This window comes from Symphalangus syndactylus, chromosome 18, assembly GCF_028878055.3.
Source record: "Symphalangus syndactylus isolate Jambi chromosome 18, NHGRI_mSymSyn1-v2.1_pri, whole genome shotgun sequence".
NCBI lineage: Eukaryota > Metazoa > Chordata > Mammalia > Primates > Hylobatidae > Symphalangus > Symphalangus syndactylus.
The window spans coordinates 105,996,553-106,068,641 of record NC_072440.2 but is presented as its reverse complement, the minus strand read 5'-3'; positions in this window follow the sequence as shown (position 1 = coordinate 106,068,641).

The window sequence follows — 72,089 nt, the reverse complement described above, 5'->3', positions numbered from 1 at the left end:
ACACTAGCTTCAAGGGAGGAAGAGTTTTTGAAGTAGGAAGAAAAAGTGATTAAAAGGCAGAGTGGGAAGCAAGCAGGACTTTTGCATCAATTCTAGACCCTGACAAACATGGGATTCAAAGAGAAACATTAACCTGCTCTTGAGAGATGTCTGGAGAGATGGCCATAATGGGCTGGACACCAGAGCTCAGCACACGCTTCCTGCCTCACCGTACCCCGGAGCCTACCCAAATCCTATCATATCTGTTACTCAATGCTTGGGCAATGAATAGGTTTTCATATCAATGCGCCTCATTCACAAGAGCCCTTGTTTCATTAGTTTTTCACTGTTGCCTCTTTAAAGTGAAACAACTCCCTAACTGAGAGTTACGGCTTCCTGAACATTCATCGTCTATCCTGTAAGGCACATTTTTTTCAGAGCTTTAGACTCCGTGTTGGTCATATCCTTTTTGCACAATATTTCTCCTGTGTTTTCCAGACAAGATGATATAAGATCATATACACACTGCATATTCAAATGTGGCTTCCATAAAAATTCACTTGGTAATTGCAGCTGCACTTCATGAGGCTATGATGAAAAGACATAAAATGTAGCTGTGAAAAATGGTGTTCACAAACCTGAGAAAATTTGGCTGTGAATACCTACTCTGTGAATTACAGCAACATATTATGACATCAACCACAACTCTGGAATCAGAAACATCCTTGGATGTTGAAAGGAAATGTGTGCATGCACACGCACACACACACACACACATACACACACAACCCCCTCCCCCACCCACCACCAGCACCAACAACAACTTGGAGTGAAATATCCCAAGGATGAAAAATTCCCAGACTCTTATTAATTTGATTATTTTTGCTTTTTACTGTCTACTTAAGGCATTCATTTATTTGACTTAATATTTTAATATTTTTCACCTCGGTTTTATGAATGAGATTTAATATTTGGAGTAGGTTAATATCTAATCCCAAAATTCATGTCCACCAGAACCTCAGAATGTAATCTTATTTGGAAACAGAGTCTTTGCCGATCTAATTAGTTGAGATGAGGTCATACCGGATTAGGTTGAGCCTTAACTCCAATGACTGGTGCCCTTCAAGAAAGCTATACGGAGACAGACACACAAAAAGGGAAGAACACTATGTAACTACTGAGGCAGAAATTGGAGCAATGTACCTACTAGCTCAAGCACAGCAAGGGTTATTAAACCACCAGAAGGTGGACAAAGCCAGAAGGATTCTTCTCTAGGGCCTTCAGTGGGAGCAGAGTCTCATCAACACTTGAATTCCAAACCGTGGAGGAATAAACTTTTGTTGTTTTCAGCCTCCCAGTTTGTGGTCATCTGTTATTGCAACCCCAGGGAACTCACAGAATTCTTATTCATTTAAAAAAAAAAACAGTGCAGGGCAAGCAGGTTTGATTTTGATATGTTTTGTTTTTAGTTTGGAGAAGCCAAGCTTAATCAACAATTTTAAATACAAATATTTCAGTTTACAGAACTAAGAACACTAGGAATTACATTTCACACTGGAAAAGCCTCCAGCATGTCTATTTTACCCCATCATTCACAAAGAAATCAGAGCTAATTTTCTAACACATAAACGATGTCCCTTCCCTTTCTAAATTACTTTACTGGCTCTCTGTAGAATTCAAAATAAGATCCACACTTCTTGCCTCAAAAATAAGCTAACTCTGTGGCCCTGAACTGTCTCTTTAGCCTCATCACTCATCATGCTGCCTGATCGTGGGTGCACACGCAGATGCCCCACACACTCATACTTGTACGAACACACACACACCTGCCTTCTGAACACTGCCACTTTCAGAAGAGGCTGTGCATGTATACACATGGGCAATGAATAGGTTTTCATATCAATGCGCCTCATTCACAAGAGCCCTTGTTTCATTAATTTTTCACTGTTGCATTAATTTTCACTGTTTCATTAATTTTTCACTTTTCAGAAAAGGCTATGCATGTACACACCTCCAGTTCTACTACCAGGCGCAACAGAGCCTCCACCAGATCCCACGCCCCTGTATCCCCAGGGCTCAGGGTCATAGTCACCTCTGCAGGGAAGGGTTCCCCAGCCCACCTGCATCCCAGGCCTGGAAGATTTGCTCTGTTTCCTCACCCCTGCCCTGCTGAGAGTTCTCTGTGAACTTACACTTCCATCAAAGGCAGGTCAGAACAACTGATAAGAGCAGAGAATTGGAATCATTCTGGTGATTAAAAGCCAGTTCCATCATTTGCTAGCTGTTTTTAAACCTCTCAACTCATTTTTTCTATTGAAAAAATGGGAACCATAATAACTTCATATTGCTGAGATTGCAAGTATTAACTTAGATAATGTATTCGTTCTGATTTATGGAATCGATGGACCTAGTATGATGTACCTAGTACTTACTAAGCACTATAGTGAACATTCAGTTAACACTAGGAAAAAATAGGCCACTTTTGTTCTCCTCAGACATAGAAAAAGTGCCCCGATGCCTTCTTGGTGTCTAAGAAATCCGTGCACACTTTCAGGGTTTAATCAAGACTTTCTCATTACAAGTTCTTCTAGCCTATTCCAGGCACCTGTTCTAAATCAGTAAACTGCATGCCTCAATAGTGGTATATTCATTATTAAGAGAATTATGAGTTCTTATAACTGTTTTCTTAGGTTAAACTTCTGATTTCTGTGTTAGGGAAAGATCTGCTTTTTTTGTTGGCAGCCTTATTCCTAAACTTTGTGTTGAAGCAGAATTCATGGAAGGGAGGGTGCACTCTTACCAGACCTAACACTTTCCCATGAATTAAAAAGATTACAACCCCCTAGGCTGGCAGATGCAGAGGCCCAAGCTGGAAGCACTGGGTACAGTTGCAAATGATGAACCGACAGGGCAAGTGGCAGGGCTGGTCGCGATCCTTGTAGCCATTATTGTTGTCTCAGTTCTCAGCACACTGCACTGTAATTGCTGGTCTACCTCCCACCCTTTGCTAGAGTGGAAGCTCCTGGAGGGCAGGGTGATTTTCATCTTGGAATCTTGAATTATCCAACAGATAAATGATGCCTGTGGAATAAGTAAATAAATAAATGCAGAGAAGAGTATTTCTTCAATATAACATGCAGTTACAAATCCTATTTTGACACAGTGAAAGTGATGGTGAGAATCTGTTTTCCAATTTTCACCTACACTCGTCCAACAAATACTGAGATGACCTCATGAAGGGCAATGTGCTACACTCTAGACATGAACCTCAAATAGAATAGTTCAATTTACTGAGGGCTAACTGTGCTTCAAGCACTATTTCAAACATATGTGTATTCACTTGTAGCCACGCAATCCTAGGAGATAGGTCTTATTATCATTTTCATTTTACGGCTGAGAAAAATAAAACACAGAGAGGTTAAGTAATTTATTTAAGGAAATTGATACAGTAAGTGGCAGAGCAAATATTGAAGGCCAGGACATCTGCCTTCGGGCAGATGCTTTAACCAAATACTGTCCTCTCAAAGCTTGCAAAATATTGCGTTAAGTGTTTTTTAAGTGCAAAAAGTATGCATTTAAATAACTCTAGTACATTATAGAACGTGCTGAATTTTAATACAGAAATGCAAATTTCTATGTGACTCTAAATGAGGGAACACAATTTCAGTTTTAGGATCCATAGAAAGAACACAAAAGAGGTAGCAATCCGATAAGAATTTGACAGAAATAGATGCATAGGGGAAAGAATAAAACAATCAGAGCCACATCCAAGGATCACCGCATGTGTTTGGCGATCATCACTTAGGCTGTGTTGCAAAGGTGTCTGCGAAGCTTGGTTAGGGGCCTGCTCTCACATTTAGAAAGTGTGAACTTGAGCAAGACAGAACTTGAGCAAGTGTTGTTGGGTGTCTACAAGTGGAGCAGGTGTTCACTAAATGCTAGCCTTGTTATGAATACCGTGCTATTAATTGAATCTAGATTTCACTAGGGTAACTTTATGTCATCAGGTACAGCTTATTAGAGCAGATGCACACTGGGAACCCAGGAAAATGATTGGGGACAGAACAGCAGAGGGCACGCCCACTGGTCAATTGTGAAACATTGAAGGTAATGAGATGACATATTAGGGAGACGTTTGGAGCAAGAATGAGCAAGTTTAGCACTGTTTGTTTGTTTATTTATTTGAGACAAGCCTTCCCCCTGTCGTTCAGGCTGGAGGGTAGTGGTGCGTTCATGGCTCACTGCAGCCTTGACCTCCTGGGCTCAGGTGATCCTTCCACATTAGTCACCCAACTAGCTGGGACTACAGGCACATGCCACCATGTCCAGCCCATTTTTTCATTTTTTGTAGAGATGGAGGTTTCACCATATTGCCCAGGCTGGTCTCGAGCTCCTGGACTCAAGCGATCTGCCCGCCTCAGCCTCCAAGTTATAATAACCGCTTAGATGGGGGTGAATAAAAGTGAGGAATGAGCATAATACAGAGCTTTTAAGTCCAAGTGACAGACAGGAAAGTTGTGCTTCTGTTTGGCAGGAAGGCAGTGACTTGGGTTGATGCTGGAATAGAATAAGGGTTCTGATGGGCATCGTGGGTGCAAGCAGTGGAGGAAGGGAGTACATTTGAGGAGCTTTGGGAGTGAAATCACAGATGAGAAAAAACAAAGAGAAAATACAAAATTGGGGGATGGATTGTGATATGATCAAGATATAGAAAGAAGGAAATAAAAAGGATGAATTATGATATGATCAAGATATAAAAAGATAGATCAAGATATAGAAAGAAGGAAATAAAAAGGTAATGTACAAATGTGTATTGGTCTTGGGAGTTGGAAGGAATAAAATGGAGGTCCATGAATAAAGGCAGACTTGACTGAGTGTTAAAGCAGGCAACTGTCCTGATCTAACTAGACTTGTGGGATTGCATAGCAACAAAATAGTTTCTTCAATAATTTATAATGATAAAGTGCACCTTCAACAACTAAATATGAGTTGATTCTTCCCTTTCATAATTTGTCAGTTTCACACAGCATGGCTTTGCTTTGTTACACAAAAACCAAACACACCTCCTTTCCAGATCTCTTTTGGTAGATCTATTATTTTCCTTGTATGCTATGACAATGGCTTTTCTACAATATATGAAAATCAGTCTCACCACTGAAATATACACATTTTCAATTTATGGTCTTCATTCTTACAGTATTTATACTTCTAATTTTGATTTAAGAAATAATCTGCTTTTTATTTAAATTTTGTTCCTATATGTTATCTTTAAATTTTATTTTTACATTAAAAAATAAAAAGCACAAATTTATTTCTTGTATTTACCTCTCCCACCCAAGGACTCGAACTCACACAACTTCTTGACAATCATTCATCTTTTATGTGACTACATGCTTCACTCTGCATGTATTCAGATAGAGGTGAAAACCTCTGCCAGTTATTGATTTAGTTAACAATTATTTATTATGTGCATACTAAATTCTAAGGAAAGAAAAAGCAAACCCAATCCCTAAGTTTATGCCATTTATTTTATCCAAGCTGTTGGAGTTTACTTTGCACCTCACCCTTCTCAGCCTAACCTACATTCACACCAAACTACTCACTCCATGCACTTTGCACATGCTGTTCCCACCTTCTAAGCATCCTTCCATGTACTGTATGCTAGCAAAGGTGCTGCCTCTTTTGAACCCAGTTTCTGGGCAGCACCTGGCTGTGAAGACTTCCTTTATTTTCTAAGATACCTTCTCATGCTTCAGCATTTCCTCCCCCTCTGTTGTTCTAGGTATCACAGAGAGTGATATACAGTCATAGTCACAAGTTCCTTCTTAAGCTCTGAACTCCTCAAGGAAATAATGTTTTACACTGTTGCTGGTAACTTCTTCCAGGATTAGAACAGTGCTTAGCACATGAAAGACCCTCAAATATGATTTCTAAAGAAATAAATGAGAAAAGTTCTAAGGCCAATTGATCAAGTTAATAAAGAGAATATACTAGCATATAATTAAAAGTGCTTTTCTATTCAGCTGAATGTGTTTGAATATATTGGTCCACCTGAGATAGTAAACACTATTTTAATATGTATTTGAAGAATAACCAGCCACCTTCGGACATTAAAATGTGAAAATGATTAGCCCTTTGAAAGACAATTTAATTACCAGTTCCAAAAAAAATGAACATAGACTCAACACCGCTAATTGAATACATTTTGATAGACCGTTCCATCATACGTTTATTAAGATTACAGCAAAGGCTACATATTTAAATTAAAAAAACACTAAAGAGTTTTTTGTTTATTAATACTTGTGGCTTTTCTACTATGTACCAGGCACTTTTCAAGCCATAGGGCACTAGTGAACGGAACAGATAAAGTACCTGACTTTACAGAGCTTGCATGCTACTTCCTGGAAGATGGACAAGAAACAAGTAAGTTTCTAGAAAATAAAGAGCGGGAATGTAGAGTACGGCCGTGTCAGTGGAGTGTTACTCTATGAAGGAGGGTAAGAAAAGGGGTCTCAAATAATGCAGCAGTTTAAAGTCATCTGAAAAGAAGCAAGCAAGATGTGCAGGAGAGGATTGTTTTAGGCAGAGGGGACAACAAATGAAAAGTCCTCAGCTGGGAGTGAGCTTGAGATCTGTAAGGACCTGCATAAAAGCGCGGCTGAGCCGGGCGCGGTGGCTCACGCTTGTAATCCCAGCACTTTGGGAGGCCGAGGCGGGCGGATCACGAGGTCAGGAGATCGAGACCACGGTGAAACCCCGTCTCTACTAAAAATACAAAAAATTAGCCGGGCGTGGTGGCGGGCGCCTGTAGTCCCAGCTACTCGGAGAGGCTGAGGCAGGAGAATGGCGTGAACCCGGGAGGCGGAGCTTGCAGTGAGCCGAGATTGCGCCACTGCACTCCAGCCTGGGCGACAGAGCAAGACTCCGTCTCAAAAAAAAAAAAAAAAAAAAAAAAAGCGCGGCTGAGGCTGAAGTAGAGCAGGACAATAACGAAGTGAAAGAGGAGAGGCGAGGAGAGGCGAGAAGGGGAGGAGCACGTGTTTCCAGTGGGCGCATAGAATGGAGACTTGCGGGCCCTGTCAGGCCTTTTGCTTTTACTGTGAGTGAAGCCATAGGACGACCCTGCACATAGCTGACGTGATCCAATATATGTTTTTTGCCCCCCAAGACGGAGTCTTGCTCTGTCCCCCAGGCTGGAGTGCAGTGGCACGATCTTGGCTCCCTGCAACGTCTGCCTTCTGGGTTTAAACCATTCTCCTGCCTCAGCCTCTAGAGTAGCTGGGATTACACGATTACAGGCCCTCACCACCATGCCTGGCTAATTTTTTTTTCTTTTCTTTTTCTTCTTTTTTTTTTTTTTGTATTTTTAGTAGAGATGGGGTTTCACCACGTTGTCTAGGCGGGTCTCTAACTCCTGACCTCGTGATCCACCTGCCTTGGCCTCCCAAAATGCTGGGGGTTACAGGCGTGAGCCACCATGCTCAGCCCTGATATTCATTTTAAAGGGATCTCTCTGTGTGTAGTGTTGATGGCAGACTTATAGGAACAGGGCAGAAGCACGGAGAGATCAGTGAAGAGTTAAATCCAGAACCGAGATGCACCTGACAGGTGAGTAGTAGACACAGCAGAAATGGTGAAAAGTGTGAGGACAGACAAATGGCATTTGCTGATAGATTGAATGTGGGAGGTGACAGACACAAATCAGCTGGCTACGACTTCAGGACTGGTAGGCTGAGCAGCTGCAAGAGAATGGCACCAATCACTGAGACACGGAAGAAACACATTTCTTTTTTGTTTGCTTTGTTGTTGGTTGGTTGGTTTTCTGTTTGTTATTGTTTTTTAAGGGGAGGGTAGTTGTTGTCGTTTATTAGTGGAAAGAAAATCAATATGTCCAAGAATAAATTCTGCAATTTCCAACATAGACATCCAAGTAGAACATTCAGAAGGCATGAGTCTGGAATTCAGGGGAGATGTCTGGAATGCAGATGTTAATTTATATTTTGTCAGCCTATGGATATTCAAAGAGATGAATTGAGATCTCCATGAGAGTTAGTCTAAATAAAAATGAGGTTTTTCATATATATTCCCATTCTCACCCACAGAAAAGCAGGGGAGATTTACCTTCCTACCAGAAGACTGAGGAGTGTGGGTTTTCTGCTCAGCTTCCCTAGCATTGGTTGTAATGATTGACTTCTGTGAACTTTGTGACAAATGGTTCTCAATTTGAATTCTGATTTACATTTGTTTGAGAACTAATAAAATGAAACCTGTTTCATAATTGGATAGCCTTTTTAGTTTGTTTGTTTAGTTTTGTTGTTGTTATTTAGTGCTTTTTAATGATCACACATTTGTCCTCCTGGTGTTTGTGTGGGTTGTATTGATTTGTGGAAGCTCGCTATATTAAAGTGAAGTTGTCTGTGTCATGGGAGAGAGGCAAAAGTGTATTCTTTGCCCTTTAACCTTTGAATGATAAATTGTTTGCTGTTTACTATCTATAGATAAAATGCAAGCATCTAAGAATCCTAAGCTACGGATCAGGTTCCAGCCTTGACTCTGGCTGTATAACCTTCGACAAACCACAGCATGTCACTGGCCCTCAGTGTTCTCATCAGTAGGAAGAAGTCGTTATCTCTCTCACTCTTACAGGGTCTTTCACCTGGGTGGTTCCCACCTACAGAGGTTCTGGGCCTTGTGCAGAGGGAGGCATGTATTCAAAGCTGGACATTTTGCACACTAAATCCTCACCAGTCACCTCCCTGCAGAATCCACTTCCCTTGCTGGATACTGGCAAGAGTCCTGCCTTAAACATTGAGATCACCCTCCCATTCCCTGCTTTAAACTTTTAACACAGATATTTACATAGGAGGCCTTGCCGAATCCCTGAATAATGCTCAGGTAGCTTCTTCACAAAAAAAAAAAAAAAAAAGACGAACAAGAAACAAAAACAAACAAAAACTGCTCAAAAGGAAGCAGCTGAACACATTGCTTTAACAAATGGACTGGTTTTCTCCCTGCCATTATAGACTGATTTTCTCTCTGCCATTTTCTTTTTTTATTATTAAATTTTGATTTCTGCAATCTGCATTTTTTTTCTACTTGGTATTTTAATTAGATAGTAGAATTTAAAAATAGGGTCTCCAGTATATTAAGGAAGTTGCAATGGCATTTAATTTATGTGGGACAGCTGGTAGATTTCTGATTTGAGAGGATATTTTTTAAAAATTCTGTCATCTGAACTTTGCTTTGGTAAGGCTGCAAATTAGCAGCTATTCATTCTTTAATGAACAAGGGTTCGTGTAAATTTCAGCTATGAATAGGCAATCAGGATTTCTTTGGGCATAATGGGTTATTTACCAGGCTTCCATTTTAATTTTGAACTCTTTGCTTCTTTAAGCACCATCCTATATAATTTCGCAGCCATCTAATTACATATGTGTATATTTACCATATAGATATTGCCTTTGTGCCTATATCTACTCCAAATTGCTCATTAAAATAGTGGCAAAAGCTCACTCTACCTGAAGTGGAGATATAATATTGAGTCAGCCATGATGAGTCCTGCAAGCTTGGAGCGGGGAGGCTGGGAGCAGCCCCACGAGCTGGCTTTGGAGGCATGTGGCACACGGCTGTGGTGGCAGATGGTGGAGCCAAGGCACTTGCAATTTTGGACATTTCATTATTATTTTTTTTCCATTGGCTTAAATGCTTTACTTCAGGAACAATCTTCAGCTGTGAGAAAGATGGTCTATCTGTGTTTTTTTCCCTCCTATTTTTGGATAAGTTATAGACCTGACAGATTGTGAGGTTTAAGGAAGACCTAAGGCCATTGGCTTAAATTGGATTTCAGAGACTGGATGGTGGACGAGTGCCTAGAAGGACTTAGGATCAAGAAAATGAGCAATGGTTTTCTCGCTTCTACCCCTCCCAGGCTTCAGCCACCTTAATTCCTTAAAGTCCCATTGAGGAGGAAACACGAATGACAAGCGCCTGTGTTCTCAGTGGTCATACCCATGGCTACAGTGGGAGTGAACTGCAGGCCCACTGGCCCTCTTGCCACTGTCTCCTAGTAGGATCCTAGCAAGTCACATTGCCTCTCTGGATGTTGTGTGTCTGTTTCCTTTTTGGAATACATGATGGTTTCGAAAAAGTTGTCTATTAGGGGCATTAATGATCTAACATTCATTGATCTCTCCAGTCTAACCTGAAGTCATCTATTTATAAACACAATTACATCATTTATGTATTTCAATGTGTTTATAGGTAATATATGTAGTTTGATAGACTGGATTTGGAAAGCATTCTTTGCTCTCAAAACTTAAATTTGTATCCTGTGCAATAATTGTCCAGAGCATATTCATCTGCAAGAGTACTGAGTCAGTGCAGAGCCCTGAGAAGTCCAACAGTCCTTCCTGTAAAGTTCTCTGAGCTGCCCAAGGGACAATCAGCCTAACACATAAAAAGTGCGTTGAGGGATATCATGCAAAAGGCAAAGACTTGCAAATCTCTCAAGGTGAAGGTCATGTACATTGAGCCCTCTGGCCCCACACTTAGTTTTCTGTGTGACCCAAAGCATCCAAAAGACTTCCATTTTAAATAGAATCAAAAGAATGACAATAACTTAAGCTCACTTATGTGTATCCATATATTTGCTATAAAATATTAAAAACTGACAGGCTGGTTTAACCATTGCCAGGCCAATGTTATTCCACTTTCCACTTCTTCCACTACGTGTTCCCATTGGATTTGCAAGGTTATCAGCAATTTCAGCAGCCCTTTGAGAAGCAAGGGGCTCCCCTTTCCTCTCTAACAGAAGCCTCCATCACAACCTTGCTGCCCCTCACAAAGGCCATTGCCAATGCCAAGCACATGCAAGCTTAACGTGGGCTGGCTTAGTATGTCCCCAGCAAGTGGAGGGGGCTTCATGTTTGTTCTTGAATTGCCCAGTTTTTGTTCTTCTTTTGGCATGTAGAGGTACTGTGAACCCAGCTAATGAGCCATGGTCATGCCTGTCATCTGGCACCCTGGGTATCTTTGTGCAGTGTAGAATCGCAGAGAAACCAAGCTACTTTCCTGCATCTCCTTTCTCTGCAACGCTTCTAGAAAGGCCCCAGTGTTTTGGTTTGGTGGATAAAGCGCCAGCCATGGCACTGCTGCTAACTGGAGAGGTAAGTTTTGCCATAGCAGGCTCAGAAGAGTGAGTGTCACTTCCACACTTCCAACTCAAAAGTGTGACACTTCCTTATGACACACTGAAAAAAATACTAGACTCTGTGACATGTTTTTTTTTTTTTTGTGACATAGTCGTGCTGTGTCACCCAGGCTAGAGTGCAGTGGCGCGATCTCAGCTCCCCGCAACCTCCGCCTCCTGGGTTCAAATGATTCTCCTGTCTCAACCTACTGAATAGCTGGGATTACAGGGACATGAAGCCACACCCGGCTAATTTTTGTATTTTAGTAGAGATGGGGTTTCACCATGTTACCCAGGCTGGTCTCGAACTCCTGAGCTCAGGCAATCCGCCCACCTCGGCCACCCAAAGTGCCAGGATTACAGGTGTGAGCCACCTCGCCCAGCCAACTCTGTGACATGTTACTCAAAGCCTTACAAAAGGCCCCAGTCCTGGCCAGGCACAGTGGCTCACTCCTGTAATCCCAACACTTTGGGAGACCAAGGTGGGAGGATCACTTGAGGTCAGGAGTTCAAGACCAGCCTGAGCAGCATAACAAAACCCTGTTGCTACAAAACTATTTTGAAATGTTAGCCAGGTATGGAGGCTCACGCCTGTAGTCCCAGTTACTCAAGAGGCTGAGGAAGGAGGATCACTTGAGACCAGGAGTTTGAGGCTGCAGTGAGCTATGGTTGCCCCACTGCGCTCCAGCCTGGGCTTCAAAGACAGACTCTCTTTCAAGAAAAGGAAAGGCTCAAACCTGCTTTTCTCCACCCTCCGCTGCCGCTTCTCACTTTGTACTGTGACATGGCCACACCTCACCACTCCCCTGAGCCGACTAGAGGGCTCTTCACTGCTTTTTCTTTGGCTAAGAATGCTCGCTTTCTTCTTTCTGGAAGTATCTAAATCCTTCTCCTACAAATGCTGTATCAGCCTCCTTGCCCCCTCTGGGTAAACATGACTCCCTTCTGGGTGCTCTGCTGGCTCCTGGTTGCCCCATGCAGTGGCTTTTGCACGGGGATTAGCTGGGCCCTTCCCAGATACCCTTCCCCCACTGAGCTGGGCGCTGGTCTGTGCTGGGCTGTGCAAGTTCTCATGCATTTCTTAATGATCATTGATATACATTAGTACTAGTTTTCCATGACCCACGTGGGGGGTGTAGCTGAAAGCTTTTTAGGGATCTCTGTCAGCTCTAGACCTGACATCTGCACAGCATCTACCAGCCTCTCCCTGCCATGTCAGAGGCTGCTTCGGCAGCCCAGGCCTGATGAGGGATCTGGTCTGGTTACACAGTCGTTCTGATGTAATGTCTCCCCAGTTGGGGCGCCTGGCTCAGCAGCCCAGCCTGTGGGGTGGAGAGAGGAAGGGAGGAGGCTATGACCTGAAACCAACCCCCTTTGAGGCTGCAAGGGGGCCTCCTGCTTACTTGGATTAGTCAATTAGGCAAATATTACTCCTGGGCCTGTCTGGAAAGAAATAACAAACAACATATTCTGCAAATGGAAAAGCTGATCCAGGCCCAGTGACTGACAATCCAGGTGGTGTCCCTGCCCGCCCAGCTCTAAATCAGGGTAGGTCATTAATATGCTAACAACGCCGAAGTCAATTGGCTCCCATGGCGACAGCTCTGAAGCCTTCATGAATAATCCATGCAGCACCTGGAGGCATGAAATTTTCATTGCAGACTTGGTAGAGGAGATTTGGGTGTGGGGAATCACAAGTGCAAGACACGCCTGGCTCCTGGAGCATGATGACCCACAGCCCCTTGAGCCTGAGTACAGCACTGGCCACACCCCAGGGCCCCAGAGAGAGCCTGACTCTTGGTCATGTGCCAGGAGACATATAGGCTGGAAGTCTTCAGTCTCTGCATTGAAAACCAGAGCAAAAAACTGGAATTCATTTTCTAAAAACAGCTCTGATCCTGTGTTCTCTGACAATTTAGCATGAGCAGAGCACTTCCCAGACACCCTGTCCCAATGCACCCGTAACAATCTCATTCACCATCTTTATACTACAGAGGGGTCTGACTCAGAGATCCACTTGATTTCAGGCTGCATTTTCCCTTTGCTCTTTTGTTCCCCCTTTACCTTCCCTAAACCTCCATTTTTTTCTTTATAAAACAGGTAGCAACGACCTATCCAAGACACTGTGAGAACTGAATGGAGTGCACTTCAAACATTCGTGGCACAGTCTTACACATTCAGCCTTTACCCACCTCATTGGTGACTGGGAGTCACCCTTGCTCTCTGATTAAGCTCGCCTCTCTCTCTCCACTGAGAAGACATTCTTTTCTTTTTCAAAATTTTTTCCAGTCTTCAGGATGTTTAAAGTATGGCATGGTTTTCCATGATGTAAAAGCAGGAAGGGGTTGTTTCTGAGAATTAAAACGTTAAGACTTCCCTGAGCTGCAGTCTGTTTGTCACTCTAATGAGGATTGTTATTTGAGTGCTGTGGCTTTTATCTTCAGGCATTGATTGCAGTCACCACTGCCTCCTTGATTCATTCCATTTATATGCCAGTCCTCCTCCTTTGGTTCAACGATTCCTTTGCTTTCTTCCTTGTTCAGTTTGACTTGATGTACTTTGATATTACAGTGGCCTGGATCTTTTGTTTACCTGTTTCCAATTTTATGAACACAAATCACACAGTAAACATGAAGAGAGTTTTCATTTCCAAACAGCAAGCTGTTCTGAAATGGGGAATCTTCCCCCACTTTTTTTTCTTTAAAAAATTTTTTTTAATGACTAGTGATATGGCTTGGCTGTGTCCCCACCCAAATCTCATCTTGAATAGAAACTCCCACAGTTCCCACATATCATGGGAGGAACCCAGTGGGAGGTGTTTGAATTATGGGGGTGGGTCTTTCCTGTGCTCTTCTTGTGATAGTGAATGAGTCTCACAAGACCTGATGGTTTTATAAAAAAGAGTTTTCCCGCACAAGCTCTCTTCTCTTGTCTGCCACCATGTGAGATGTGCCTTTCACCTTCCTCCATGATTGTGAGGCCTCCCTGGCCATGTGGAATTCTGAGTTCATTAAATGTCTTTCTTTTATAAATTGTCTTAGGTATGTCTTTATCAATAGTGTGAAAACAGATTAATACAAGTAGGATGCAGTTTTTGGAAATATTAAACTGAGGCTCAAAAAATATTTAAAATATGTTAATTTAATAAGAAATGCAGCCTGTATAAATACCAGATACAGCTGTTTTAAAAAAATCTACCTGTATGAGAGCAGGGCCTGGGGGTGATGGGTTGGAGACCTGGGAGGGACAGCTCTGGCTTCGAAATGGTCACACAGTGTTCTTGGTTCATTTCTCCCCACCACACATTCCCTGTTAGTCTTCACTGGCATCTCCCAGATTTGAGAAGAAACAACATTGTCTCCTATGCCTTCCCTAGGTGGCTTCTCCTGTCCCTGCAGGCCCAGGACTCTTTGGCTCTACCCCCTGCTAGGCAGGGCTTCCCACACAGCCCCACCTCCATCCCCAGCTGGGCTCAGCCTCTACAGACCAATCTTCTGAGACATGTAGGCCTTTCCCTGGAGACACCACACCTGTCAGACTCCATTCCTGAACATCTTACACATTTTCTCCTGCTGGCCTTCGCATGTTCCTCCCACACTTCCAGCCCCATCTCTCTTGGGATCCATGTAATTAGTCCCACTGCTTATTCTTTACCCTCTGTATTCAACCCTTCCAAATCCGTTCTCTATTTGGTTGACAGTTGTGTTTCCAAAAATCAAACTTAAGCCTATTGTTCTCTTTTTAAAATTCTTGCAAAGGCTCCCTTTGATTGTGAAAAGAATCCAGGGTCCTGAGAAATCAGAATGAGAGACTTATTACAGAATTGCTTTCTGATTCACTTTCCTTAACTGCCTGCGAGTTTGTGAAAGCAGGGACAACATTTTCCTGGTAGTCTTTGGACTCTGGTAGGTAAATATATGGAGCTGATATTTTTGAAATACTTATCATGTGCCAGATAGTAGCTGCATCTTTGCCAAGCATTATTTCTTAGCAATAGCTTTATGAAGTAACCGTATTTTTCTTCTTTTTTAAATATGTAACACATCCAAAATGAGGCGTGTAGCACTATAAATTAGGAAATATTACAACAAAATGAGCATTCTAAAATACAGCCCACAACCTAAAAACTAGGAAAATGCCCATCCATGTATCCTTTTGTGCACACACCTCCACTTCACTTGGCCTAACTTACTCCAAGGGGAACCTATGTCCTGCTTTTGCATCTTCATTCTTAAAGTTTTGAAATATTTTTGTGCCTGCATGTGTGGACTCCAAAAGAGTATTTGTCCCACATATACTATTCTGAGATGCCCATTCAATTACATTTGATAATTTCATTGTTTCATATCATATACAATATTACTGGTACTTTTTCTATTTGATTTATAGATAAATTAAACAAAGCATGCAAATCTCCAAATATTATTCTAATATTTTTGTAATTCTATCAATTATATTTTGTTTAACATTTGAGACTGTTTTGAGGTATATTGAAGTTTAGAATTATTACACCTTCCAAATTATATAATTTAGGTTTTTTGTTTGTTTGGAGACAGGGTCTCACTCTGTCGCCCAGTCTGGAGTACAGTTGTGTGATCACAGCTCACTGCAACCTCCACCTTTTGGACTCAAGCGATCTTCCCACCTCAGCCTCCCGATTAGCTGGGACTACAAGTGTGTACCATCACACCTGGCTAATATTTGTATTTTTAGTAGGGACAGGTTTTCCCCATGTTGGACAGGCTGGTCTTCAATTCCTGACCTCAAGTGATCTGCCTGTCTTGGCCTCCCAAAGTTCTGGGATTATATGCGTGAGCCACCATGCCTAGCTTCAAATTCTATTATTATATAGTCCCTTGTTACACACTCAATATGAGTTTTGTCCTAAGGCCAATTTAGTCTGATTTTAGTAAAGTTACTCAAGCTTTGTTTTTGTCTGATATAAACTTTTTATCTGATGTAACCTTTTCATTCTTTTTCTTCCAAATATTCTACATTGTTTTTCTTATAAAGAGCCTATAACAGGCTTCCTTTTATAATTTGAAATACAAAAATAAATTTTAACTAGCAAGTTTAGTCAATTTACATTTATTGGGAAGACTATCAATATTGGCATATTTAAATTTGTTTCTACACTCTTCACTTCTGCTTTCTATTGCTCCCAGTTTTTTCATTATTTTACCTTGCTTTCTAAAAAGACATTTTTGTTGTTACTTTTTTTTCTGTTATCTTCATTATTCTATTTTCTCTCATAATAGTTTGATATTCCTGCACTCTATATTTCTAGTGGTTACTCTTGAAAATCTACTTTTTACGTGTCACTTAACATTACGTAAATTTACTTAATATACTAAAAACAAACTTAGAGCAGTCAGCTTTTTATTTATTTCTCCTTGGATAACATTTATTACTGTTATGAATTTTTATCCTTTTATAAACAAAAAACATGTACTATTATTGTCATATAAATTTTGTTTTATCTTGTATTATACAACACCCTGCCCCCACTTTGCATTGCTTCCCATCTCTTTCTAGATCTCAGACATTCTTTCTGGAGCATTTTCCCTTCTTGGGAAGGGCAGAGTTGTGCCTCCTGGGCTCACAGCAGCAACACTGCCTGGGAGCTTGTAAGAGACTCAAGTATTCAGTCCCCACCATAGTTCTAGAGAAACAGGGTCCTGGGGATGGGCCCAGAAATTCATGTTTGTATAGACTTCCCAGGAGGACTCCATAATTTGTCAGACTCAGCACAGATGAAAATGGGGAGCTGCCCTTTGCTCAACATGATTAACAATTTTAGGATGGCCATAGCAGAGCCTTCAATCAAGCTCAGGGCCCTTCTGAGCCTGCAGACTCTGGGTGACTGCCCAGGGAGCAGGCCTTGACTTTCATGTGGTATCTTCAATTATTCAGCGAGGAAGATTTGTGTGCTCTTCCTCCATTTATTCAATCATTTATTTATATCAGTATGAACCTATTACATATTTTATACACGCATTTATAATCCAATTCCTTGGTTTTCTTGCCAAAATTGTTCCAGCTTGGGCCATTGGAAGCTCTTCCCAGTTGTCCTTCCTTACTGTGTGATGATGAACCTAGTGAATTAAGCTGGAGCCCTTTGTAGGGGCTTCCATAATCCTTTTGCATTACTCCCCCAAAACAATTCGAGGTCACCAGATCCAAATGACAGAGAAGGCTGAGAATCAGAAGTGTTCTGTGGCCTTTGTGGGCAAAATGAGGGCTGGCAGTCCCCAAGTGAGAAGGAAGTTTACTAACAGAAAGAAAGTGTATCAGGCAAGGCTGACTGCACCTGCCCTCCGGCTGCCCCCACTGAGGTCTGCTGCACAGGCTGCCAGGCACAGGTTTGGTTCTGGGTGGAACAGTCCTGTGTTCCTTAGAGTCTTCTGTGGGTGGCAGGATCCTGGCAACCTCAGCAATTGCCTGGAGGCCGTGGAGGGTCTGCTGGTATCCTGAGGGTGTGTGTTGCAGCTTTCCAAGGACTGCTGGGCTGGGTTGGGGCAGTGCTGCCAGGGGACTCTCATCAAGGCCCGTGTCATACAGATTGTTATGGGGATGGTGGTGTTTATCATTATGGTCATATTTTTAATTATTAAGAAACTACTTTATTCAAGTAGAGGCAAGCTAGTCACTATTTTCTCTCCCCCTGGAAGAAAGACAACACATTTTTGAGAAGTGCAATGTAGATTAAAAACATATTTGGTGCCCAAAGTGATCTGAGAATGTATGTTCATGCAAAAAACCTGCATACGGATGTTTATAGCAGCTTTATTCATAATTTGCCAATACTTGGAAGCAATCAAGATGTCCTTCAGTAAGTGAGAGGATAAATGAACTGTGCTGCATCCAAACAATGGAATATGATTCATCATTAAGAAGAAATGAGCTATCAAGTTGCAGAAGGACATGGAGGAACTGTAAGTGCATTTTGTTAAGTGGGCAAAGATAAACTGAGACAGGCTACATACTGGGTGATTTCAACTATATGACATCCTGGAAAAGGCAAAACAGTAAAATAATCAGTGGTTACAAGGGGTTTTGGGGGAGGAAGGAATAAAAAGGGGATCACAAAAGATGTGTAGGGCAATGAAACGACTCTATGATACTATAATGGAAGACCCATGAATGCATTTGACAGAACCTATGGAATTCACATCAAGATGCAAACCCTAATAAACTATGAACTTTAGTAATAATGTACAAATATTGGCTATAACTAATGTATTGCACCAATGCAAAGTGTTAATAATAGGGGAAACTGTGAATGAGGGCAGAGGGAGTATATGAGAACTCTCTGTACTTTCTGCTCAATTTTGCTTCAAAACTGCTCCACGAAATAAAGTGCATTAATTTAAAAAATTCATATTTAGAGGTCTTAGTCCACTTCAGGGCAAACCAGATCAGAAAACAAATGATTAAAAACACATGAAATACCAATAAAGAACTAGAAATCTCCAAGTCTTCACTTGATGTTTACATAGACACCTTTGAAAAGAAGTAAAAGAAGGTAGATAAAACACAACATCGAGAGAAAGTTGACCGATGGTTGACATTGCAAGGAAGTTTCAGTCTGTACAAGATGCGTCAGGTTACATCCAATTTGAAGTACCTGCAATAAAAAAATCCTTCAAAATCCATCTGATGAATGAAGAACAACTTCAGACAGCACTGAAAGATACTTCGAAGGGAAAATCTAATGTTCCAAGAAGCCTAAAGTGGAAGCAGAAGGATAGAAATGGAGAGTGAGTAAAGTTATTACAATAAAAATGTTCTAAAACTGTAAAGAGAGGTAGGTTAAGCCTCTGGATGGACAGTTGCAACAAATAAGAGTTTTCGCTAGTGTTATTGGAAAAAACAATGTGATATCAGGAACTTGAAAATACATATTGTGAATGCCACGAAAATGAAGACCTCCTAGAAGATGACTCAAAGGAATTTCAAAGAAACCGATTGATGTGGCTGAATTAAATATTTATTTTAAAACTTTTGAAGAGGAGACCAAACGTATGCTAAGTTAACTCAGGAAGATGAAATCGTTGATGCATTTAAAGATCACATAAAAATCCTCTAAACTGAGAAAGCATCATTGCAGTTGGAAGAAAATCAGTTAGAAAAAGAAAAGCAACCACTCCAGAAGGAACTTCAAATCTTCTTAGAAATGCACCAAGAAGAAATGAGCGTTCAACAAATATCTGATTTGGAGAGACTTTATTCTGTAAGATAGGAGAGTAGTTTTCCAAAGCAGATGAAAACATGCTATGGTACCTGATAGTCACAATAAATGACTATGTTACTGGCTTATGTACTTGTTATCCTATACATTTTTATTGTTATTTTAGAGTGTACTCTTTCCAAGCATATATATATATACACACACGTATATATACACACACACACATACACATATATATAGTGTGTATATATATACATATACGAAGAGTATATATACATATATATTCTTCGTATATGTATATATACTCTTTCTATATATATATACAAATATACTCTTTCTATATATATATACAAATATACTCTTTCTATATATATATATATAGTTTTTAAAGTAACAGTAAAACAGTCGCAGGCAGGTCCTTCAGGAGGTAGTCTAGAAGAAGGCATTGCTATCAGCAGAGATGACAGATCCATGCACGTTATTGCCCCTGAAGACCTGCTGGTGGGACAAGTTGTGGAGGTAGAAGAGAATGATATGGATGACTCTGACCCTGAGTAGACCTAGGTTAATGTGTGTGTTTGTCCCTTCATTTTTAACACAAAAAGGTTAAAAATAAATAAATAAATAAATAAATAAATTTAAAAATAGAAAAAAAGCTTACGGAATAAGAATATATAGAGAAAAATATTTTTGTGCAGCTGTACACTGTATTTGTGTTTTAAGCTTCAATGCTGCCTGGGACTCTCTACGTCACCGCTGCTCCTAGTGGTCTCTCCCTCCTCTGGACAGAGCATTACTAACATGGGTCACAGTCACAGTTCCTACACGCAGGGCTTGTATGGTTCACTTTACCTCACCCTCAAGGTACTGGAGACTGATAATCTATTCAGTGTAGCACCCCATCACTTACAAATATCTTTCACTTTGTCTCATTCAATATTCCCAATTCTGAGAAGCAGGTAAGTGAAACAAATTGGCATAAAACTTAGTGGCTTAAATAATGGCTTTATGTATTTATTTCTGAGACAGGGTCTCACTCTTGTCACCCAGGCTGGTGTGCAGTGGCAGTCTTGAACAACTGGGCTTAAGCAATCCTCCCATCTCAGCCTTCAGAGTGCCTGGGACCACAGGCAAGTGCCATCATGCCCAGCTAATTTTTTTGTATTTTTTATAGAGATGGTGATGTGGTTTGGCTGTGTCCCCACCCAGATCTCATCTTGAGTTGTATCTGCCATAATTCCCATTGTTGTGGGAGGGACCTGGTGGGAGATAGTTGAATCATGGTGGCAGTTTCCCCCGTACTGTTCTCATGATAGTGAATATGTCTCACAAGGTCTGATGGTTTTACGGGGAGAAACCCCTTTTGCTTGGCTCTTACTCTCTCTTTGCCTGCCACCATCCATGTAAGATGTGACTTGCTCCTCCTTGATCCTCACCATGATTATGAGGCTTCCCCAGCCACGTGGAACTGTAAGTCCAATTAAACCTCTTTCTTTTGTAAATTGTCCATTCTCAGGTATGTCTTTATCAGCACTGTGAAATAGACTAATACAGATGGGGTCTTACAGTGTTGCCCAGACTGGCCTTAAACCCCTGGGTTTAAGCAATCTTCCTACTGTAGCCTCCCAAAGCACTGGGATTACAGGTGTAAGCCACTGCACCTGGTGTTTGCTCACACATTTATGATGTGCTTTGGGCTGAGAAATGGCAAGTCAGCCCTGTTCCATTTGGTGTCAGCTGGGCCAGTTTAAAGGCTGGGCATAGAATCATTGGGAGGCTCACTCACTCCCACGTCTTTGGGTGTCTGCTCCATGGAGCAACGTAAGCTCCACAGCAGAAGAAGCACGTGTGGGAAGGGAAGTGCAACCCTCTTGGACTGTGCAATTGGCCACAGAAGTTATGAACATACCCATTTTACCCGTAAGGAAACTAAGACACATTGCAGCTAAAAGGTGGTCCAAACTCCCTCAGAGAAGAGCAAGAACTCAAACTCAGACCAGTTTGCCCTTCTCTTTCTTTTCTTTGTTCCTTTTGTTGTTGTTGGACTTTGTGCTTTGTTTATTTGTTGGATTCATTGTTGTTTCTTTTTATCTTGAACCTGGTAAGCAGCCCAGCCAGGATATAAACCACGGTTATTCTGACACTGAATCCAAATGGATTCTCAAGATTTAAGCCTTCTCCTTTATTTTGAAATTAACAGAGGTAGAGTAATTCATTAAAAGCCAAATAAGGCCACTTTTCCCCATATCAGCCCTGTGGTTGCGGCCTCTCCCTGCAGAGGTGCAGAAGCTGTGTCCTCTATGGAGGAGCAATCACCATCACAGTGGGGCTCTGAGTCAGGCTGCCTGGCTCCGTTGCAGTCCTAGAGACTTAGCTAAGGAGCCTCAGGAAAATTACTTAACTTCCATTCTTAGTTCTTCCAGAGATAGAATGGGGGTAACCACAATACCTACCCAAGGGTTGTCATCAGGATCAAATGAGATAACTGGCAGTTAACAGAGAAGCTAGAACACAGCACCCGCTGCACGGTGCCTGGAACAAAGCAGATACATGCAGGCATTAACAGATGATCCAAACTGATACAGGCACGCTTACTAATTCACCTAACACATTTCATTGAGCAACTTGAATGTTGAGAACTACTGAAGTTTTCTGAACTTAGCTCTGGAAACTTTGATATCTCACATTCCTTTTTCAAGCCTCAGTTTCTTTATCTGTGCAATAACAATACATTTATTAGCTCCAAAATTTTTCCTGCTCTCCTATTTATGATCGCTAATCTATACATTCTAGTAACTTTATTTATAGTTAGCAATCTGCAGGATTATTATCACAGCATCCTGATTTGAAGCCCGGAGGTTCTTTTATTTTAAAGGGGAATTGTACAAAGCATAAAAAAAAAACATTGGTTTTACTCTTTGGGGAAAAAAAAAAGAGAAGACCTGTTACTGACATTTTGTCATAAGCTTCTCTGGTATCATTAGGCTTACGCTGAAGAAATAAATAATGTTTCTCAAAACACAGTACTTGAAGCAATGTAATTTATTGTGACATTTCTTTGTGATGTTTCTACCTGTATTTTTCCTAGTATATTTCAGGAATAAGCAAGGATCCTTGGACTTCGTGGTCTCAAGTGGACTTTGTGTTTTTGTCACCAGCCTGCAGGAGGAAGAGTAGGCAGTTGGCTGTCCTCACATTTCATGAAAGCCTGGGCCAGCTGAAGTGGCTACGATTGGGTCCTGGAGGAGAAAAGCAGAGGAAGCGTCAGAGAGGAAAATAGCAGAAACAGGCCCTGAAAGGCCATATCCTAAGACAGGGGAGAGGTCAGCGGCCCAAGGAAGAGGCCCCAACCTCACTACCCGACAGCTCTGTGGGGAGATGAAGGACCTCCATGGGGTCGTCTCCAGGTGGTGCTCTTGGAGAGGTTGTATGCCAGCGTATTCCAAGAGAGGGGCTCCCAGACTGCGCAAATGTCTGGCCTGGACCTGCCAGATCAGGTGAACCACCTGCTTTCAAGGACCAATGACGCTGAGATGATGAGGATGTAAGCAGTGACCTCAGTGAGTGAGAGAGGAGGCTTCCTGACATTCTGGGGGCCATGTAAGCTGTCTATGATCTGATGAGGCCTTATGAGAGACAGGGAGCCCCCAAATAATGCAGCTTGACTCTTCCAGCTGCCAAGTAGGGTACGGGCTCATAGTCAGGTTTAATTTGATATAAAGGAAATATAGCAAGGTAACCTTCCTTTCATAACCCACTGTATGACTCCTATGCAGTAAGAGTCATACAGCAGACTCATCCAGAGTACTCCACTAAAATAAGGGCATTTTGGGTCCCTTGGAAGGCAACTCATTTTGAAGGCCACTGACACAGCATCATAATCTTCACTTTTGCACATGCTGTTTCTTTATTTTAGACCATTTCTTCTCATCACTGTTGATATCCACATTCATCTTAGCCTTGAAGGCACATGTCAGCTGATCTTTCAGTATCCATGGAACCTCTGTGTGGCAGGAAGTGCAAGATGCTTGACGTATATTGTCTCATTTAGCCTTCATCACTGCAGAGAGTAAGTTACTATTATTCTCACACTATAGAAACCAGATAAGAAATCAAGGCTAACCCCAGCTAGAAGACTCTCTGACATACTGCACTGAGAGAGAAATGAACTAGACCTCAGATTAGCTCCCGTCCAACTTTAATTCTTTTGGAAAAAAAATCTCTATTACCTGTCCTCTTTATTTGAGAGGTTTCCCCACCACATTGACTCAGACAACCTTGGGTCAAAGAAGACTCAGGATCCCCAGCAGTGCTAGGGACGCCACGGGACAGGGTGGCCGTCTTTATCACGAGTTCATCCAAGGCCCTAAATGCTTGATTCTGACCACAAACTTAACAAGGAGAGGGACTCTGTACTGCAGTAACGCCAGGCATCAAGTATGCTGAGGGGTAAAAGTGACTTTGGAGTTTAGACAAACAAAGCCATGGCTCCAGCTAGAATCACCCATCACCCTGTGGAGGGTGGAGGACAGACTGCAGTGGTTTGGGGACTGGAGAGAGAATGTGTGTCTCCAAGGCAAGAGGGAGCTACTGCAGGGACAAGGGCAAGGAGCCATGGTGGGGGCCGTGAAGAGACAGAGGCAGACACAGGAAGACAGAAAGGCAGACAATGTATAAGTCTGTTGTGGCTAGGGTGCCACAACAAAACACCGGAGACGGGGGCTTACACAGCAAATGTTTATTCTGTCACAGCTCTGGAAGCTGGAAGGTTAAGATCAAGGTGTCGGCCGGGCTGATTTCCCCCAAGCTCTCTTTCCCGGGTTGCTGATCACCAGCCTCTCATGATACCCCCATGGTCTTCCCTCTGTGTGTGTCTGCATCCAAATTTCTTCTAGTCCCATTGGATTGGAACCCACCCTGATGGCCTGATTTTAACTTTATCACCTATTTAAAAGCCCCATCTCCAAAGGCTGTCAACATTCTGAAGTCCCCGGGGGTTAGGGTTTCAAAATATGAATTTTGAGGGCACCAACTTTAGCCCATAATAAGAGAGTGGTAGGGAGACTACAGCCCCAGTACAGTGCTCCTGTGTACTTTGAAGGGTGAGGGTGGATGACAGCTGGGCTCTCAGGGAAGGCACACACCTATGGATTCCAAATACCAGATACAGATTCATCACCTAGAGGCTTGGACTCCATGACCTTTGAGCTCCTTTGCATTTAATTCCAATATTGTGACATTGATTAGTCTCCTTGAGGGCTTCCTCTGAGCCTCCCATGGGTTTTGCTGTCATCAAGTTGGCTTCTCCTGAACAGCCTTTTCGAGACCTGGTGAGCACTTTTGGGCAATGGTGCTAGGGATACCCAATTGTAATAAGCCATAATGTGCTGGAGGGCACAGTAGCATCTGCTTCACTTCCTGTCTGGCTCAATATTCTCTCAGCCCCCTGAAACACGGCTCCACCCCTGTGCCTCATTCCTGCCTCCCTTCCATTCAGGAGTCCCATGAATTCTGCAGAGCCAACTGCTGTCAGGACTTCAGCCTCTGTGAGCCCTGGTTTCTGACTTCACTGGTAGTTTTTGCTCAGCCTAGAAAAAAGGAGGAAAGCAAGCCTTATGGCCTCCTTCCTGTGGGCCAGGCACTGTGCTTTGATATTTCTTCTTGAGTCTTTATAACTTTCCTTAAATTGAAGCATAATTATAATCTTATTTTAGAGATGAGAAAACAGAGACTCCAAGGGGTGACCTAAGTCCCCAAGCATAACACAGACTAAGGGGCAGAGATGAGGTTCAGAGCCACCTGTGCTTGGCTGGGAAAGGAGAGAGCTACACGATGGGCTCCTGCAGGGATTCCTGCCCAGGACACTGATTTCCGAGGTTGGTGAGGCACCCACTCTCTACTTATTACAGACCTTTAAATCTTTTCCCCTCAATGAGATAATGAGTTTAAGCAGGTACCCACGTGATTTTATATTTTCCCTGAATTCTGTCCCTGCCCTCATTGCTAGCCATAGTGTGGTACTCAGTAAATAATTATTAATAATATGGACACTCAGGATTTTAAAGGGCTTTCTTTTGGATGTGAAGAGGACTTTATCCTTAAGTCATTAGATTTTAAAAGTCAAGTGTTTGTGCTGCATAAAATAAGAAGAGCTATTATCTCTGTTTCCACATACACAAGACTCAAACCCTGAGAAGTCGGATAACCTGCTAGCTTCACCCTACAGCCAGCCAAGGCTGCTTCCTTCTCTGGCTCATCATCAAAATCCAGGCACACAAGTTTGAGGCCAGTTACAACCTGGAGTACTTACAGGACTTATTTACAAAGTGTTCATCTTTGTCTTTTTGAAGTATTTAGGGGCAGTTCATCTGCCATTGATCCATTTCTTTGCCACGTGTAATATTATTCATCCAGAACTATTCCTTCTACTTACTTGCTTAGCAGGCATGTACTTAATGTTTCTCTGTCTCAGTGTTCTCATCTGTAAAATGAGGCTTATTATACCCACCTCACAGGGTAATTGTTTCAATATCATATAGTGGTGAGGATCAAATGAATAATCATATGGAAAGAACTTAGCACAGTTCCCAGAATGGTGTGAACATGTAATAAGTATTTTCCCTAAGCATTCATTCTATGATTGGCTTAAAACACTCAATGAGTGTTAGATTAGCAATAATTATTTTTTTCAACTTTTATTTTAAGTTCAGGAGAACATGTGCAGGTTCACCACATAGGCAAGCTTGTGTCACAGGAGTTTGTTGTACAAATTCTTTTGCACCTAAGTATTAAGCCTAGTACCCATTAGTTATTTTTCTGATCCTGTCTCCCCTCCCACCCTCAGGTTGGCCCCCACGTCTGTTGTTTCCCTCTGTGTCTATGTGTTCTCATCATTTAGCCCCGATTATAAGTAAGAACACACAATATTTGGTTTTTTGTTCCTGTATTAGTTTGCTAAAGATAATGGCCTCCAGTTCAATCCATATTCCTGCAAAGAACATGATCTTTTTTTATGGCTGCATAATATTCCATGATGCATATGTACCACGTTTTCTTATCCAGTCTAAAATTGATAAGCATTTAGGTAAGGAATTTAAACAAAATTACCAAAAAACTCAACCCCATTACAAAATGGGCAAAGGACATAAACAGACACTTTTCAAGAGAAGACACACATGGGGCCAGCAAGCAATGGAAAAAAGCTCTACACCCCTGATTACTGGAGAAATGCAAATCAAAGCCACAATAAGATACCATCTCACACCAGTCAGAATGGCTACTATTAAAAAGTCAGAAAAATAACAGATGCTGAAGAGGTTGAGGAAAAAAAGAAACACTTATAGACTATTGGTGGGAGTATAAATGAGTTCACCCATGGTGGATAGCAGTGTGGCGATCCCTCAAAGAGCTAATAACAGAATTAACATTCAACTTGGCAAACCCATTACTGGGTATATATCCAAGGAATATAAATCGTTCGAACACAAAGACACCTGCATGCATATGTTTATGCAGCACTATTCACAATAGCAAAGACATGGGATCAACTTAAATATTTCATTTTTGAGGTGGAGTTGCAAGTTGTTACTTTTTAAAATCTCTTCTTTCCCTTTTCCCTCATTTTCTTTTTCTCCCCAGTAGCATAGTTGATGCGTAGTTTTTTGGTGTTTTTTTGGTTTTTTTTTTCCTATGAGATGGAGTCTTGCTCTGTCGCCCAAGCTAGAGTTGCAGTGGCCAATTTTGGCTCACTTCAACCTCCGCCTCCAAGGTTCAAGTGATTCTTCTGCCTCAGCCTCCCGAGTAGCTGGGATTACAGGCACCCACCACCGCGCCTGGCTAATTTTTGTATTTTTATTTATTTATTATTTATTTATTTATTTTGAGATGGAGTCTTTCTCTGTCACCCAGGCTGGAGTGCAGTGGCCCGATCTCGGCTCACTTCAACCTCCACCTCCCAGGTTCAAGCAATTCTCCCGCCTCAGGCTCCTGAGTAGCTGGGATTACAGGCCCGTGCCACAATGCCCGGCTAATGTTTTTGTATTTTTAGTAGAGATGGGGTGTCACCATATTGGCCAGGCTGGTCTCAAACTTCTGACCTCAAGTGATCTGCCCACCTCGGCCTCCCAAAGTGCTGGGATTACAGGCGTGAGCCACCATGCCCAGACGTTTTTGTATTTTTAGTAGAGATGGAGTTTCACCATGTTGGCCAGGCTGGTCTTGAATTCCTGACCTCATAATCCACCCGCCTCCACCTCCCAAAGCGCTGGATTACAGGCGTGAGCCACCATGCCCGGCCACATAGTTATTTTTTTTTTAATAGCCACTTAAAACAAAGAAACCACCTCTTATATCATATTAAAAGAAGAAAATGAGTAGAAAACAACAAAAGCCTTGTTGAGAAACATGTGCTGTACAGCCAGGTAGATTTGCTCCTTTTAGTAGCAAAGGGAGTAAATTTCAAAATAGAATGTGCAAGGTCTTCAACTGTAATACTAAGTGACAAGAAAAGGATATCTATGCCTGTTTATTTTCATTTAGCAAATTAGAAAACAAATTGAGCTTTACTGGCATTTCATGTACAGATTGACAAAAAAGTATGTAGAAAAAGAATGAATAAATGTACAGTTTGGAATGTACATTTTTTTCTTTTTCTCTAACTACTCGAAGTGAATAATCAAGAATGGCTGGAGGCCCTTCGTGATGCTGCCTGCCTGTGATCCCATGCTTTGGGAGGACAAGGCAGGAGGATTGCTTAAGACCAGGAGTTCAAGACCAGCTTGGGCAACAAAGCAAAAGGGCACAGTTGGAGCTGAGTGCTTATGCCACTCACAAACATTGTAAATCCTGAGAAGTGCTTTTGAGAGAAAAATAGTTGTTTTATTCCTCATCATTCCCAAATGCATAACACAATGGCTGGTGCATTTCATCTGTTCAATTAATAAATGTTACTTATTGTTATTTTACCATGATTAGCGATGAACTATGCTATGTGCCTATTTTTTTACTTAAACCTCACAATATTTCTTCAAAGTTATGTAATAGTATCCTGTTTTCAAGACAGAAACCAAGGGGCAGGGAGAACATACGATTTATTCAAAGTCATGTGACCTCTGGGCTCTAGAATTGAAGCTAAAATCTGTCAATTCAGCATGAAGTCTCCTGGTTTCTGTCCTCATTTAAATGGAGCCAGAGCAGGGAAGGTCCTACCTTAGGTGAACTAGGAATTAGGTGAGAGGGGCACATATGTGGGCTAGCTGGGAAATTTCCAAACCTCCCTGACCTTCATAAGATTGTTCTTAGGATTAAATAATAATGATTAATTTAAACAAGCATGTATAATTGCTTTTGGCCATTTACCACATGAACCGACCTATCACTATCGCTCTTAACTTGGAACAGAGACAGCATAGACTTCAGAGCCACAGACCTGGGTGAGGGCCAACTCTCTGCCCTTAACTAGCTTGGAAATACAGGTCTCCCTTGTCTCATATGTCACTAGGGGATGCTCATATTTATTTTATTGAAAATTTAAGATACTTCAAGATGGTGCAAGTTCCTCATACATAGTAAATTCTTGATAAATGAAGTAGCTGTTATACCATACTATTTCATTTTTTTCATGTTTCTAAGTTAAAAAATGTTCTCACCCCAGCTATAATTTTTAAAGTTTGAATCATGGAAACAGGTGAGTTATCTTATGAAAGCCAGAAACCATGTACTAGGCAAGAAGGGCCATGGCTCTTATTCAACGTCCCTTTTTAAATGCCTTCTAGCCAGATCACAGACCCAAAGGGGACCTTGGGGACCCCTGCTCCTTCTCACATCTCGATCACAGGAAACAAGGCCAAAGGGTTTGTATTACCGGCCCAGAGTCACTCCGTGAGCTCTTGTCAGTGTCAGGACTTAACCCAGATCACTGGGCTCTTTCTTCAAATGTCTCTCCTCTGCCACCTTGCCCCATCTCACCTGCCTGGTTCCTGACCCTGGATTTCATCGCCTGGGTCTTTGTTCCCTGGCCACTCCTCCTTAGAGTCTAGACTTTCACGGAATCTAAGCAAAAAGAGATTCATACAGTGTTGTCACCTGGGCCTTGGGTGCATCCTCTGTTTGTGGCTCCTTGTGGTGCCTCCTGACCAGTTTCCTTGTGCCTTTGCTTTATCTCTTCTGTATTTACTTGGATTACCAGAATGTGCATGTCAGGAGTTCCAAGACACAAAGTGTGTCCCCAAACCAGTCCCTATAGGGTGTATCGTGGGCTACCTAAGAAACTTTTAGCACTTGGGTGATTTCAGACATGCATATGCAAAACGCTCACAAAGACATGCAACTCACACAGCCACATGCACACAGGCGTGCCTGTACACACGCAAATTCTCATATGTGCATGCACACACATGGGCACACACACGTGCATGCACTAGCACACACACACAGCTTCCAAACCATGTCATCCATTTCGTATTGTGGCTCTGAGTGATTGGTTTGATAAAACAAAAAAATACGTGGGGCCTATGTCTCGTCTGTAGACTACCTATGAGATGCAATTTCTCTGAGATTTTCAAACCGTCTGGCATCTGCAGACTTCCAAACCACTTATAGATATTATAAAACCAGCTCTGATTGCATCATGATGATTACTGACATTTAGTGTCTGTCAGCCTCGGGGAGGAAAAAAAAAGAAAGAAAAGAAAAAAAAGCTTTGCCCCACTAGGATTTCTCCAGCTGGGGCAGCTGAGGCTGTAGCTGTCAGGGGCGGCCCGTGGGACTGTCTGCTGCAATGCTCCAGTGAGTCCTTCCTGCAGCCCAGCATCTTTTGGGCCACAGAGCTCTCATTTCCTCCTTGACCACGCTGGTTCTGTGTCCTTTCACACCTGACCCCTTTGACTGACAAACTGGAACAGTACCTGGGAACAAAAGGCAGTTATATAAAATCTAAAGCAGCATATTAATATTTCATTAGCAATTCTTTTCTCTCTGAGGCTGACTGACAGCTCCGTCAAGATAGTGGCAAAGCTGATTTTAATTATTTTTTTTCAACCTGCATCGCTACTCTCACTGCCTCTTCCTGCTGTAAATCAGTCAGAATGTTTTCCTTCATTATTACCACAAGCGCTCAGCAGTCTCTAATTACTCTAAAGAATTTCTTATCTTTTATTTCTAAAGCTGAGATTTTGAAGAGAAGGAGAACGAGGGAGAAAGCCATAATTAACTGTGCAGCTGTTGGTAGTCTGCCCAAGTCTAGAACTGTGGCTGTCCCCCCTCCTGTCTGCTTGGCTGTTGGGGGAGACTGGGTGCAGTAATGATAGCACGCTCTTCAAAGCAGGGAGAGCTGTGCATCCCGCACACTCCCTTTGGAAATGCTCTTCAGAATCCATTTTTAATACCGAGATGATTAAAGAGCACACTCAGGAAGGCTTGGCACACATGTGCCTAAGTGCACAGGGCTTGCATCCCTGGTAGGAGGAGTCCCGGCTGCAGCTCCCCATCCCCAGCTTGCAGCCTGGAGACATGGCTAGGTGAGCCTCTTGCCAGAAGAAATCAGGAAGCATATTACGTAGCTTTCTGCTGGGCAGATTGTGAGACTAGGTCTCCTCCCTGGGAAATGGGTCCCGTCTCCTCATGGGTGCCAAGCACAGAAAAGAGAGGGACCGTTTCAGACGAGAGATGAAATATATGTAATCTAACCACCCTGGAGGCATATAGCCTTGTCATTAGATATAAAAAGCTTCCTTCGGGGGATTGCATTAGCTTCCTGGTATTATGACTTACAAAGGGAGCAAAATGCAAATTGAGAGTTTTCATGATAATCGGTCTTTTCTATATTTCTCCTGCATTGAATCTGCCTCTGGCCTTCTCTCTGAGTTTTATTGTGTTGACAAATCTCAAACTGATTGTTCCTTGGAAATAAGGAAATAAACAGAAACGAAGATAGGGCACACAGCATATATCTTATAAAATATGACTTAGAGCCAGAACCCAGAGAATGTTGAGTTTTGTGTTGTCTTGTGGGTGACACACTCCCAGCTGGGCAGCAGGGGTCTGTATAAATGGAAGAGATGAGGAAAACTCTGAAATTAAGCCATGAGTTCATTCCTGAGCACTGTGCTATAAAACGGTTCAACACTGGCGGCCCTCTCGCAGGCTAATAGGCACCTCCGTTCTGATGGGGGAGACCACCTGCACTAATGAGCCCGCGATTATGCAGCTTCTTGGATGGCTCCAGTGGGCATTCGTTGTGGACAGGAGCCCCAGCTCTGATGAACAACCTGCTGAGGATTTATGATGTGGAAGGTCTCCCATCAGGGACTAGCCAAAGCCCCTCCAACTCATTCAAATCTTGATTATCAAGGGTTCAAAATGCAGTTTGTAAAGATGAGAGGCCACCCCCATCTCTCTGGTTTTCTGATGAGTGCTTCGAGTGGGGAATTTCATGGACATGGGCTCACAGTGACACTGGGCAGGCAAGAGCAGCACCTCACAGCGTGCGTGTCAAGGGACACAGACATCACGCATACTCAGGAGCCTTTCTGGGGGCCTCAGCTGGGAGCTGATCAAGGCTCAAGGAGCAGAGACTGTGGGAAACTGAAGTATTAAGGAGTGGGAGCTCAGAGTGCCTAGCTGTGGCACTAACCAGGCTAATGTCCTTGGGGAAAGCCCCTGGCCGCCCTCCACCCAACTCATTCAACAAATGAGCATGATGCTCACTGCCCCGCCAGTCTCACGTGATACTCCTGGAGAGAATTGAGGCAAATGCACTGGGATCTGAGAAAGGAGCAGTAACAATAAGCATCTTGTGTTTTATTTAAAGTGGAGAGTTATGTCCACTTGCATAAGTGCAACATTTGGTCTGAATTTGCCCCTGGGCTAAGGCGAGCTTGCTGTCAGTAAGACTCACTCACCCTCTGAACCAATCACCTTCTCTATTTAGAGGAAAATATTTATTTGCCATTATTCATTCCCTAGTCCATTGAATTCTTAAAGAGGACCTTGTGTCTTTACTGTGGTATGATTCCTCCAAAAATCAGTTTTGATTTGGTATATAATATAGAAATACAAATTTCTCCCTCCTTACTGAATGAAGCGTCATGCCTGTAGAATCTCCATGAACCCATGAGGCCATGGTGGTTGTAAAAAAGGAGATAAATGAAAGATCTGACCTGTTGGGGAGATGCTCTCTTTCGCTCTCCCCTGTGATGTGATTTAAAGCAGCAGGCAGTGAACCAAGCATTAACAAGGCTGATGAGTCAGCATGGCCAAGGGCAAGGGCGCCGCTCTGGTTTCTCCATATGTAAAGTGAGATTGATAATCTCTTGCCACCATTACTCCTACAAGGATGTGTGAGGATGAAGGGACCGGTATCTGCTGAGAGCTTTGTCCTATTCCAAGAGCATAAGCAACAATGTCTACTGGTCCAGTAGCTATAAATTAATATCAAATACACAATAATAGTGACAATAATAATAGGAGTAGCTTTGCCCTGCACAGCACTGCATGGTTTCAAGAGCAGCTATGCACATATTACATATCTGCATTTTAACATAAAATAACCCCATTTTACAGACAAAGGAATTAAGGTGGACAGGAGTAAGTCATTTCTAAGGTAACAGAGCTAGTAAATGACAGCCATACCTGGGATCTAGGAATCTACGTTTCACACTCTGCCCCACACCATCTCCTTGCTCATGCTTGACTCTGCCAACTGGAAATATCTCTGGCCCGCCAGGGAGATTGAAGACTGGTCGGGAGCTGGGACACCTGGATTCTACTCCAGGGCTTCTTTGGGAAAGGCTTTTGACATCCATAAGCTCTTCACCTATAAAAGTCAATGCCATTTAAAATTCACTGAGGTTCTTTCAGTTCCAAAATTGGACACAATCTATGATATTAGATATAATGTTAACTTGTCAAAGAAAAGATGAATGGGATGTTTTTCATTAGATTCATTGCATATTAATTTTTACAATTTTTGTTCAATTAACAACGTCATTTGTAATATTTGCTATATTTTAAAATATTGTATATCGAAGTGAGATTTATTTCTGAAGAAACACGCCTAAAAGCACATAACAGAATGATATAAAAACATAGTCTGATTTATAAGAGTTTGATATAGACTCTTTTAATGCTACGTTATTTTTATTAAAGGATTTAATACTATACTATGATGAATAAAGAAAGCCTCCAGGATAAAAATCCATGGGCTTTTTGTTAAATATAAACTTAATTTCTTAAAAAGCGACTGACTAAATTTTACTTTTAAAAGCAAGTGTTAATGCAATCAAAGTAACAAGAGTGGGCAGACTGCATGTTAAATGGACATCAAGCTATCTGAAAATATCTTTCTTACATTCCCGAAATTTGTCTTTTTAGTTTTTCACCATTTGCTAAACATCTCTGTCTTCAAAAAAGCTTCTACCGAAATGTAAACCTATCATGTGAGAAAGTGCTACCCTTCTCATTAGATCTTCCTATCAATTTGTCATATTCCTTGTCCATTTGCTGAGTGAGTTCTGAGAAAAGTGGCCACAGGACAAGTGATTATTAAAGAGGAAGTTAGAAAGGGAAGGAAACATTCCTGAGGGTAGGAGATGGTGGAATGTGAATCTTCATAATGTGGGAATCCCAGGTGGCAGAGCAGTGGGAAAGCTTGTGAATCTTTCAGTGCTGAGAGAAACTAGCCAAAGTCCTTTTTCATTTCTTCCTGGAGCTGAACTTAAGCTCCAAGGTGACAAAACACAATTTTGACAATGAAAATCATGAGCAAGAATTTTCTGATGAGCAAACTCAGATGCTTATGACTGTTTCCTGATCTCTAAAAGGAAAAGGTTAAATTGGAGTTCAGCTAATTCAATACAAGATGTGCTGGGCACTTGTTCTTGTCCAAGGGGAGATGACAAGAGCCATGAGAGAAACAAAAATATCAAGATACAGGAGCTCCCTGACTTCCTGTCTTCAGTGCAGCGGGGAGACTGAAATGTGTGCCCTGTCTCACTGGGCACAGTAGGACAAGCTCTTTGCTCTTTGTGTGCTTGTTTACAGTCACACACTCCTGGGAAGCAAAGATCATGTCTTTATTTATGAAGCCCCTGTTTGCTGACTCTGATATCCTATATGCTGAAAATCAGTTAATCAGCGTCAGTTAAGTTAATGCTAGAGGCTGGGCGCGGTGGCTCACGCTTGTAATCCCAGCACTTTGGGAGGCCGAGATGGGAGGATCACGAGGTCAGGAGATGGAGACCACGGTGAAACCCCGTCTCTACTAAAAATACAAAAAAAATTAGCCGGGCGTGGTGGCGGGCGCCTGTAGTCCCAGCTACTCGGAGAGGCTGAGGCAGGAGAATGGCGTGAACCCGGGAGGTGGAGCTTGCAGTGAGCCGAGATTGCGCCACTGCACTCCAGCCTGGGCGACAGAGCGAGACTCCGTCTCAAAAAAAAAAAAAAAAAAAAAAAAGTTAATGCTAGAGACACTAAAGCAATGGAATTCAGGGTTGAAAGCAATTAATTAGGTGAGACAGATGTCATAGAAAATTTTCTGGGGCCAACAGCTACTGAGTGGGGCTTTAAATACTAAATAAGATCCATTTAGGCAAAGCCATGTGGGGGTGGAGTCTCCATACTTCTATAAAACCTCAATGGTTTCCTGACAGGAAATTTTATAAATTATTCAACTTTTGTGATCCCTTTTCTCTCTCCTAAGATATAATTTGCAAAGTTTAAGTCTGTCTAATTCAGAAGAAATCACTACTCATATACTTGAGTTAGCCAAACCACAAAGAATGCTTGCCTGGAGATCAGGAGGGCTGCAAACTCCCTTCCAATGTCATCCTTTCCCATCCTCAGTGGTGGTCGCCCAGGCAAGTGGAGGGCTAGATGTTGGGAGTAGATGTGTTAGTTCTGCTGCAGCTGGGCTTTGGTATCTAATAGAGAAGAAAGATGTCAACAATTTGTGAGGCATAGCGCCTGGAATAGGGATCCAGATGCCCATACTTAGAGTCTCCACAGGGATTAAATGCCTGAAACAAATATAATAACACAAATTTCAACTGGTAGAAATCTTTTCAACACTGAATCTCACACTGCTTGAATACTCTCCAGCTTTGAAAGACAGAGAAATAGAAGCATAGAGAATGATTTGAGAAATAAAATGCAAAGCAAGCCAAGTGTTCATAGAGCTGTGAAGCTTTGTAGCTGAAAATGATTCTATGGATCAGTGTTTCTCAAAATATGGATTAGAGATCTATATCAGAATCACTACACTTTTGTCCCCTATACCTCCACCACCCATGATTTCCTGGCTTAATCCAGGGATTCAACAGATCTGGAGTAGGTCTCAGAAATCTGCATTTTTAACTAGTACTGATTTTTTTCCACTGATTTTCCTCTGAAATTTTATGCCCAGAGGAAATATGGGGAAGTCCATTCACAGTGAGGGAAATGAGCCTTGGAAAAGCTCACCACATGAAACTGATCATGGACAAGGGCAGTTGTATTAAACTGAGAATTTCCCAAAGAGTCATCAACATTCACCTTGGCAGTGACTGGCTCTACTGGGAGCCACTCACTGAATTTTCATGCTTTGTCAGCACGCAGATGGGAGCAGGGAAGGTGGAGGAAAGCACAAACCAGAATTCACTTTTCATCACATAAGCAAAAGCTGTGTGCCATAGAAATAGGATGACTGTGGGTTTGAGCACATGTGAGGCATTGCATCCTCAATGCAGCTGCTTCTGGACTCTAGGAGGTTAGCCTGATCTTTATAACACAGTGTGGATGCTAACATGCAAACAAACATCTAGCAAACAAACAAAATAAAGAACAATTTTTTTCTTTATCTTTGCCATACAGAAGTCTGTAAAGAGCCAGATAGTTAATATTTTAGGCTTTGGAGGCCACATGATTTGTATCTCAACTGCTCAACTGTACTTTGAAAGCAGCCATAGACAATACATAGAGTAATGACGGTGGCTTCGTCCAAGAAATACTTTGTTTTACTATTTATAAAAACAGGTAGAGGGCAAAATTGACTCTGGCTGAGTTTTAGACCCTGAATTTATATAGCATTACTATCCTAAGCATTTATAGACTGCTGCTGCTATTGTTGTTTGTTGGTTTAGCAAATTTTGAGTTTTATGATTTTACATATGCCCCTTCCTCTATTTTTTCTTAGAAACAAATGACACGATATGTTAATACATGTCATGAATAGAACTAGCACATTCCTACTGGGTATTTTCCTTTCTTTCATTAGTGTTTTAGGCTATGTAAACATCTTTATAAATGAATTTTGTTTATATGTAATTAGCATCAGTGTTTTAACTTAAATCACCTCAATATACTAAAAACATTGTTATTCATACTTAGTTTTACTAATTTTACCAGCATTGCTCTAAACTTTTCTGCAGGAGTACAGTCACCTTCATAGCCCCCCTCACCTAGGCTTTTCCGGGTGAGGAGGTATCTCTCATATGATCCTCCTCAGTTGTATATTCGTTCTACAACTAAAAGATTCCCAGAAATTCCTCTCCTCTTATGCTGTCATGCGCATCCACTGGGTTCCATGTGGTTGGCCACTACTAATTTTTTTTTTATTTCTTTGCTTCAGAAAGACATGACTCATTCTTCTGGTCACCAAGTCCACTTCTATTGGGAATTGCCACTCCTGCTGAATAACTATACTTCTCTGAATATGAGGGTTCCTTTCACATCCATTGCCGTTAAAGGGTGCCAGAGGCAGAAGAACTAAAAGATGGTTTTGCATAAAGTGGGAAGGATGCCTTTCTCTGTTTCTGTGCTATAATTTGTCATAAAGGTGTTAACAGAGCTCTGAATTATGTCTAAATATTTTCAGCAGTCTTAATAAAAACACCATTTGAGTTTTTACTTTTGGGGCTCACTCTTTCGCTGTAAAACTCAAACCTGGACAAACACATTTGGAACCAAGACAAAAATTATTTAGAGACCTTTTTATATCATCTCCTTTTCTGACTAATCTTGCACAAGTGGAGATCAAGCCTGCATGCTCTACCCTCATTTCTGTAAGAAGGGAGTCTCCTCAGCTCCTCTATGAGTGGGCATGTGGTGCCCACCACAGATGATGAAAAATTCCAAGATTCAGCTTAACCAACCATTCATCCTTCAACAAACACACCCCTTGTGTAAGGTGTAGCTCTTTGGTCTCAGGCTTTTTATTTCAATCAGTTAATTGTTCCTTATTTGACCTTTAAATATTGGTGTTTTCAAGACTAAGCATGGGTCCTTTCTGTATTTCAGTCTCTACTCTTTCAAGATCATTTTCTTCTCCAGGATTTATGAGAATATATAGTCAGAGGGCTGTTAAATTAAAATTTTCAACATGATTTTTATCTCTGCAATCCAGATGAAGAGACCCCAAATCTATTTAGTATCTCCAGTTCCAATATCTGAAGACAGTGCTTTATCATGGACTTGGCAGCAACTCTTCCCTTAGGGATTTCAAGGAGCATGGGATGAAAAAGTTCACTTCTTGATTTTCTCCAACAGCTCTGCCCCCACTAAAGGTGAATGCCTGCTGGGGCAGGGCACTGTTAGTGCTTCTCCTTTGCCTCCACCCCCACCCCACCTGCTGGTTCTTATTCTTCAATGCCATCTGCTATACTGCAGCCTAAATTACAGCACCAAATGACATTATATCAATGCAACAAGCAACATCTGAAAAACGCACTGGACAAATGTAACTGTGACAAATAACTCATACAAAGCCTCAGAACCCTGAAAGCACCCAGAAATGAGGTCAATTGATCATAACACAGTAAATATCACAGTCATATCCCTATGGAAAAAAATAATTAAAAACTCAAGAATCTGCATTCAAATGATAACAAATTCAAAAAAACAATAAGAAAAGTTCCAGCTATCTCAGATGATAAGGAACCAGCATGAGGACTCTGATACAAAATGCCAGAGTGTTGTCGTCTTCAAATGATTCCACTAGCTCACAAGCAAAGGATTCTAACCAGAGTGAAATGTCTGAAATGGCAGATACAGTTTTCAGAATATGGATGGCAAGGAAACTCAACAAGATCCAAGATAAAGTTGAAATCTACACAAAGAAGCCAGGAAAATGCTCCAAGATTTGAAAGACGACATCACTATGTTAAGAAATAACCAAACGAAACTTCTGGAATTAAAAAATTCATTTTAGGAATTTCAAAATACAGTTGTAAGCCTTAACGATGGACTAGACCAAGAAGAAGAAAGAATTTTAGAGCTCAAACACTGGTCCCGTAAATCAACCCAGTCAGAAAAAAAATAAAGAGAAAAAGCACTTAAAAAAAGGAATGGGCTGGGCGTGGTGGCTCACATCTATAATCCCAGCACTTTGGGAGGCTGAGGCAGGTGGATCACCTGAGTTTGGGAGTTCAAGACCAGCCTGACCAACATAGAGAAACCACGTCTCTACTAAAAATACAAAATTAGTCAGGCATGGTGGCACATGCCTATAATCCCAGCTACTAGGGAGGCTGAGGCAGGAGAATCGCTTGAACCTGGGAGGTGGAGGTTGCAGTGAGCCAAGATCATGCCATTGCACTCTAGCCTGGGCAAGAAGAGTGAAACTCTGTCTCAAAAAAAAAAAAAAAAAAAAGGAATGGAGCCTTCAAGACATACAATGTTATATAAAAGCAACCAAATATATGACTTACTGGAATTCATGAGAGAGAAGAGAAAATAAGCAACTTGGAAAATATATTTGAGGATGAAATTCAGGAAAATTTTCCCAATCTTGCTAGAGAGGTCAGCATGCACATACAAGAGATCCAGAACTCCTCTGACATATAATATGAGATGGTCATCCCCAAGGCACATAGTCACCAGACTATTCAGGGTCAATGTGAAAGAAAAAAATCTTAAAGTCAGCTAAAGGAAAGGGTCATGTTTCCTATAAAGGGAAACCCATCAGACTAACTGCAGACTTCTCAGCAGAAACCTGAAAAGCTAGAAGAGATTGGGAGCCCATTCTTAGCATTCTTAAAAAAAATAATAAAATGTCAACCAAGAGTTCCATATCCCACCAAATTAAGCTTCACAAATGAAGGAAAAATAAAATATTTCTAGATAAAAAATTGCTAAGGGAATTTGTCACCACCAAACCTGTCCTAAAAGAGATGCTTAAGGGAGTTCTAAACACAGAAATGAAAGAATGATACTTGCTACCACAAAAGCAAAAACAAGCACGTAGCTCTTGAACTCCATAAAGCAATTACCCAAATGGAGACTATGAAGCAACTAGCTAACATTATGACAGAAACAGAACTTCACATATCAATATTAACCTTGAATGTAAATGACTTAAATTCTCCACTTAAAAGATATAGAGTGGCAAACTAGACTGAAGAAAGAGCCAACCTTCTGCTATCTTCAAGAGACTCCACTTAAATGTAATGATACCCATAGGCTCAAAGTAGAGAAAGGAGAAAGATATATCATGCAAATGGAAAACAAAGAGCACAGAAATCACTATTCTAGTATTAGATAAAAGAGACTTTAAACCAACAACAGTATTTGAAAAAAAACAAAGAAGGGAATTACATAATGATAAAGGGTTTATTCAACAAGAAGACTTAAGTATCTTAAATATGTATATATATATAAAATATATATTATATAATATATATTATATATATTATTTATATATAATATATATTATATATATTATATATATAATATATAATATATATAAATAATATATATTATATATTATATAAATAATATATATAATATATATTATATATTATATAAATAATATATATAATATATATTATATAAATAATATATATATATATATATATTCACACAACACCGAAGAACCCAGATTTATAAAACAACTACTTTCAGATCTAACAAAAGACTGACAGCCACACAATTAATAGTGGGGGACTTCACCACCATACTGACAACATTAGACAGAAAACCAAAAAAAAAAGCCTTAAATTCAACACTTGACCAGTTGGACCTCATAGACATCTACAGAATACTCCACCTAACAGTCACATGATATGCTTTCTGCTCATCTGCACATAGCACATACTCTAAGATTGACCACGTGGTTGGTCATAAAGCAAGTTTTAAAAATGGAGAAAAAAAATAGAGGCCGGGTGCAGTGGCTCACACCTGTAATCCCAGCACTTTGGGAGGCCAAAGCGGGCGGATCACTTGAGGTCAGGAGTTCGAGACCAGCCGGGCCAACATGGCAAAACCCCATCTCTACTAAAAGTACAAAAAAAAATTAGCTGGGCTTGGTGGTGGGTGCCTGTAATCCCAGCTACTCAGGAGGTTGAGGCAGGAGAATCACTTGAACCTGGGAATTGGAGGTTGCAGTGAACCAATTTTGTGCCACTGCACTCCAGCCTGGGTGACAAGAGCAAGACTCTGTCAAAAAAAAAAAAGTAGAAACAAACCAAGCATCCTCTTGGACCACAGTGGAATAAAAATATAAATACCAAGAGGTACTCTCAACACCACACAAATACATGGAAACTAAACAACTTCCTCCTAAATGACTTTTGGGTAAACAATGAAATTAATGCATAAATCAAAAAATTATTTGAAACAAAGAAAAACAGGGACACGATATACCAATATCTCTGGAATGCAGCAAAAGAAGTATAACTGCATGTATCAGAAAGATAGAGATCTTAAATGAACAACCTAAGCTTGCACCTAAAGGAATTAGAAAAACAAAAACAAACTAAATCCAAAGCTACCAGAGGAAAAGAAGCAACTAAAATCAGAACAGAACTAAATGAAACTAAGACACCCCCAAATCATACAAAGGATCAATAAAACAAAAAAGTTGGTTATTTGAAAGGATAAAAATGATTGATAGACCTCTTGCTAGATTAACAAAGGAAAAGAGAGAAGGTCCAAATAAGTAGAATCAGAAATGACAAAGGTGACATCACAACCAGTCTCACAGAAATACAAAAGATCCTGAGACTATTATGAATATCTCTGCGTATTCACACTAGAAAATCTAGAGGAAATGAATACATTCCTGGAAATACACAACCCCTGAAGACTAAAGAAGCAGAAATTCTTAGCACATCAATAACAAGTAATGAAATTAAATTCGTAACCAAAAAACAAAACAAAACAAAACAAAAACCTACCGACCAAACAATGCCCTGGACCATATGCATTCACAGTCTAATTATACCAGATGTACAAAGAAGAGCTAGAACCAATACCACTGAAACTATTTCAAAAAATCACGGAGGAAGGATTCCACCCTAATTCATTCTGTGGAACCAGTCTAATCCTAATACCAAAACCTGATAAAAACACAACAAGAAGAATAAAACTACAGGCCAATATACCTGATGAACACAGATGCAAAAATCCTCCACAAAATACTAGCAATCCAAATCCAGCAGCATACCAAAAAGTTAATTTGCTACAATCAAGTGGGCTTTCTTTCTGGGATGCAGAAATGGTTCAACATACACAAATCAGTAAATTTGATTCACCACACAAACAGAATTAAGAACAAAAAACATGATCATCTCAATAGATGTAGAAAAAGCTTTTTATAAAATTCAATATTCCTTCATAATAGAAACCCTCAACAAACTAGATATCTAAGGAATACCCCTCAAAATAAGAAGATCTGTCTATGACAAACCAACAGCTAACATAACACCGAACAGAAAAAGGCTGGCAGCATTCCCTCTAAGAACTGGTATAAGACAAGAATGTCCACTCTCATCATTCCTGTTCAGCAGAGTACTGGAATTTTTAGCTGGAGCAAACAGGCCAAAGAAAGAAACAAAGGCATCCAAATAATAGAAAATGAGGAAGTCGAATTATTTCTCTTCATTGACAATATAATTCTCTATATAGAAAACGCTAAAGATTCTGATAAGAGTCTCCTAGACCTGATAAATGACTTCAACAAAGTCTCAGAATACAAAATCAACATATAAGAATTAGTAGCATTTTTATACACTGATAACATTCAAGCTGAGAACCAAATCAAAAACTCAATCCCATTTACCATAGCCACAAAAAATACCTAAAAATATGTTTAACCAAGGAAATGAAACATTTCTATAAGAACTACTAAACACTGTTGAAAGAAATCATAGATGACACAAACAAATGGAAAAGCATCCCAATTTCATGGGTTGTAAGAATCAATATTGTTAAAATGTTTATACTGCCCAAAGCAATCTACAGATTCAACACTATTCCCAACACATTAACAATATCATTTTTCACAAAATTAGCAAAATCTATTCTAAAATTTATGTGGAACCAAAAACATCCCAAATAGGCAGGGCAGCCTAAGCAAAAAGAATAAAGATGAAAACATCACACTACCCAACATGAAACTATGCTACAAGACTACTGTAACCAAAACAACATGGTACTGGCACAAAAATAGTCATGTAGACCAATGGGTCAGAATAGAGACCCCTGAAATAAAGCTAAACACCTACATCCAACTTATCTTCAAAAAGCAAATAAAAATAAATAATCAGGAAAGAATATCCTATTCAATAAATGGTGCTGGGAAAACCAGATAACCATATGCAGAAGAATAAAACTGGACACATACCTCTCACCACATACACAAATTAACTCGAAATAGATTAAAAACTTAAATGTCAGACCTAAAACTATAAAAATGCTAGATGAAAACCTAGGAATTGCCCTTCTAGACATTAGCCTAGGGAAAGAATTTATAATGAATTCTCGAAAAGCAAATGCAACAAAATAAAAAATAGACAAATGAGACTTAATTACACTAAAGAGCTTCTGCACAGAAAAAGAAAATATCAACAGAGTAAACAGACAACCTACAGAATGAGAAAAAAAAATATTTACAAACTATGTATCTGGCAAAGGACTAATATCCAGAATCTATAACAACAAATAACCCCATTAAAAACAACCCAATTATAAAGTAGGCAAAAGGCTGCAATGAGCTATGATCATACCACTGCACTCGGCCTGTATGACAAGAGCAAAACCCCAACTCTAACAATAATAATAATAATTTTAAAAGGTGAGCAAGAACATGAACAAAAGAACACATACAAGCAGCCAACAAACATAAAAAGTTGCTTGACATCACTAATCAGAAAGATATAAATCAAAACCACAATGAGATACCATCTCACGCTAGTCAGAAGGACTATTATTAAAAAGTCAAAAAACAATAGATGCTGGCAAGCCTGCAGAGAAAAAGGAAGGCTTATACACTATTGGTGGGAATGCAAATTAGTTCAGCCCTTGCGGAAAGCAGACTGGAGATTTCTCAAAGAATTAAAAATAGAATTATTCATTCCACCCAGCAATCCCATTATTGGGCATATACAAAAAGGAAAATAAATTGTTTTAGCAAAAAGACACCTGCATTTGTATCTTTACTGCAGCACTATTCACAATAGCAAAGACATGTAATCAACCCCGGTGCGCAGACACAGAAAAGAATGAAATCGTGTCCTTTGCAGCAGTGTGGATGCAACGGGAGGCCGTTAACCTAAGCGAATCAACAAAGAAACCCAAAACCAAATACTACGTGTTCTCACATATAAGTGGAAGCTAAACTTTGGGTACACCCAGACACAAAGAAACTGAGGACTCCAAAACAGGGAGAGAGAGAGATGGAAGCATGAGTTGAAAAACTGGTTATCAGGTACTATGTTAACTACTTGGGCGACGGGACCATTTGAAGTCCAAACCTCAGCATCACCAATATATCCATGCAACAAACCTGAACATGTACTCCTTGAAGCTACAATTTAAAACTATATATCTGAAGACACTTCAAATTCCAGCTCTGGTGGCCTTCCTTGTCCTCTTATATTCCTTACTGTGAATGACACCACCGTGGGAACAAGAAACCAAGGACTCACCCATGCAACACTTCCCTTTACCATGCTCCCCATCCCCAATTGTGTGCAACATCCTATAGATTTTCTTTGTCCTAAATATCTTTCGAATCAAAATCCTTCTCTTATGAACAAAAAAAATTTTTAATGATTATTATAAACTTAATTATGGTAATCATTAAACAGTAGACAGTACATAAAGTAATGCACAAATTATCCCAACTTCCTCTACAGCCACTCTGACTCCTCAGAATGAACACTGTTTGCTATGGTTTTTTTTCATGAAAGTTCAGCGGAATGCAAATATCTATTACTATATATTTTTCTGTAAATTGACTCTAGTAACAAATTCAACTATATCTGCAGCGTTAACTAGATTTTTCTAAAAATATCTTAAATTGAATGTAGTGCTCCCAACAGACATGAAAGTAATAGCGCCAGAGTGACCCAACAAAAATGAAGTCCTATGATCAAGATTCTCTTTTGAGAATCATGTCAATTTTGGCTTGGATAAATAAGCAATTTTTATCCAGTTTACCGTCAGCCCTGGGATTTAAGTGCCACAACCAGAGTAGACTCTCCGTGCTGGATTGTGAGATGCTAAGCTTTTTAATGTCTTAATTATTGGAGAATGTGGCAGAGAAGCCATCTTTAGAGGGTCCATATACCTCAACCATAAAATGGACACATGCTTGGTCTCTGTATGTGACAGGCTCTCACTCAGCCAGACTTCGGTCAGAATTTTAATCATCTGAGGAGACTCAGTTAAAGGTATTCTACTCCACCGCTCCTTCTGCTCCCATTTATCCTTAGAACAATTGTCCAAATCACTGAGTCTCTGCTTACAAACTTTCTCCCCTTGCCCTCATGGTAAAACTCAAGCTCTCTAGACCTTAGACAGGCATAAGAAGCACTGTCCTGTCTGTTCACCTCCTGTCCAGGGTCATTGTCACCTACAGCCCTGGACTCCATGCATAACCAAGACCTGGGAGACACCTCACACCTCTGAGCAAACTTTCTCAGCCTACACTCTCTTCCTTGACCACCTTTACCCAGGAACATCTTACTCTTGCCTCAAGTTTAAATATTTGCATAGTTGAAAAAAGTGGATTATAAAACTATATAGTTCATGAATTTTTTTGTTGTTGTTAAAAAGACTTTTAGACACACAGAGAAAAGTCTGAACATAGATGTAATGAAATTGGGTGAGGAATGTCAAAAGACTTTTCTTTCCATTTTATTACATGTGTTTTCTGCAACGAGTGTGTGTTATTTATGTTATGTAATTTTAAGGCTCAGTGTAGGTATTTGATTCCTGTGAAAAGCCATCTCTTCTTGATTTCACCCACTCCCAATTTTGATTTTGTGCATTTTCTCTAAACTCCTCACGATTCTCTGAACGCATCGTCTCTTAACAACTATTTTTATTCTCCAGTGGTCTGTCCATAGTCTATCTTGCTGGCAGGACCACACATTCATTTGAAGGTAGGTACTCACCGGTCTTCTATGCAGGAGCTCCGGCATCTAGCACAGTGCCTGGCACAGAGCTCAATAAACGGTGAATGAATAGAATCCACGTGTAAGAGGAAACCTGCAGAGAAGCAGGACCGTCTTAGCAAGAGTGCCTTTTCTGCTCAAATACATGGGTGGGCGGGCAAAGGGAAGTGTCCCTGGGCCTCGCTGAGCCTGCTTCCACCCAGACAAGAAATCATCACCATCACCATCTCCAGCACAAACAGGCTGGCACGCTCAGCATGAAAGCTGTCTAGGAAAATTTAAGTAATAGTGGAGTGTGGATAGAGCTTATGAATATTCATGAACCAAGGGTCTTAGCAGCCAAGCTAAGCACAGAATTACAGCAATTATCTGAATGATTTGCAGGCACACAAAGCCAGCCTTAAGCAAAATCGTTGAGGAGGCTGGAAGTCGGCTGGCCCTCTGTCTGGCACCGCCCTGCTTCTTTTCAGCGTGCCCTGCGGGAGCTCATGGGCTCTGCCTGCCCAGGGAATCTTGGTGCCAACCCCCTCCACCCGCCCTCCTCCCACCACCCCAGTGACAGGTCTCGTGTGATGTGAACCTCTTCCTCCAAACTTAATTGTCTCCATTCCCTCAGAGTTTAACTAGGTAACTAGCTGACTGGACAAGGCACCTAACAGACCAATGAATGTGGAGGAATGAATCAGTCTTGCTTTTCTGTGTCAATGTCTATCATAGATATTTAGTCTTACTTAAAGACCTTTTGTTGTGAGTTTCCTTAACTCAATTTCAGGAACAGGAGGCTATAAATAGACTTCGTAAATAATTTAATAGATGATGAAGTGTGGTAAGAGCTTGATGATGGATTCCAGCGTCACAGAACCTGAAAGCAGGAAGGAACTTTATAGGCCATTTAGTTTGGTGTTCCCCACATTGAGTTTACATGAAGTTCATAGATGATTGAGTAATAATCTTTAAATTAAATATTACTTATGGAAAGAGTATCTCAGAATCTCTGTTATGATACTGTGAATCTCTAAAAGATGAATGTGGTGTTAATCACTTCCCAATTTTGAGTCAAGAGATTCTTTGTCACAAAATAATTATTACTACCTTTAAAATCTTGTGGGTTTTGTTTTTTTTTTTTTTTTTTTTTTGAGATGGAGTCTCGCCCCGTCACCCAGGCTGGAGTGCAGTAGCTTACTCTCGGCTCACTGCAACCTCCGCCTTCCAGGTTTAAGCGATTCCTTGCCTCAGCCTCCCAAGTATCTGGCATTACAGGCACACACCACCACACCCAGCCAATTTCGTATTTTTAGCAGAGACGGGGTTTCACCATGTTGGCCAGGCTGGTCTCGAACTCTTGACCTCGTGATCCACTCGCCTTGGCCTCCCAAAGTGCTGGGATTACAGGTGCGAGCCACTGCACCTGGCCTAAATCTTTTATTCTATAGAACTTTATTTTGGAAATGCCGATCTCCTCCATGCCTTTATTATTCAGGAGATGAAACATACCAGAAAAGGAAACTATCTGTTCAAGATAGTGACACATTCACTTCAGAGAGAGTTTAGACTTGAACCAAGGTGTCCTGGGTGGACTTCCTGTCCCTCTATCCAGCCATCTTTCCTTTTAATGGATGTTATTTTTAAAAAGAGGTTTTAAAACCATAATGTAAAGTGCGTATTTGTGACAGAGACTACTAATTGTACTCACAAATCCATTCTCTCCTACTGACATGGTAGAATATTTTCATCTGGGCACATGGTCATCATTTCTGAGCCATCTCACTGTTAGTTGTGGTCCTGTGATTACGTCATGACCAATGAGATGAGAAAGGAAGTAACATTGCAATCTGGGGCCACTTTCTTAAAGGGAAAGAGTGTGTCCTCCCTTTCCCTTGCCCTTCTGGCTGCTTCCCAGAATGAGGATCTAGTACTAAGGGCTGGACCCAAAATGGGGCACGTGTGTGGAGAACACAGAATAATGGAATAGGAAAAAATCTGGCATCTGAACAGTTCATATGAACTGGCTCGTTCTGGCTGATTTTAGCAAAATTGAATACGAGAAAGATGAATTCATGTTAAATCTAATGGATATACATGCAGATATTTTATTTTATTTTATTTTGTTTTATTTTATTATACTTTAAGTTCTAGGGTACATGTGCACAACGTGCAGGTTTGTTACATATGTATACATGTGCCGTGTAGATTTGCTGCACCCATTAACTCGTCATTTACATTAGATATTTCTCCTAATGCTATCCCTCCAGCATTCCCCCACCCCACAACAGGCCCGGATGTGTGATGTTCCCTGCCCTGTGTCCAAGTGTTCTCATTGTTCAGTTCTCACCTATGAGTGAGAACATGCGGTGTTTGGTTTTCTGTCCTTGCGATAGTTTGCTCAGAATGATGGTTTCCAGCTTCTTCCATGTCCCTACAAAGGACATGAACTCATCCTTTTTTATGGCTGCATAGTATTCCATGGTGTATATGTGCCACATTTTCTTAATCCAGTCTATCATTGATGGACATTTGGGTTGGTTCCAAGTTTTTGCTATTGTGAATAGTGCCACAATAAACATATGTGTGCATGTGTCTTTATAGTAGCATGATTTATAATCCTTTGGGTATATACCCAGTAATGGGATGGCTGGGTCAAATGGTATTTCTAGTTCTAGATTCTTGAGGAATCACCACACTGTCTTCCACAATGGTTGAACTAGTTTACACTCCCACCAACAGTGTAAAAGCATTCCTATTTCTCCACATCCTCTCCGGCACCTGTTGTTTGCTGATTTTTTAATGATCGCCATTCTAACTGGTGTGAGATGGTATCTCATTGTGGTTTTCATTTGCATTTCCCTGATGGCCAGTGATGAGCATTTTTTCATGTGTCTGTTGGTTCATAAATGTCTTCTTTTGAGAAGTGTCTGTTTATATCATTTGCCCACTTTTTGATGTGGTTGTTTGATTTTTTTCTTGTAAATGTGTTTAAGTTCTTTGTAGATTCTGGATATTAGCCCTTTGTCAGATGGGTAGATTGCAAAAATTTTCTCCCATTCTGTAGGTTGCCTGTTCACTGTGATGGTAGTTTCTTTTGCTGTGCAGAAGCTCTTAAGTTTAATTAGATCCCATCTGTCTATTTTGGCTTTTTTTTGCTGTTGCTTTTGGTATTTTAGTCATGAAGTCCTTGCCCATGCCTGTGTCCTGAATGGTATTGCCTAGGTTTTCTTCCAGGGTTTTTATGGTTTTAGGTCTAATATTTAAGTCTTTAATCCATCTTGAATTAATTTTTGTATAAGGTGTAAGGAAGGGAACCAGTTTCAGCTTTCTACATATAGCTAGCCAGTTTTCCCAGCACCATTTATTAAATAGGAAATCCTTTCCCCATTTCTTGTTTTCATGAGGTTTGTCAAAGATCAGATGGTTGTGGATGTGTGATGTTATTTCTGAGGCCTCTGTTCTGTTCCATTGGTCCCTATCTCTGCTTTGGTACCAGTACCATGCTGTTTGGGTTACTCTAGCCTTGTAGTATAGTTTGAAGTCAGGTAGTGTGATGCCTCCAGCTTTGTTCCTTTTGCTTAAGATTGTCTTGGCAATATGGGCTCTTTTTTGGTTCCGTATGAACTTAAAGTAGTTTTTTTCCAATTCTGTGAAGAAAGTCATTGGTAGCTTGATGGGGATGGCATTGAATCTATAAATTAACTTGGGCAGTATGGCCATTTTCACGATGTTGATTCTTCCTATACATGAGCATGGAATGTTCTTTCATTTGTTTGTGTCTTAATTCGTTGAGCAGTCATTTGTAGTTCTCCTTGAAGAGGTCCTTCACATCCCTTGTAAGTTGTATTCCTGGGTATTTTATTCTCTTTGTAGCAACTGTGAATAGGAGTTCTCTCATAATTTGGCTATCTGTCCGTTATTGGTGTATAAGAATGCTTGTGATTTTTGCACATTGATTTTGTATCCTGAGACTTTGCTGAAGTTGCTTATCAGCTTAAGGAGATTTTCGGCTGAGATGATGGAGTTTTCTAAATATACAATCATGTCATCTGCAAACAGGGACAATTTGACTTCCTCTTTTCCTAATTGAATACCCTTTATTTCTTTCTCTTGCCTGATTGCCCTGGCCAGAACATCCGACACTATGTTGAATAGGAGTGGTGAGAGAGGGCATCCCTGTCTTGTGCCAGTTTTCAAAGGGAATGCTTCCAGTTTTTGCCCATTCAGTATGATACTGTCTGTGGGTTTGTCATACATGGCTCTTATTATTTTGAGATACGTTCCATCAGTACCTAGGTTATTGAGAGTTTTTAGCATGAAGGGCTGTTGAATTTTGTCAAAGGCCTTTTATGCATCTATTGAGATAATCATGTGGTTTTTGTCTTTGGTTCTGTTTATGGGATGGATTACATTTATTGATTTGCATATGTTAAACCAGCCTTGCATCCCAGGGATGAAACCGACTTGATCTTGGTGGATAAGCTTTTTGATGTGCTGCTGGATTCGGTTTGCCAGTATTTTACTGACAATTTTCACATTGATGTTTATCAGGGATATTGGTCTAAAATTCTCCTTTTTCGTTGTGTCTCTGCCAGGCTTTGGTATCAGGATGATGCTGGCCTCATAAAATGAGTTAAGTAGGATTCCCTCTTTTTCTATTGATTGGAATAGTTTTGGAAGGAATGGTACCAGTTCCTCTTTGTACCTCTGGTGTAATTCGGCTGTGAATCCTTCTGGTCCTGGACTTTTTTTGGTTGGTAGGCTATTAATTATTGCCTTAATTTTAGAGCCTGTTATTGGTCTATTCAGTGATTCAACTTCTTCCTGGTTTAATCTTGGGAGGGTGTATGTGTCCAGGAATTTATCCATTTATTCTAGATTTTCTAGTTTATTTGCGTAGAGGTGTTTATAGTATTCTCTGATGGTTGTTTGTATTTCTGTGGGATCAGTGGTGATATTCCCTTTATCATTTTTTTATTGTGTCTATTTGATTCTTCTCTCTTTTCTTCTTTATTAGTCTTGCTAGCACTCTATCAATTCTGTTGATCTTTCAAAAAACAGCTTCTGGATTCATTGATTTTTTGAAGGGTTTTTTGTGTCTCTATCTCCTTCAGTTCTTCTCTGATCTCAGTTATTTCTTGCCTTCTGCTAGCTTTTGGATTTGTTTGCTCTTGCTTCTCTAGTTATTTCAATTGTGATGTTAGGGTGTCAATTTTAGATCTTTCCTGCTCTCTCTTGTGGGCATTTAGTGCTATAAATTTCCCTCTACACACTGCTTTAAATGTGTCCCAGAGATTCTGGTATGTTGTGTCTTTGTTCTCACTGGTTTCAAAGAACATCTTTACTTCTGCCTTCATTTCATTGTTTACCCAGTAGTCATTCAGGAACAAGTTGTTCAGTTTCTATATAGTTGTGCGGTTTTGAGTGAGTTTCTTAATCTTGAGTCCTAATTTGATTGCACTGTGGTCTGAGAGGCAGTTGTTGTGATTTCTGTTCTTTTACATTTGCTGAGGAGTGCTTTACTTCCAACTATGTGGTCAATTTTGGAATAACTGCGATGTGGTGCTGAGAAGAATGTATATTCTGTTGATTTGGAGAGAAGAGCTCTGTAGATCTCTATTAGGTCTGCTTGGTGCAGAGCTGAGTTCAAGTCCTGGATATCCTTGTTAACCTTCTGTCTCGTTGATCTGCCTAATATTGACAGTGGGGTGTTAAAGTATCCCATTATTATTGTGTGGGAGCCTAAGTCTCTTTGTAGGTCTCTAAGAACTTGCTTTATGAATCTGGGTGCTCCTGTATTGGGTGCATATATATTTAGGATAGTTAGCTCTTCTTGTTGTGAATTTGATCCTGTCATTATGATGTTAGCTGGTTATTTTGCCCATTAGTTGATGCAGTTTCTTCCTAGCATTGATGGTCTTTACAATTTGGCATGTTTTTGCAGTGGCTGGTACCAGTTGTTCCTTTCCATGTTTAATGCTTCCTTCAGGAGCTCTTGCAAGGCAGGCCTGGTGGTGACAGACTCTCTCAGCATTTGCTTGTCTGTAAATGATTTTATTTCTCCTTCACTTGCGAAGCTTAGTTTGGCTGGATATGAAATTCTGGGTTGAAAATTCTTTTCTTTAAGAATGTTGAATATTGGCCCCCACTCTCTTCTGGCTTGTAGAGTTTCTGCCGAAAGATCAGCTGTTAGTCTGATGGGCTTCCTTTTGTGGGTAACCCGACCTTTTTCTCTGGCTGCCCTTAACATTTTTTCCTTCATTTCAACCTTGGTGAATCTGACAATTATGTGTCTTGGAGTTGCTCTCCTCAAGGGGTATCTTTGTGGCGTTCTCTGTATTTCCTGAATTTGAATGTTGGCCTGCCTTGGTAGGTTGGGGAAGTTCTCCTGAATAATATTCTGAAGAGTGTTTACCAGCTTGTTTCCATTCTCCCCGTTACTTTCAGGTACACTAAACAAACGTAGCTTTGGTCTTTTCACATAGTCCCATACTTCTGGGAGGCTTTGTTCATTTCTTTTTACTCTTTTTTCTCTAAATTTCTCTTCTCGCTTCATTTCATTAATTTGATCTTCAATCACTGATACCCTTTCTTCCACTTGATCTAATCAGCTACGGAAACTTGTGCATGCGTCACGTAGTTCTCGTGCCATGGTTTTCAGCTCCCTCAGGTCATTTAAGGTCTTCTGTACACTGTTTATTCTAGTTAGCCATTTGTCTAATCTCTTTTCAAGGTTTTTAGCTTCTTCGTGATGGGTTCAAACATCCTCCTTTAGCTCGGAGAAGTTTGTTATTACCGACTTTCTGAAGCCTACTTCTTTCAACTCCTCAAAGTCATTCTCCATCCAGCTTTGTTCCATTGCTGGCGAGGAGCTGTGATCCTTTGGAGGAGAAGGGGCCCTCTGGTTTTTAGAATTTTCAGCTTTTCTGCTCTGGTTTCTCCCCATCTTTGTGGTTTATATACCTTTGGTCTTTGATGATGGTGACCTACAGTTGGGTTTTTGTGTGGACATCCTTTTTGTTGATGTTGATGCTATTCCTTTCTGTTTGTTAGTTTTCTTTCTAACAGTCAGGTCCCTCAGCTGCAGATCTTTTGGAGTTTGCTGAAGGTCCAATCCAGATCCTGTTTGCCTGGGTATCACCAGCGGAGTCTGCAGAATAGCAAATATTGCAGAACAGCAAATATTGCTGCCTGATCCTTCCTTCCCCTGGAAGCTTCATCTCAGAGGGGCACCCGCCTGTATGAGGTGTCAGTCAGCCCCTACTGGGAGTTGTCTCCAAGTTAGGCTTCACAGGGGTCAGGGACCCATTTGAGGATGCAGTCTGTCCGTTCTCAGAGCTCAAACACCGTGCTGGAAAAACCGCTACTCTCTTCAGAGCTGTCAGATGGGGACATTTCACATGCAGAGATTTTTAAAAAATGGAGAAAACATTGAAAAGTTTTTTTATGATAATCTATTGTTTCACATGGTCCCAAGGTAACCATGATCATTGAGTTATAAGAAGTGAGGTAGGCAGAATCAGAGACCATCACAGAAGACAAAGCAGTCTCTGGGCTCAAGAACTGCAGTTATATAGAGCAATAGGTTTTGATTACAGTTACTTACACATGGAAACTGCCAGAAGGAAACTTCTAGAAGCTTATGATAAATGGTTGAATTATGCCCTTCCCACCAATAATATATATATTGAAGTCCTAATCCCCAGTATCTCAGAATGTGACCTTTCAAAGAAATAGGATTATGCAGATATAATTAGTTAAGATGAGATTATACCTGTGTAAAACAGACACCTAATCCAATATGACAGGGGTCCCTATGAAAGGAGGACATTTGACATTGATCACAGACCCACACAGGGGGAGACTGCCCTGAGAAGATTGGAAGGAGGTTGCCACGAATCAAGGAACAATCAGAAGCCAGGAGAGAGGCCCAGAAGACATCCTTCCCCAACACCTTTACAGGGAGCATGACCCTGGTGACAACCCGGTCTTAGACTTCTGACCTCCAGAAATGTGAGAAGATCAATTTCTGTTGTTTTAAGCCAGAAGTTTGGAGGTAGTTTCGTATAGGAGCTTTAGAAAACACACACATCTGCTAAGTTTTTGAGAAAAATCATATGTCAAAGAAATTACAGCCCAACTGTGAAAAGCTTGTGAGTATTTGGCCCTAATGTCACCTCCAAGCCTTTGTATAACGCCAGTGGTCAGGGAAGACCATGCAGCCACTCAACAGAGCATCCTCTCCAAGTAGAGGGAAACAGATTGTGAGGAACTTCCCCGAAGGAAAGGTTGGGGCAACAGAGGATGAGAATGCATCAGCTCCTTCCAGAGAAGTCCTGGCAGCTGGCAGAGTTCCATGAAGAGCTTCCTGCACTGTGTGGTCAGGGATGTCTTACAAGGGTGGCTGTATTAGGCTGTTCTTGTGGTTGCTCTAAAGAAATACCTGAGACTGGATAATTTATTAAAAAAAAAAGTCGGGGGGAGATTTTATTGGCTCACAGTTCTTTAGGTTGCACAGAAAGCTTGGCACCAGCATCTGCTCAGCTTCTGGGGAGGCCTCAGGAAGCTACAATCATAGCAGGAGGTGAAGGAGGAAAAGGAATGTCACATAGAGAGAGGGAGCAGGGGGAGAGGTGCCACACACTTTTTAACAACCAGATCTCATAAGAAGCCACTCACTACTGCAAAGACAGCACCAAGCCGTGAGAGATCCACTCCCATGACCCAAACACCTCCCACCAGGCCTCACCACAAACATTGGAAATTACATCTCAACATGATATTTGAGCGGGACAATTATCCAAACCACGTCAGTGGCTCAGCCCAATTTGATCATTGCTGTGAAATGTGCCTATTATGTGTGTTTTTTCAAACTTTTCTATTCTAAATGATACTTTATAGAGTGGCTGTCCCTTTCCTCACATGTCAGATGTGCTTGGAGATCAGGGTGTGAACAGTGGATTACTTATAGCTTAGTTTGTAGCTGCTGAGCTGTGAGAAGCCACATTCACACTTGAAACCGAGGGTTGCCCGTCAACCAGAGACCCTGGAATTGGTTGTCGAGGAAATAACTGAGTGACTGAGATAATGGGTATGTTCTGAGTGGAAGTGTGAGTACAGATATTTGGGTGGCCAAAGGAGTAGACCATAGTAGGCACTTCAAGTAGTTTCCCAAAATCCATCTAACTAAATAACGGATTCCATTTAAGGGCTCAATATGGTTTTGTGACTTAATTCTGGACAATGGGACATATGCGGAAGAAACATATGGAGCTTCCAGATCCTTCCCTCCTTTATGGATTTACCATACCATTCACTGCCTTATGAATAGGCTGGAAAATGCTGGCTCAGTCAGCTTGGAGGACAAAATAGAAATCAAGTGTGGAGGCTGGCAGATCAACACAAAATAAAACATCCTCTTCCAAAGCAACATTCCAGGGGAGAGAAGATGATGTCAAGTGGCTCAGAGAGGTTGAACAAATTGTCCAAGGGCAACCAGCAGAGTCACAGCTGGAGGTTGGTCTTAGTTTTTTTTCTCTTATTGATTCTGTTTCCATTACACAAAGCAGCCACTCAATATAAAAGTTAACAACTACTAAAAGTACATCTAAGTGTGTATGCTAACATTTAAGTATAGTGGTCTTTGAGATAAAATATAGGTAGACATATGTATTACTCAGGGTTCTCTAGAGGGACAGAACTAATTATATATACAAAGGGGAGTTTATTAAGTATTGAATCACATGATCACCAGGTCCCACACTAGGCCATCTGCAAGCTGAGGAGCAAGGAGAGCCAGTCTAAGTACCAAAACTGAGGAACTTGGAGTCCCATGCTCGAGTGCAGAAGGCATCCAGCGCAGGAGAAAGATGGAGACTGGGAGGTTGACCAGTCTCATCTTTTCACATTTTTCTGCCTTCTTTATATTCTAGCCACTCTGGCAGCTGATTAGATGTGCCCACCCAGATTAAGGGTGGGTCCGCCTTTCCCAGCCCACTGACTCAAATGTGAATCTCCTTTGGCAACACCCTCACAGACACACTCAGGATCAATACTTTGCATCCTTCAATCCAATCAAGTTGACACTCAGTATTAACCATCACAACATATGACTGGCTAGAGGTTGTTGTTTTTTAATACACATAAAATGTGTACACATCTATATAGAAAACACTAGGTAAATACTAGCAGAAAATAAATATACCCAAGTAGAAAATTAATAAAGAAGAAATACAAATAACCACTAAACCTATGAAATATATAAAAATCCATAAACACAAAAATATATTGATTTTATTGCTCATTATATTGGCAAATGAATCGGAAATCATCTAAATGCCACAAAAGCAATAGTTAAATACTTTTTGATTCATAGGTGAATGAAACAGTATTTACTCATTAAAGTTAGGATTTTAAAGTTAAACTAATAACATGGAGAATCATTTATTTTACAGTTTTAAATGAAGAAGCTGAAAAACGATATGGGTTCAGTATGATATGAAGCATCCTCTTTTTTTGTTTGTTTGTTTTTTTAAAGATGGAGTTTCACTCTTGTTGCCCAGGCTGGAGTGTAGTGGTGTGATCTCAGCTCAGCGCAACCTCTGACTCCCAGGTTCAAGTGATTCTCCTGCCTCAGCCTCCCAAGTAGCTGGGATTACAGGCATGTGCCACCACACCCGGCTAATTTTGTATTTTTAGTAGAGATGGTGTTTCTCTATGTTGGTCAGGCTGGTCTCGCACTCCTGACCTCAGGTGATCTGCCCACCTAGGCCTCCCAGATATGAAGCTTTTTTAAACATCATGGAATAAAAGACCTGAAGGAAAATGTTCCAAATATTTTAGGTCTCTTGATGGTGTTCTTTAAAGGAGTTTTTATTTACATTTGTCTGTGCTTTCCTACATTGGCTATAATAATGCATAATAAATTTGTAGCCAGGAAAACAATATTTCAACTCACCGATACCTAGAAATTCAGAGCAAAGGTCATGTCACCCCGACACCTGGCGTTTTCACAATGTCTCCCATATGCTTCTCTCAGACCTGTGGTTGCCTCTTCCAGAACTTCCACTCCCCTGATAATTGTACAATATTTGACTTCCACTCCCCTGGTAATTGTACTGAATCTAATCCTCACACAGTCTGATCTGGCCATTTTCTCTTCAGTACCTAACTCATCTTCCCTCCTCCTCCACTGAGCAAAGCACTTAAAGGCTCAAGGTTGCCAGGAAGGAAGAGGATCCTTTTATGTATGGAAGGCACATGCTAATAGTGCCAGCAGTGTGGAGTGGGGACCAGTGGCCCTCAGCAAGCTGGCTGTAGCCAGTTCTCAAGGCAATAAGTAAAGAAGCAGAATTGGCAGAATAATATTTGGCTTCTTGAGTATAGTGAGCATGATGATGACTACGTTGTTGATGATAATGACGACGATGATGACAGAGCTTGTATTTTGTCCATAGTGTTCAAAATTTTAATTTGCTAATATTTTGCTGGGATTGTATTTTACAAAGGCAACTTCCATACAGATTGGAAATAAAAATAATAATAAAAAAATCTAAAACATACAAGCATCTGCTTCGTCACCACAGATACTCTGAGGAGCACAGTGTTAGAGGCGTGTCCTTGTGGGCACAGAGGCAGTGAGTTCTTCTGATCGGATGCTCCCTGGCCCCAGGGTTGCTGCAGGGGGAACGCCAGCAAAGGACGGATGGAGAAACAAGCAGAAGGTGGCTTTCTCTCAGGCGATCCTGTGAGAAAGAGAAAAGGAATTCTGAATGGTGACTCCTGTGTGTTCAGAAAAATCCATCAGAATAAAAGCCCATCAGTGACCAAGGGGATCTTCTTTTTTCTGGCTTGTCCAATCATGTCTTTGTAAAATTGCTCTCTGCTCTTGCTGTGAAACAGTGAAGTGAAGACCCAGATGTGCCTGGAGATCGGGTTACCCTTCTCAGCATCCCCTCCCACCCGCTATACACATCTATCCTCCGGAAGAGTGATACCGGATGTCGTTTGGGGGAAGGCGCATGAAGGAGTTTACATTTGTGGCCTTAAGGCACTGGCAGAGTAAGTGTTCCCCATGCGTTTGTTAAAGAGAATCTTGTGTTTTTGTAAAAACAAGAAAAACCACCACTCTGAATGTGCCCACCTCAATTTCCTTGCACTGCGTAAGGGTTCAGCTAAAATAGAAGTAGGATAATGTTTCCAAACTAAACTAAGGAAGCTGATAAATTGGATCTTGGTGAACAAGAGGGAAATCTTCAGTTCTTAACAATAGAATCTTCCTCCAGGCCCTGAGATTGGAGTAATCCCCATGCTTTGTCACGGGATTAGATGTGAAATCACATTATTTTCTTCCTTCAAAGTTTCCAATCATCTTAGTTCTCACTTTTATTACCTGCTCTTATCAATCAAGAAATATTATAATGCTTTCCACATTTTTCTTTCATGCTGCGACTTTATTTAAAACAGGGAACTTTTTATACACCTGGAAACTGTCTAGCAAGGAGCAGACACTTAAGAAGACACACACACACAAGTTGGGTAGTAGTGGCTCTGATTTCTAGAAATACAAAGAAAACTGTACGCACAAAGAGATCCTTATAGCTGGTTCCTTCCATTCACGAGAGGATAAAGTTAATGAGCCCAAGGTCAGGGGATCAATCACCATATGAACCACTTAAGTGTGGGCTGGGGCAGAACTCTGTGTCCCCCAGCAAAAAGCTGCACCCTGTCTTCGCCGTCTTGTAAATGTCAGGCACTAGACGCAAATGGAACTAGAATAGAAAATGTAGACAGTGTCAAAGTTTCCAACCAATGACTGCAAAACAGCTAGAAAATCATAACCATCATCACCATACTTCCTCACAATTATAAGATGTTTTGGCATGTAAAATATGTTTGTACATATTTCTTTATTCTCTTTCAAATAGTGTTGATCCCATCAGCCACCTAAGGAAGTAAGTGATGTGCTGTTTAATTTTAGAGATGAAGAAATTGAGACAAAAAAATGTTACTCAAGCAATGAGTGGCAGATCCAGGACTCGAGCCAGATATTGACAAATACTACCTGAAAACCAAAATTTAGCAACAAGGAAAAGGTGAAATTTTCTTTATACATAAAAGATGAACTTTTCTCTTTTGTACAGTTTTACCAAAAGGCAGGGGTATACCATTATCACAGAACTTAAGAGCAAAATAAAGTTGAAATAAGTCCTTCGCACTACATGAACATTGTGTCAGGCAGTGATTGACTGGGAGGGTTGCAGCTCTGGGCTTAGAAGGAATGTGAATTCTGCTTTTCCACAAGCAGATAAGAGCATCTGTGGCTGCTCTGCTTGGCATCACAGAACCTCAGGACCTGAAAGAGAAGGACCTGGAGAAGTTGTCCTTCTTAGCTGCTTCTCTCTGTAGAAGAAATGAGAGTTCTATTTCTAATATCCCCGTTCTCTGGAGGCCAACTTTGAGTCAGGGTTTGGTATAAAGATATTTATTATGGATCAACACCTGTGGGAAAAAGCAGGAAGGAGCAGAACTGGGCCAGGAAAAAGGCAACACCATTGTGCAGGCTGAAAGGAGCCACGGCTAGTCCCACAGGAGATCCAGAAAGGAGTATTGTCCCTGGCAAAGGTCCCCATTATTCAGAATGCCTGGGCCTTTACCCCGACCTTGTTCTCCTGGCCTCGGGTTGCCCTGGGAAAGTTGTAACCCCAGGCCAGGTGGCTCTCCTCAGCTGAGGGCAGACCTTACAGGAGCAGAGAGCTGGGGGCCTTGGGCTGACCCCTCCTTACTGGGCGTGGCAGCAAGCCCTCCCTGGGGGTGGGATCTAGACAGTGTATCTATAGGTCTAATTGGATCCACCCCATTGGTGAGGGACAACAGAGGTATACAGCAAGGAAATATCCAAGTTCATCTAGGAATGGCCCATAAATACCAAACTAAGTTAATTCACAGAAAGATAAAATCTAGATGTAGAAACCCAGAGAAACAAACAAGAATAGTCACAAAGATTTAGTAGCCTCAGATGAAAGGTCAGGAAATTAGAGCTGCAGCCAAGCCTTCTTGACTATGGTAGCCAGAAAGAGGTGTCACATAGACACTCCCAGCTTATTCTCAGTACAAAGATAGAAACACATTTGTGAAAATAAGCCTAATTTCTAAGCCCAGCTTTCACTGGGGCTAAAACTGTCAGTGTACTTCCTGCTGCAGTTGGGACTATCTAGGACCACAGGGGCTGAACCTCATAAAGGAAGGCCTAGATCAAACTTGTCCAACCCGTAGCCCAGAATGACTTGCAATGTGGCCTAACACCGATTTGCAAACTTTCTTAAAACATTATGAGCTTCCTTTTTTTTTTTTTTTTTTTCTATTTTTAGAAGGAGTCTTGCTCTGTCTCCAGGCTGGAGTGCAGTGGCGCCCTCACAGCTCACTGTAACCTCCGTCTCCCAGGTTTAAGCAATTCCCCTGCCTCAGCCACCCAAGTAGCTGGGATTACAGGCACACGCCACCACACTTGGCTAATTTTTTGTATTTTAGTACAGACGGGGTTTCACCATGTTGGCCAAGATGGTCTCGATGTCCTGATCTCATGATCCGCCTGCCTCGACCTCCCAAGGTGCTGGGATTACAGGCATGAGCCACCATGCCCGGCTACATTATGAGATTCTTTTGCAATTTTTTTTTAGCTTATCAGCTGTTGTTAGTGGTGGTGTATTTCATGTGCGGCCCAAGGCAATTCTTCTTCCAACGTGGCCTAGGGAAGCCAAAAGATTGGGCACCCCGGCCTACATGATAGATCCTGGAGAACATCAGCCTAAAGTGGAACCTGATGTTTTCTCTAAACCAGTAGAGAAGACCACTATCACATTCTCCTGCTGGGTCTAAAGCCTCCTGACTTCACCATACACATTCATGGTATGTTCTATCTTTCAATGAAATAACAAATTATGTTTTTCCTACTGTACAAAAGAGAATTACATCAAGTTCTAGATGTGTATTTATCACAAGGTTATTTTTCACAGATTGCAACAAGTAGAATATGCAATGCTTGGTAAGTTTCTGTGAGAGACCTCTGTCCATTGTGACATCAGCTTGCTATTTAATGTCATTTATAAAGAAAAAGTAGAATCCACCCACTGAACACACACAAAATAAGGTCACCACATTGAGCTTCACTACAGTCTAATTTGTCCTTATTATGGTTTCTATCATTTCTGTCGTCAGAGAAATTGCAAATGGGTTCAAAATTTCCTCCATCCCTTTCATGAAAACCATGCCATGCTGGGAAAAATCCCAGGCCCACTATTCTACCCACTGATTAAAGAAGCAGAGCATCTAGATTATTTAGGTTTTGTGAGAATTCACTTCACTAGCACAAAGAGGACTGGAAACACGCAAATGTAAAAGCCGACATCGACATCGAGGTGAGAAAAGGTCAATGCACCTCTACATTGTTTCAAGCAAAAGATAAACGGTCAAAGAAATAACCCCTTTAACAGGTCTCTTGGTTTCTTTGGATCCTGAAATTTCAACACTTCGCTAATTTGAAAAAATAAATGCATAAATTTACACCTACTTTATACTAATGGGTCACTCTTGGTTTTGTAATCATGTACGAATTCATACAGCACAGGCAAACAGAAAATGTTCTGCCATGGCATGTGCACTCAGCAGATGCCCTTCAAAATGCATCAGTTCACTTGGTAGGTGTCCTTGAAAAAGGATTACATTTTAGTTGTTCCAATTCTCTATTAATCAAACTTTCGATTCTTGCCTACTTTTTAAGTAAAATTTTTCTACAGAAAATCCATATGCCAACAGCCTGATACACACATACTGTTCATCCAGGTTATTTATATTCAGCTAACAGATAGAGAGTACCTTCTATGAACTAAGTACCATGACAAGTGCTTTACAGGCATCAATATGAGGACTCACCAATGAGACCTCATTTTGCAACAAATAAAAAAAATGAAGATGAACGTGCCTCATGAAATCTTAGCTCGCCATGCTACCTCCTTATTCATACACATGAGGCTTAGATCATAACAATACATGTTGGTCTGTGTTTTTCCTAGTCTCAGAAATACCTTCTTCCATTGCAGAATCCTACAGTTCTCTTCTACTTGCAGTCCTCTCCCTTTGCCATAACAACTGCCAGCACATGTGGTTGCCATGGCGAGCAGAGGAGTCATTATTAAAATAGATAAGAGCTAAGACCTTACCTTATAATTCAACCTTGGTAGTTTATTTTTTCTCTTGAGTTCTTCATATTTTATGACCTACTTCATTTGCCCATAAACTCCAAATGGTTTCCAGATGCATCTGGACTTCATCAGATATCTGGGCAACAAAGGTACTCTTTGGCTTTTTCCTGGTATTCAGCAGCAACAGAGAAAACAAGCACCAATACTACAGAGTCTCTAGGCCAATTAAGAAAATGGGATGTAAAATTATTCTAAGGCAAAAGAGCTAGATATTTAGCACCACCGGCTCTCTAAAAGGTTAGAAAAGAGTTTAATAATGGAAAAACAAATAAAACTACATTTATTAATAAAGATTTAACTCCAAATTTAAATTACAAATTGCTCCCCAAATTCCAATGAAAAGCACTCTGACCATTTGAATATCTCAGTTGTCAGCTCTCTTAATGAAATAAAATAGCAACCATACAACAAGGCTGGTACTGTAGCATCCGCCTTACTGGTACGAAAACTGCAGTTCAGAAAAATCAAATTCCTTGTCCAAGATTGTCCCAGGTAACAAACAACAGGCTCAGCTCTTTTGACCTTGAGTCTGGCACACTTCATAGCATGTTATGCTGCCTCAGCAGTATTTTTCTTCATAGATTAATTATTTCCATTTGGTACAAGGTGGTCTTTTGCCTGTTTGAATGGCATAAACAATATTTTCTGTTGCAAAACCGTCCCTGGGGATGCTTCCTCAGTGTGGAGCTGTGATATTGAACTCCCCATCCAAGCCTCTCTGAGTGCAGCCAGAAGGCACCCTTAGCCTTGCACACTTCGCTGAAAGTGAGAAGTTGTTTTTAGGTTTGCTGCACATCATAAACACCTGTGAAGGTCTAAAAATGGCGACTTCTTAGTCCTAACCGCTGAGATTAAAATTTAATTGGTCCAGAGTGTAACTTGGGCCTCAGGTGCCTTAAAAGCTCCCCAGGTAATTTTATTATGAGGCAAAGTTATAGAACCACAGATCTAAAACTTTAAAGGCACCTTAGGTTCTGTAATAGGTACCTTTATACTGAGCAATGCATTAGAATCACTCGGACAGACAGTAAAATACATATTTCCAGGTCCCATCCTGGAAATAAAGGGATAGGAATCATGGGTAGAAATCCCATGATTCTGATATAGTCAACAGTTGGCATTTTGCAAACTGCTGATTTTGGACTCCTAAAACATGGACAGATTAGAGAAATGGACTATTGCAAACTTTGGGAATCACCGGAATCCTCTTTTAACTACCAGAGCCTCTAAGGAAGCTTATTTCTGAAACTTAGTACAATTATACATCCTTCAGTCATCATGATTTAGCAACTCTTACAGAAAGAGAACAGAAAAGAAGATGAGTCCAGACTCAGACAGGTTCACAGAGTCGGTGCTGGGGAGGTGAGGGGGCACATGATGGCTTTTGTTTTTCTAATGAAATGAGAGGCAACGCCATCTGTGGGCAGCATATGGGAGGAGTGGTGCAGAGGGGAATGATGGGTGATGAGCTTGAATAGAAAAACAAAGGTCTAAAATAATTAGCACAGAGAGTGGGAGAATGAGCTTAGTAGAGGAAAACCAGTAGGATTTCTTAGAATTTTTGAGTGAGAATTTAAATTCTTAATCATGAATGTATGAAGATGATATTATACTCTTTTGTCTTTTTCTAAACATTCTGTATGGTGTTCACCTTCACAAATAAAGGCATGAAGACTATATGTGAATCTAACCAAGATTAGTGTTTTGAAAAACAAATGGAGGGAAACCGTAAGCATGCAGGAGAAATGACGGTCTTTCTAAAGGGAAAGTTATTTTCAAAAGATGTAGTAGATTGAATTATTGCTTCTCCCTATTCACTCTGCTTTCTTGTAAAAGAATTATATACAGTTGCACCATGCACGGGATTTGTAGTGTCTCCCATTGGAGAAGTATGTATCCTCACCCAGATGACATCAAGCTTGTTTGTGTGACTTGCTTTGGCCAATGGCATGTAAATGAATGTGGCATGTATCACATCTAGGCCAAAGCATTGAGAGCCGTGTTTTGCCAGCCATATCATTTGCTTTTCCACCCTTTGGGAAACAGTTGAGTTTCTTCTCACACTGCTTCTGATCCTTTAAGCCAGAAGATCAAAGCTATCTTCATCCAACATGGAGTAGCTGATAAGGCAAGCTATAGTTGGCCCAGCGCTGTTTGGGGTAATAAACATGAACCTCCTCATTTGCTTTTGGGCTATTCTTATTTCAACTTTGTTTCCACTTACCCAGAACTTCTTATTCCATTAGTCCATCCTAACTCAGTCTTTTACCCCTTGGACTTGATGTTAGTATTTTGTAACTTGCTGCTTGAGCTTGACTCTTGGCTCCAATGAATCCCTCAGGGACTTTTCTGGAAATTTTCCTGGCCTTCTCTTCTTCTAACCTGTCCAGCTATTCCTGCACTGTCTGGACCCACAAGCTCAGAGAAAGGGCAGATTTGAAAAGTTCCTGTTCTGAGGAATGCTCAAGGGGGATTGATTGTTCCTGATTTCGAAGGCTACATAGTAGGATGTGCCTCCTCCTCAATTTAACTAGACACAGAAGATGATACTCAGGGCCCTCAAGGAGGTCATTCCAATCTGGAGAAGCTGGTTCTAATGAGATCCAGTGGCCAAGAAAGAAACCTGTACCAGCCAATTCAAATGGCTTCTGCCACAAACATAGCACAGATTTTCCTTGAAAGTCTAGGTGCATTGTTTTCTAAAGGTCTTCTTTTGAGCTCAAGACATTCAGGCTGTACTATTATGCATATAGCTTATAAATATAATGATGTTAAAATAAATTAAAGCCTAAATGTTGTTGGAGATATGAGAAGTGTTGCAGACTGAGTTGTTATAAAAGGTATTGCAAACAAATTGTATCCTTTGAAGTCCTAACCCCTGATGCGACGGTGTTTGAAGATGGGGCCTTCGGGAAATAAGTAGGTTTAGATGAGGTCCTGGGCTCTGGTCTGACGGAAGAAACACCCGAACATTTTCTCTCTTTCTCTTTGTGTGTGTGTACGTGTGTGTGTGTGTGCACCTGCATTCACCAAGGATGTCACAAAAAGGTGCCCATCTACAAAACAAGAAGGGGGCCCTGACAGAGAACCAATTGGCTAGCAACTCAATCTTGAACTTCCCAGGCTCTGGAAGTGTGAGAAATAAATTTCTGTTGTTTAAGCCACCAGTCTATATAGTATTTTGGTATGGTGACCCAAGCCAACTAACACAAAAGGTAAAAAGAAAAAAATGTGTTTTCTATGACAAACCTGACTCAATTTTCAATATTCCCACTTACTAGAATTTTGTGAAAATCTTTTGGTTTACAATATTTCCTATTTAGGAAACAGTATACCTAAGCTCAGTCATATTTTACTGCCTTCATTCATCACCTGTACTTAATGAAAAAGAAATTTAAGTAAGTGAATGATGAGATGGATCAAATTATTCTCTAGAGCTCTAGAGGGTGTTTCATGCTCCCTAGATGGTTTATAAATGCCTGAACATTTGTATACAAATTGATCAAACTTGCAAATCAGTAATCTGGGACTGAAAAGACACAGAAATGATCTTGGAAATTGCATTTAAGAAAAAAAATTACAGTATCATGTTGGTAGACACAAAAGAACTTTGATGAAAGCAGCTGTTAAATTGTTAATTTAACATAAAGATGGAGCTGATGATTCAAAAATGATCAACTAGGTTGCAGATATTCTGCACTCTGAATAGCATAGGCTGCACAGCATTCAACCCTGTCCTCTGCTGTAATTTGAGGCTGCATTCTATCTGCATTAGCAGAACTGTTAATAAATCACACGAGCAAGAAATAAGGAACTGAAAATCTGCAGGTGTTAGATAATGCCCCAAATATCTTCACCACATGTTTCAGAGGAGTCATGTGAGTTCAGAAACATGACTTGGTGATTACTCACTGTATTGCTCTGGCTACAGCCTAGTTAACTTCTACAGGATAAATTTAAATACAGGTTAGGGTCACTATGATGCTTTCTCCTGTGTAGCCCTCAGGACTGGCTTCGATCGTTTTTGTTCAGTAGATATCGGTACCCATTGGTCAACTCATGGTTCCTTTGTCATAGAACATTTTTTTCCTTGCCAAATCCAGATTTGTTCTCGTTCTGTCCCTCTCTCTCTATCCCGCCTCTCTCTCTCTCACACACACACACACACACGCACACAGAAAGGTATTTTAACTGTGAATAGAACAGTAAAAGAGAAAAGTTGTGCTTATGTAGTCTCTAGGTTTGATATAAACGTTATTATTCAAAGGACGATTCTTAGTGTTACAATTGAGAAAGTATGAGCTGAAGTCTGTAACTAAAACATAAACTCAAGGTTTGGCATCTACTAGTAACTAATTGGACACCAAAAATTAAAGGACTTATCAGAACCAGTCTTATAGGGCAGATATGGTTCTCTACAAGAAATCTGCAGGACAGGGGATGTGACAGCCTTTGAGATGTAAGTCTCAAATTCTGGGAGCTTTTGACATGACGTCTGATGCATTTTGATATCCTAGAAACAAAACATTTAAAAGGGCAGAGGTGAGCAAATCATCAAACACATGTGATCTGACGTTCAGGACAATTTTCTTTATTCTAATTCAAATCAACTTCTTGATTTTATTTTTCTTTCTTTCTTAAACCCTTTTCTTTCTCAAATCAATTTCTAAATAGAGGTAATTCAACCTTGTTCTATAAGTATGTTTCCCAGGTGTGTTTTATTTAATTCTGTGCAAAAGATCAAAGGAAGAAAGAACCCTTGATACTCCCCTGAAAATATAAATATACACTCATTAGCACTTTTGACAAGATGGTTCATACAGTGCTTTCAGCCCAATAAGGAGACATCATTGTAACAGTAGCACAGGGCTCTCCCTGCATTTGTGTTGAAAGGACAATAGCCAAGTAATTAGTTTTAAGTGAAGACTCAAGTTTCCACTTGTCCACAGATATTCCCATCAAAATGTAGGACTTGGCCCAAAACTTTCCTCTTGGAAAAAAAAATTCTAAGAGTTACAATAGATTCAGTTAGGAAAAAATTGTTGGCAGAGAACCCTCTGAATTACCTGGAGGTGGAAGGAGGAACCCCCATTCTTACCCCACTAGCCCAGTTTTTCCGACAGAACACATTTAGAGACCTCTGCAAGTATTCTCAAGTATATCTGATTCAACTAGCCATTTTCCTGGTGGCACGACATTTATGAGATAGCAGGTGAAGGCAAACATACGCGACTCCAAGAATACCTCATCAGGCAGAGCAATGACTGTGAAGAAGTATGTAGGGGCCCAGGATTCAGGGCAAATTTTCTTAAGAACAAAATCCAGGCCCTATCACCTACTCTTGTATATTTATCTTCCTATGCCTCAATTTCCTCATTTGTATAATGAGAATAAGAATCGTCTTTACATTACAAAGTGGTTGTGAGAATTAGATCACATATGGCAAGTGCATATCGCAAAACAAATATCCCCCCAAATATTATGTATGTATGTCTGTCTGTCAATCTATCATCTATCTATCTATCTATCTGTCTGTCTGTCTGTCTGTCTGTCTGTCTGTCTATCTATCTATCTATCATCCATCTATCTATAGTATTTAGGTCTCCCATAAACAAATTCAAGAATAAGATAATGGCAATCTAGCCTTAAAAAGCAAGGGTTTTATTGAAATCAAAACCATTTTGAGTTAACTGAATTATATGACTTTAAAAGTAGCCACATATACATTGGTAGTATTACCAGCATCACTAGAAGAATTATATAAAAATGATAGCAATGATAGTTCCATTTATTTTAGCTAAACAGATTGCCTCAGATTATTAGATCCAATTTTGAATTCTGTTTACTAAGATATATTTAACAGGTATCTTCATATCTGTCTATTACCTATCTATCTATCTATCTATCTACACACACACGTAGTTGTAGATGAATGCTCAGAGAAGAGCAATCTGGATCATTACATTTAAAAGCTAAAAATGAGGAAACTTGCATTAAGGAGAATGGTATAGACAAAAATACTCAGAAGCACAATATAATTATCTTCAAATATTTGTTAAACTGACACGAGAAAATGCTTAGGAAAACTGTGAAGGGCTTTATGGAGTAAACAATCTGAAAGAAGCTGAGGAAAGCAGAAATAATCGCAAAATTTGAGAACATTTCTAATATTTGGAAATATTCAAGATAATACAAAATGTCTTGCAAAATATGAAACCTGCTTATTGTCATGCTATTCAATAAAAACTTATTAGTTGCATAGTCTACTCAAGGCACCAATTTAGATATTATAAGGATTCAATAGATCTATACAATATTGTTTCTGTCCTTAATAAGTTTACAATCTTGAAGCCAAAATGGTTACTGGGTAATCATGTGATATAGCAAGGTAGAAAGAAAGTGCTACAGGAATGGAAAGGAAAATGTTGCTGCTCTCCTCATGAAAATGGTGTATTTCTTTCCCTATTCCCAAAAAGAAAACTCTCTGAAGTTTAGATGGGAAAGAAACATTTTAGTTTGGATAGAAAGAGATTAGAGATGAAGTCAGATTTAAGAATAAGACTCAACAATTAACAGGAGTGGAAGAAAGATAAGTATTTTCTATCCTACATTGTTCAGTCTGCATTTTCAAAGAATGCTGTTAAAAGGATGTAATTAGGGGTAATGAGGTGCAAAATTTCATGTATAAAAAATGATCTTGTTAAGGGCAGTTTAGGCAGATAGTGCAGCTAAAAAATGAATTCTAACTCTCTACTAACTCTGTGCCAATATTATATATCCCTGACTTTTCTCTATATCAAATTCCAGTAGAATTTTTTAAAGTCAGAAATTTAAATGAATCTGGTACACAAATCTCCTTTTGATCAAAATTATTTGAGTTTGTTTTTCATTTAAAAGTGGCAAAATCTTATCACAGTCTAGAATAATAAAATGCCTTTTGTTCAGCTCTCATTGATTAGTCATCTTCTTACCCACACTGATCAAATTCAGGAGTCTGGACCAAGTGTCTATCACAGAGATACTTTCCTTCCTAACCTCTGTTAGGAAGGTAGTTGGCCTGAGTACATCTTGCAGTTGAGTCCCTCTGTTTCAGCCTCACCCTCCTCAGCAAAGAGCAGAATATTCAGATCAGGGGGCTGATTCCCAGGCTTTGATGATCCTAGGACCCTTTTTTAAAAATGTATTTCTTAAGTCTAATATCATATATTTGGCCAATGAAAAACTGAATGTTTCAGCACTTAAGGTCAAAATATGTAGTATACGTATCATTTTAGGTGTTATAGGAAAGCAAGCAATAGTATAAGCCTGGGTAAGTGGCAAATGTTTCCAAAATATCTTTTAAAAAATTCTCCTATGAAGTTTGATATCTATTGTGACAAATCCAATAAAACCCAAGATGATCCTTAGTTTGACATTCATTTCAGTACACATTTAATTGAACATTTTCAAGGTGACAAGATTTACCGTGCACTAGAAAAGCTCACAAATACTTTCAGACTGTGGGAGAAACTGATGAAGTAGCTGACGGTTCCTTTGCAGTGTGGTGAGTTCTTTTGCAGGTACCATACAGTGATGGGTCAGACCCCGGATGAGCTTCTAAATCCCGCGGAATGTGCAAGGCAAAGCTTTCTGATAGAGGCTACTAACTTGAACTAAAAAAGAGTTAGTACAATTTTAACAGTTTTGAAAAAGCCAGAAGGGCAACTCTAGCAACTCCATGATTCTATCATAGGCTATCACATTGCTATTTCAGAGTGTGTGTTTGCAAGTCATTGTTTATTCAGATCCGTGTCAACACAATATAAGTGTGTGTTCTTTTCTGCCTTGAAATTTCTTCTTGTTACAAATTTCATATTTTTATGGGAATATATAGGTACTTATTGCATTTTAATTTTTGTTAACAATGGAACAACAGAAAGGGTAAAAATGTGGTTCTCTCTGTTCAACTCATCTCTAAGTGTAATGCTGGAGGAGAGAGGATTATGTCATGTGGAAACTAAGGTAGAACAAGAGGTATCAACAGCATCGTTTCAACCCCAGGGGGGTCACAGTCTATACTTTTCTCCACCAGCTCCTCCTCTGGTGCAGTATGAGAATGGGAGGAGGAGACATCGTCAGTGTTTCCTCGTGAGCTCACTTGCCAGCGGCGCCAGCTTTCCACGAATTCAAACAACAATGACATGGACAGGTTTACAGTAAAATACGTCTGTCCTGAGAAAGAAAGGAGTTGACAGCCAACCCACTGGCTGTTCTCATCGCTTGCTGAGCTGCACCGAGCAAAGCCATCTTCTGAGGATCTACGAATGTGTGGCATGGTAATGATCTCACCTTCCAAGGAGCTATGATGTATTTAATGAGGTGTGTGGATCCAGGGAAACAAAAGTCACGCATGAGCGCAGTATGGAGGGTCTTGGAACCCATCAATATCTGAGACAAACAGTAACATAGCATGGGGACTTTTGTTAATGTCCTGTTCTCTTCCTCCACCTTCAATCTTAGCATGGAGAATGCAGTGTGAACTTCAGCGAAACTTTGGTTTCAAATAAAAGATTAGTTACATTTTGACTATGAGGCATTTTGCAAGTTGCTCAGCCTCTCTGAGGCACAATCCCTTGATTTGTGAGGCAGAGATAACACTTTTTTCGAAAGGTTGATTTAAGACCATAATAAAATCATGAGCATGAGAAACTTAGTGCAGAGTCTGGAACATTTCAGCTGTTCAATAAATTTTGGGTTCTGTCCACTTTCTCTACCTTTTTCCTCTCCCACTAGAAGTGGGGGCAGAGAAGGTCCAGTGTGTTAGCCTTCAGAATCTTTTTGTTAATTGGTTTTTTTTTTTTCTGTAGAATTTTATTTTTTGGAGTATTTGTTTGTTCTCAGAGAGATGGATGAGATCTAAAATGTACTTCTATTGTTTTTTTCCCCCATTTAAAAAATGTAAAAATCAGAACGAAACATGTCTTTCCAGTCACAGGTAACTAAGTAGGAAGTATCCAGTAACTTCTTATCTCTGGGGACAAATATTACCCACAATACCCCCGAGTGAGCTGGACGACAAGGGGACCTTTTCCCTATATCCCTCGCCCAGTGCAATTCTAGTCAAAAAATTAGCCATGCGTGGTGGCGGGCGCCTGTAGTTCCAGCTACTCGGGAGACTGAGGCAGGAGAATGGCGTGAACTCGAGAGGCGGAGCTTGCAGTGAGCTGAGATTGTGCTGCTGCACTCCAGCCTGGGCGACAGGGTGGGACTGCCTCTCAAAAAAAAAAACAAAAAAACGAACAAAAAAAAACTCAGCAGAACTAGTGCATGGTTATAATGTGCCATCTTGAGGAAATCCACACCTTTTTTTTCTCTCTCTCTCTCTCTTTTTTTTTTCAGTTGAAGTATTATTTAGAAGGCACTTTTAATTATAATTTTGGTTAACTGATTAACGTTAACTTGTGTATGTCTTATATTGACCACTAAACTTTGGGCCTGGTTGCCCAGTACCATCTGTTTGATTGCCACTTCTATATGAATTCTTCAGTTTTGATATTTGTTTCTCATCTTGTGTGCATTTAACATTATAATCCCTATAAATGCTTCTTTTAAGATGGCTGAATATCTGTAAATACACGTGTCATTTATATTTTTGGTGGAATTTTTTTGTTCACATGCACCCTCTTTACTCCCTGGATGTCTTGAAAAATAAAGTGTGACACTTTTTTATCAATACAATGTTTTATTTATCAGTATAAAAAATGTTAAAAATAAGTACCTATTTTGTTTTTGTGGAATATAACTAATGCAATAAAATGAAAAGCCAAAATCTGTAGAACTCAAAACGTGTTAAGTATACAAAGACCAGAAACCTTATAAAGGTGGCAACGTCTTCTAGATACTTTCAAGACCTTAAGCACCCATGATTACTTGACTTCCACTTCTTTTATCATTTCTACTTGCAATCCATCAGACCTGTTTCAGTGAGAACTCGGGTAGATCTAAAGGTCTTTTCCATTTTATACTCTTTTTTTTATACAAATTTTCAGAAATGGAAAAATTGTAGTGTGAAACTGTGAACTTGAAATGTGTAAAGTTAGTATAGTATGTTAAAGACCTATTTGATTATGAACTAAGGC